Here is a 59,091-nt window from a genome sequence, read left to right as displayed (position 1 = left end):
TTTTGGATTTGGGCTTCATTAACAATAAATCAGAACATGGGTTTGTTAACCTTTCGGGAGATGGTAGCCATGCTGCATGATAACTGTTTTGCTCTGTGAATATTAAAATACTAATAATAAACATGGTTATTATTATCCATATTTTAAGGTTTCCAAAAGAAAAGCATATGAGGAGGCTGTGGGAAGTTTCGCTCAGGAGAAAAAACTTTGTAGCCAGTGACCACTCGGTGCTCTGCAGTGCTCATTTTAAACCTGAGAACTTTGACAGGACCGGCCAAACTGTCCGACTTAGAACTGGAGCCATACCATCAATTTTCAGCCTTCCAGCTGATCTCCCAAAAGTAGGTGTATTGCTAAGATATGCATACAATAAGTGTTTTAGATGCATATCATCCAAATGGTAAATAACACAATATGCCGAATTATTTGGTTTTAAACTTCATTTAAATATTTTTTTCCATTTTAGCAGGCTTTTGAGAGCGATCAAGAATGTCAGGAACTAGAGTCAATGGACCTGTCTCAGGCTGTCCTTAAAGCAGACCCTGAGCCAATTGCTGTGAGTACTATTAAGGTTGTAATTATCTACATTTTAAACACTTGATCTTATATTGTAACGCGCTGTTGTTGGCACTAATCTCTATTTCTGTCTTTTGTCATATCCAGAATGATGACTGTGGGGTTAATGATGAGATTAAGAATGACTCCCAGCACCACACAACTGTGAGTGCTTTGATTGAAATACTGTCTTACTCCGTAAAGTGAATTCAGATCTCCTTTTTAAATACGTCCTTTATACATTGAAGATAACTGAAGAATACGTGCAAACACTGAGAACTTTGTAAAAACCAAACTGTAGTGATACTATTATGGTGACCGGCCTTATTACAGTATCTGCATTTTAAAAACGATGTTGATCTTATATTGTAACGTGCTGCTCTTGGTACTAATCTCTGATATTTCTGTCTTTTGTTATATCCAGAATGGTTACTGTGGGATTAATGATGAGATTAAGAATGATTCCCAGCACCACACAACTGTGAGTGCTTTGATTTAAATACGCTGTACAGTGAATTCAGAGATTCTTTTATAAATAAATTATATATGTTCGAAGATAACTGAAGGATACCTGTATGACTAAACTGTAGTGATACTAATATGGGGACCGGCCCGAATTCCCGGTGTTTCCTTATTCCTGGTAAAATTTTCATCCGTCTTTCTCGTAGGATCACTCCTACGCATTGCCTTCTGCTTGCCTTCTAAAGAAAAGACTTGATGTAGCCCTAGCAAGAGTGGAGAGTCTGGAACGTGAGAGCAGGAATGCAAAAATCAGGGAAAGTAGGGCCAAGCAAACGGTGCGCTGTCTGATCGACGAACTGAAGGAGATGAATCTCATCAAGATAGAGCTACAAGACAAGCTTGATTTTTACTCAGGTAAAATGAAAGGACAACTTAAGTGTATGCATATATTTACGAGCATGCTCCAAAATTATTGCATCGGATTACTATTGATTGCTAATAGCAATGTTGCACATCCCTGACCTCTGATTAAAATTTGCTGTTGACTAGTGTAATTGACATTTTTTGTCTTAGCATAGAGCAAAACGTACTGTAAATACAGTAGGTACCGTACACACTGGTTTTGTAGAATCAATTTTAGATTCATAAATCAAAGTTGGACAGGAACAGCAAGAGGTTCTGGTAAAGACTAAAGAGGAGAATTCATGCATGGTTCCATCAGTCACAGGAAGTCGTCAAATTCTTGAAAGAGAAAAGCAGAGAAAGGGAGGGGGCGGGGGGCATTTTTCATCTGTTCCTAAATTTCTTTATATTTTGACTTTTTTTTTTGCAGCTTTTTGAGCTCTTTTGGCCAACTTCATTTTGTCGAACAGCTTCTGTTTAAGTGATTTTGCAATTGAACACATCTGGAGGTAGTAATCCGGTTTGGGAGTGGTCAATGAAAATTTCCCCAAAATGCGATTGGCCAAAGTTATGTTCGATATGGTCATGATTTAACAAGGGGAGCAAGTACTTTCTCACACAGGGCCAGGGAGCTTTGGATATTTTCCCGCACTTAATAAATAAAATCACTTCAATCATTTCAAGACTGTAATTTGTGTACTTTGGTGATTTTTGCCTGATTATTACATTTGTTTAATGATCTTAAAGTGGGGGAACTATGCAAAAAAAAAAGTAAGACTGAAAAGAATGCAAATGTTTTTCTTCACGGCACTGGAGCTGTATTGGAGCAAGTTGAATGTTTTTTGCTGGACTTAAGTATTATTTACAATTGACCTCCTAATTTGTTTCTATTTATTGACTTCCAGGGCTCAAACTTGACCTCCTTGAAAAGAAGAGCCATGAGTACTCAAAAGACCAGCGAGAGTTTGCCCTTACGCTCCACCTCCATGGGCCAAAGGTCTATCACTACCTCAGAGAGACTCTGCAACTTCCCCTCCCACATTCAAAGACTTTGCAAAAGTAGGCATGCCGCTAATGTCATAATTTGCAAACTTTGCCTAATTTTGACTGTAGAGAAAATATAAAAATTGTTTTAATAGATATATTGCTCCATCTTCTGCATATTGAAGAAAATGAAGTCGACAAAGATGCATAATCACACCTGTATTTTTTTTTCTTTTTGGTATGTGCTTTTTTCCTCTCATTTTGAAGGTGGATGGGACAACATCCCCATGCCGGGACAATTCCAGACGATTTGCCTGCAATGTGATGTGTTGGAGTGGCATTGAACCAAGTGGATCAGGCACCATGGAAGCACAGGACAAAGCTGTGTTCGTGTCTGCCCATGACATGTCCCCTGCTGCAGCAGCTGAAGAACCAGATGAGTTTCCATCCCCTTCTGCCTAGATACTAGCCATCATGAGCCACCTGCCCACCTGTTTGTTGGTCTTGTTGAAAATGCGTTGGTCTCCAATTCTGGCGTTGTTGTTTGAAAGATGTTAATAAGATATCATGTAAAGTTTGTCTTTACCATCTGCTTAAAAGTATTTTTGAGTGGAAAAAAAAAAATCCAATTCACACTGGATACTTGTATCATAGCTACATGTCTGTCGTTTGTAATAAAACTGTTGTATTAAAACATTGCTTGAAAATTTAGTGAGTTACAATGTTTTTTATAAGTGTACTTTTATGCCCAAAGTCTCCAAAGTAATATGAATCGGTTCTAGGTTTCCTTGGCGTCTTTTAGCCTTCACAGGAGCATCAATATCAGGCGTCAAATCCTGAGTGCGACCTCCAGTAGACAAACTTTGCTACAACAGTGACTTTTATTGGGAAAAAAATGCAGTAAATGTGTTCTATTTGGACTCCCTGACAGGACAGTCCTGCTGGTTTGTGGGCTCTACGTTTGACACTACACCTCTGCCTTAGAGTAATAAATTAACATGTTTAAAAAAGCAGTTGTGTGTACATGTAATTATCCAATTTTCCAACATGCTTTCCAACTGCTACATCACAAACTCAGACTGCACACGATGGGGAATCCCCAACTTGCACCAGAGGTCTGCTTAATTTGGCAGATTCCACCTTAGTGGGCAGGTAACAATTTCAACATGGGAGTTGACTTTTTGACAGCACTACAGAAGTCAGCATTGGAACACAAATACTTGGGATCCTTGGACATGACCTTCCGAAGAATAAGACGGGCGTACTGGCCGACACAATGCTTGCGCGTCTGACAGAACTTGTCACACTTGGTCACAATTGTTTGCCGTCAATGTTATACATTAATGGCCACATTATGCCGCCGCCCCTGTGTGACCTATATCTTTGCTACTGTAACAACGAAAATTTCCCCACTGTGGGATCAATAAAGGCATTCTTATCTTATCTTATCTTAATTCTCAACATTTCAGTGTTTACGAATGAGGAGTTCAACTTTTGATCTGCTTGTGCACCAGTCAGAACCTGATGCAGACCTGGCACACAACAGCACTTGCTTTGATTGGAGGTTCTGGTTTGGGGATTTGCTGTGGGCACATGAGCCCAGGTAGGAGGAACGGTGAGGTGACTGACTGGGAGAGGTCAACTGGGATCTCACTGAACAAGGAGGTGGTCCTAAGAAAAATTAGAAGCAGCATGACTCAATTGTTTTCAGGCTTATCTGGTGTGCTGCAAATGGGTGAAAGTGCATGTTGAGGCTTCACAGGCTTGATTTCAAGCCTTGATAAGTACCACAAAGCCGCTCCGACAGACGTGAATATTTTACGACACCCATTTACAGCAGTGTCATGGCGGCGCATGCAGTTAGTTTTGAGAGTTCAAGCAGCATAGCTGATCGGAAGGACAGTCAACGACAGGCACGACAAGAAGCGCTTGAAAGGGTACAGTCCAACAACGGTTAACTGTTTTTATATTTAAAATCTAATTCGACTCGCGTTGAAACAGGCTTTACCGCCCTCGTACAAGCTAGCAGTAGGCTAGGGCTAATGGCTAATGTTGTCACCGATTGTAGACAAAACTGTACAAACACGGATGAAGCTGATAGGACTAGTCGGCTGTGTTTGCTCGATGTTTTAGACCTAGCTTGTGGCAGCTGCGCCGTGTTTACAGTCCCTGTTATCTACTTGCTGTACAGCTGGAAGCTGTGTTTACAGTGCGACCTGCATAGAGCTGATGATGCTTCTGCTGCCTTAATGTGGTGTCAACGCATTTATCAAGCCGGCTCATTTGTGTTTTGCTCCGATGAAAGCAGAGGGTCTTTGCTTATTTTGATTTATTTAAATTTGTAATTGCATCTATATAACCTGTTTCACCCCACACTGTTAAGGCCAAGCAACAGTATGAGAGAGAGGAGAGGAGGAAGGAGCTGAAGAGGCAGAGAGGGGAAGACACTTGGATGCTCCCTGAGGTCACCGACAGATTGAAGGAAATCGAGGACGTAAGTCAGAACTCCCCCCCCCCACTAATGTTTAGCAATCAATTGATTCGCTGTGGCGACCCCTCAGGGGAAAAGCCGAAAGGATAACAACAACAACTGCTCACCTGCTGAAAAGCACCTGCGGGGGGGGTCCATCATACAATGATGATTCAAGGTTACCAAAGGCGTGCAATGAACCAGTTTGAATACTTTTTAACCGATTGTTCTATTCATTATTTCACCGATTAATCAAATAATCGGATGAAATGTTATTTTGCATTAAAGTGTATTAAACAATTTTGTCCTAATACTGTTTTTTAACCAAATATTGTTATTTAAAAAAAATAGCACACACAAAAAAAAAACATATGCATTTCCTATACAGGAAACCTCAGTTAAAAGCAAAAAGAAGAAAGAGAAGAAATCCAAAAAGAAGAAGGAGAAGAAAAAGAAGGCCAAGAAGGAAAAGAAAGCGACAGATGCTGTAGATGGCTCAAGTGACAGCTCAAATGTGAGTTCATTAAATCATCCAATATATCAATAGCCTATTGGAAGTCAGAACAAATGTCATTATTTGCAGTACAATATTCCCATGCTATGCTGCGGCACCTCTTCATCAAAGGTATTTTTTTGTGGAGCTCATTCATTTGTCTAATTGCAGAAATCCTTACTAAAAATGATGTTGACTTCATCTTTTAATGTACAGGGTTTTGTAGTTTAATCACATGAGAAAGCGGCAATAGTTTTCACTATTTTAGTGAATGTGAATGGACGAATAATTTCCTGTTTTCATATATTTTTGTCTAATCTGTCTTTGCTCGTGCTTTTTTCTCAGGACTCAGCTGATGAGTGGGTTGAAGCTGAGCCTCAGGCACAGCCTGCTAAAGCCTGGAAGGTTTCAGAGAAGTCCAAGTCTCCAGAGAGCAATGGCGACTCAACTGCAAATGTCCAAGTACTGATTCCATTTCACTCTCAACTGCACTGAAGGACATGTTTAGTGTCACTCAATAGTTTCAAATAAATTTGAAAATTCTGTTTCATATTTAAAGACATTTTAATTAAAGGTTGGTGTTTGTTTTTCGATCCATTGATTGATACCAAGATATATGTCTCTCTTTCCTGTAGCGAGATGCATGGATGACTTTTGACTTTTTGGCCATGAAAACTACATCCACAGCAGAGAAGAGAGCTGAGAAAGACCGACAGAAAGAGGAGGAGCGGGCCAAAGCTCAGGCCATTGAACAAGTGTGTATAATGTTTCAGTTATCATATTCTTTTACCCTCCCAAACGCACCTAATGTAATTTGCGAAAGCGTAAGAGATTGTGTTAATGTTGCCTACTTTCTGGTTGCCAGAGTAACAAATTGGTGGGTAAAGCTTTGTTTAAATACCCCTTCAACCACTGAATGTACCCTCAATCAACCAATACAAGATTCAATACAAGATATTTCATTATTATTAGAAATAGTAATTTACAAAGTTAACATCTATTTTCTCATGTCATGGGTGGTGTAGCGATTGTTTGTCTATTTGAGCCAAGTTATTCATTACCTGGTGACCAGTCCATGGTATAATTCCACCCTTCAGACAAAGTCACCCCGGAGAGGCGTACTATACAGCTACAGCTGTTACAAAATTATCAAATAATTGCCTGATTAACTTTTTGGCTGATTGGGAATGGCAGAAAATACCATTTGAGAGTTCAGGTAAACATTAGTTGCCTTTCCTTTTAGGCTGGCTTGCACAAATTAGAACTTAACCCGTACTGGAAGGATGGTGGAAGTGGTCTGCCTCCAGAGGAGATGGCTGGTACTGCTGCAAAGAAAGGTAACATTGCTCACAAAGTTTCTGTTTTGAGATTTTATTTTACAAAATACAGAGAGAGGCCATGAGATTAAAAAAATAAAATAAAATATGTATTTGAAATGTAATATAAGATATTTCAATTCATTGTAGTATTATTATTTTTAAACATTTAATAAAAGCATGTTAAATATGTTTATACTTTATATTACTCATATTTGTACATTCTTTAAAATACACCAATGACCAGTTTTAATTACAGTAGATGAATGCACTAAAGAATATATTTACATTTTTTTGAAACCAATATTACAAAAATTAAGTGCCTTAAAGGTGACAGGACTCTTGATGATCTAATTGCTCTGTGAGCCAGATTATAGAACGGATTGGGCCGTATATGGCTCATGGGCCATATACTCTACTGTCCCATAGGGAATGAGTGCCTCATTTTTGTCTGAACTTTATCATAGCTCTGTTTATCTTGTTTGATCAATTCTTTCAGCAGTATGCAAATGTTTTTTCCACAGTATGGGGAATAGTGTCTTTTTTTTTTTTCAAAAGCATCAGTCTGCCCTAATTTCTGTCCTAGTTGCTGGGTCACATTTTCCTTAACAGATTCAAGAACAACATATTACAAAAATAAAAATGTATTCAAGAAAAGAAAACTACTTTATGCTTGTCATCCAAAAATCAATATTCCAGCAGGTTCAGTGGTGAATGACGGCGGTCTGAGCTGGCTGAGGAAGAACTACCAGAGGATGAAGGAGCAGGCAGAGAGAGAGCAGCGCAGCCTGGATGATGTGGTGGCAGACAGATACGGAGTAAGGACTGATGGATGACACAATTTTACAATACTTGCGGCTGGAGCATGGAAAAGCCAGCAAGCTGATTGGAGCTGACAAGGCTATGCTCACACAAAGAAGCATCCTGCTTGCAATACACAAATGCTCCAAGTTTTCACATGTTGTTTATTTTGCAGTCTATGAAGGAATTCCAGCAGCGACTTGCGGAGGCAGAAAAGGCTGTTTATGGACATAAAAGCAGAGGAGAAGGGGACAATATGTTGACAGGCAGGAGGTTTGAAGGAAAGGAGAGCAGAGAGAGGTGGCGGAGAAAAGGAGACGAGATGGAGAGAGATCACTGGAGGAGATATGAAAGAGACTCGTCACCTTTGTCCCATGAGAGATATTCTGAGAGGGGAAGCTATCGAGAAAGAGAGAGAGATGGAGATAGTGAAAGAAACCCAAACAAGGACAAAGACAGATATAGGGACCGGTGGAGAGAGAAGGAAAGGGATGAAGAGAGAGAAAGAAACAGAGATAGAGAGAGATCGGGTGTTACATCGTCATCTGAGAAAAAATGGAGTCAACGTTCTTCCTCTCTTGGGTCACTGAAAGGCCGTTTTTTGAAGCCCGCAGAAGAAGACATTAGCAAAGGTGAGTTTATATTTCTGATGAAGTAACAAGCATTAATCTAGGTCACATTACATTGACATAGAAACATAACTCAAAATATCATAGCTAGGGGTGTATTGCGTTTGTGGAATAAGAGTTAATCCACCCGTTTTTAGCCATCTCAGGGGTCGGCCATTTTGTCACTTCTGTCGACTGAAAGAGACATCACAGTTGCTCAGGACTCAGGTAACGACCAACCACAGCTCACCTGCTTTCTTAAACTGAGCCATGATTGGTTGTTATGTGAGCCCTGAGCATCTGTGATATCATTTTCAGTCGACAGAAGTGACAAAATGGCCGCCCCCTGAGATGGCTAAAAAGGGGTGGATTTTACTGCTTAACTCACATTCCACAAACGCAATATTAATCAGAATTCTGTGTTTCAACTAGTGGGCCTGCATAAAACATATTCGTGAAAAAAATATGTTTGGGATGACTTCCACTTTAAATAACAAAATTAAATGTAAATAAAAAAAAAAAGAATACTGACAACTAACTAACTAGAAACGGGCATTGCTTTGTTTTGTGGTCCAACCACATTATGTTTGTCCACGACAGTTTTACAAATTATTATTTTTAATTCCTTTAGGTTTTTCATTTAAATGGACTCGACTTTCATTTGTTCATTTCTATTTATTTAATTTATCTATCATTACTGTTGTCAGTTTCAAATTGTTTCAGTGAGTGCTGCATGCTTTTCTTTCTTTAACGGAAGGGCACCAGCAATTTTTTCATCACGTGTACTGTATATCTATATCTGTCCATTTGTATGTATTTTCAAATGGCCCACATTCATAGCTTTTCCGATGATCTCATAACCAGCATCCGCATACTCCCAAAATGCAGGCAAATCGTAACACAGTGTAAGGGTTGGGCAGCTGCAACACACAGATAAACAATAATAAACTGAGTTGGCCTGGACAGACGTGGGCTTTGGGTGCTTCAATGCGTCAGCATTACTCCACGGGGAAACATCTACATTCCTTTTTCCATATTTAATGGTCTGTGCAGCTCTAATGTACCATATTTACACCATTGGTCAGTGTCTTCATTGTGCTGTAGTTTAAATATTTTTATGTTTTATTTTGTAGCCGTGTTTGGTTAGATTTCTATACATCTGTGTATTGCAATGATGTCAACCTCTCTGTTTACGGTGCAGTTGAATTGACATATTTCTGATTCATGCCTGATATGTATTTTTGTTTCTTTCGACATTGCTTAAGTATGCTTTTTTTTTATCGCATTTTCTGTGCAGCTCCCGAGCGCCCACCTCCTAAGGCTTCGAAATCTATGGGGTTTTTGAAACCCACATTAGATGATGAAGATTCTGGTCCACGAACAACTAGTACTCTGGCCTGGAAGAAGAGTGGTGGTCCTACCCATGAGCCGGATACGTTGGAAAAAGTGCAGCTGGAGGAAGTGCGAGATGGTACAAAGCTAAGCCCTGCTCCTGGTGATGACAACGCTGCTGCTACATCAAAGTCCAGGTCAGTTGACGTTTCAACAAAAAGAGACATTTATTTGTTTTTGTGTAGCTCAAAGAGGTCACAAAAATGCTTTTTTAGTCAAATCTGTAGCCTTTTAATAATATTATAATGTCTGTAGCATGGCTTATGCCTTTTTGTCTTTCAGCCATTTTGAACTCAACTTCAGTGCACAAAAAACTCTTAAATATTCTTTACACAAAAAAAGGAATTTACCAAGAACAAAGAAAGGGTGAAAATAGGATTGTGGGTCCTGTCTTTACAATGCCATCTGCCTGATGACAGGTGATGCAAAGCCTTTTTAGTCATCCTTTATTTTGTCTCATTTGCCCAAGCCGGGGTAAAGTTGCAAACAGAATCCGTGCAGCATGAAAGGGGTATACAGCATTCTTGCGCCATTGCATTCAAATGAGAAGTGTAACAACCCAGAACGTGCTTTCTCAGATGTTAATGAATCAGGACAGACAAACACGGTGAGAGACTGGAAAAAGACAAAAATTCCATACAGTAAAAATGGTTAAACCAAAATGCTTCACATAACTGCCCCATCGACATTTAGAAAGTTTACGTAATAACTCCTATATATGGCGACATTTTTTAAAACAACCACTTTGACAGGGGAGATTTTAGTAACATTTTGCATCCATGCGTTTTCTTTTTTCGTAAATCAGTGATATAAATATTGTCAATCATGCAACTATTCGGTATCGACATGTTTTGAGGCCACATCGTTGCCTTTTTCTTAAAGGTGAAGTCAACCCAAACATATTATTTTCCAAAAATATGTTCTATGCAAGCCCATTATTTGAAACATGGCATTCTTGATCGATATTGCGTTTGTGGAATATGAGTTAAGCAGCAAAATCCACCCCTTTATAGCAATCTCAGGTGGCGGCCATTTTGTCACTTCTGTCGGCTGAAAATCACAACTGCTCAGGGCTCAGGTAACGACCAATCACGGCTGACCTGTTTGCTGAAGCTGAGCCGTGATTGGTCCTGCCGTGTTTCAACTAGTGGGCCTGCTGGGAACATATTCTTGAAAAAAATATTTTTGGGTTGATTTCCCTTTTAAATGTGTTGTTTTTAATGCTTGCTTCAAGTGAGAGTGACAGTAATGCAGAGGAGGAAGAGCTTCCACTTCTCTCTGAGGAAGAGATGAACAAACTGGGCGCCAAGCTGGTGAAGGCTGAGATAATGGGTAACACAGTAAGTTGGCAACCTGCTTTTAAATTGTTTGCATTTTCACATCGAAATCTTGTTAAAATGCCATGAAACAAAGCTGAAACTGGGCACACTTATAAACAATAGCGTTTATTGATTTGTACACTTCACTCCTCTCCAGTGTGTCTCCGCACATCAGTGCGTAGATCTGTGTCAGCTCTTGAAGAGAGCAATACAGAGCTGTCACATACAGCATACACACATCTGCTCTGCACATGAATCAAACGGCCATATTCAGATCGCCCCATGTGTGTTTAAGTGCTGTACATAAAATTATTGACTTTCTAGATCTGAAAGTACCGATGTGTGCCATGTCTGGCACAGGTGTGTTCTTCTATATTAAGCCCCTGTACTCTAATTTCATCAAATCTTGGCATGTTAACACTTAAATTGCACTCCTCACTTGATCTTGATTTTATTCTATTCTAACTACGATATTTCTTTGTGCCTCTGCGACTAACCGCTGACCAGTCCACGGTGTACCTTCTATTCTCTCCCCAAATCAGATGGGATAGGCGTAATGCCCGCAGTGACTCTGAACTTGATAAGCAGTAGAAGATGAATGAATTGATAGATAAATATTTTTTTGTTTCAGGCTATGGTTGAGAAGCTGAAGGCGCAGTTGGATGCCGCTCACAAAGCCAAAGAGAGCCACGCTGCACGAAAGGAGCTTCACAAAACCGCAAATTCAAACCAGGTATGACTATACCATATATAATAGTCTGTGTCCCCTGGACATTTGTGCACCACCCTCAAGGGAGCGCTCCACCTTCCCATAATGCTGAAAACGATTCACTGTTTCGAAAGTGGTAGGGATGTAACGATCCGAATTTAAATTGTAAGAAAAAAATTGAAAAAAGTCAGGGTGTGCCGAAAGGTACTTCGAATATAGATTGTAGATATTCTTCGAAAATAGTCCAAGCCTGCCTTGCCTGATGTAAAGCCGCCTCGTTAAACCGCGTAGTCAAAGAATTGAGGGAGCAACATGCAGGTTAGTACTAATGAGGCTTCCAAATGACTTAACTTAAATCAGAAGTTTAACGAGTGTAATTATTTGGTGACAAGCAAGCTTGTTCCCCACTGGTTGCATTTAACGAGGTCATAAATCAATAGTGTTGTTTGTAGATGTGAAAAGTCACGCATGCATCTGCCAACAACATGGCTGCGTGAAATTGTCATTTTAGCCTGCACACGCCAATAAATGACCATGTAATTGTATTGTTCATCTTTAGATAAATATACTCAAACGGAGGATTCACTCATTCTAGTTGAAAGCTTATGTGGGCCATTCCACCAACTGCATCCCCACTGGAAATAAAACGTATGAATAATGCACGATACAATTACATGAAAATACATTTTTGCAAAGCTTCCTGCACATTATGTATTGTGCTTGATGTTAGTATTCTATTAGCATAAATTCTAATGTTCATGTATTTGCTCATTTTATGCTAAAAAGCATAAATTATGCTAAAAGCCATTAAGATTTTCAGAACAAAAAAAACACTGACCAAGTCTGAGATGAACCAATACATATTTTCAGTTCAATATATTTATCATCAAATTTAGAGCTTAAAAGTAAAAAGACAGACCTTTAAGTTTATTTTGATTTTATTTAGTAAAAGCAGTTGGCACTGATTTGACGGAATGGCTCATATAATATAAATTAACGATGTCCCGATCACATTTTTTTTGCGTCCGAGTCCAAGTCACTTCCCGTCCTGATCCAATACCTATGCAATGCAATGAAAAAGAAAAAGAACAGTCCTATTTGAATACAGGCATGTCAAGATGATACCTTTTTATATGTCTGTTAATCAGCAGTGGTTCAAATCAAGTACAGTATAACTAAAATATGTTATTCCTGACTTAAGAAAATAAAAAAAAAATCTGGTTGTATCGTATTGAAGCTTTCAGCTGAAAATCACGCGATCGGCCTTGATTTCCGATCACGTCGATCGGATCGGGACAACCCTAATATGAATATATATATTAACATAACATATAGACATTTATGTATATACACGTCTGTTTGATATGTATGTATTTTCTTTATTAATTTGAGACACTTTGGACGCACGCTCTAATTTTGTTAATGCATTGCCGACATCGGATTGGTATTCAGTATCAGCAGATACTTATGGCCAAAAACTTGGACTCGGTTGCCCAAAAAGTCTGATCGGTACATTCCTAGAAAATGGATAGATGGACTCATTGCTGGGGGTGAACAAAATATTGACAACCACTATAACTTGTCAACATTAAATCAAGTTCAATTTAATTTCCCTTCACTTTTGCCGAGATATGTTTCTATTTTTTGTAGCCATGCATATTTAAGAGAATTTGTACACGTGTGCGTAATTCACATCATGAGCAGCGAGTTATGAGTTCACGCTAACCTCCTCGTGGCATTGCTATAGATGTACAAGTTGTGATTAATGGTATGCAAGTTGGGGCAGATTAATCGGAACGATGATGAAGTCCACTGAAGAACGTCTTTGAAGAGAGTAATAGTTCTTAAGCTTTAGTGCACTTATCAGCTAAGAGGCTCTCCAAGCCTCCAAGTGTTGGAGTGCTCTTGACCCGCGCTTGTTGGAGGTCCTCCCAGTCTGTCTTGTTATGGAAGCACTTTGGCTCATCTTCATGTTTTGCAGCTTTCACTCAAGTTCATATTTACGTTCTAGCCCGAATGTGTACAGCCTCGGACGGCCTAACTCATGACTGGAGGACGTGATATATTCCCTCCCCCCTTTGCCCGTTTCATCTTTGCATCTCTATTTGCTGAGACCCGCGCCTAAACATAAATCGCCCGTGTTTACATAATCTGATTCCATTTTGAATATAATCAATATAGATCTGCACTAAATTGATGAATGACAATAATACGTTTCATGCTCACAATAGCGTCACATGACATAATCTTGGTACATCTTGAACATGTAACTCTTTGAGAAGTGATATCAGTTAAACAAATATATCTTTTCTGGCGTTCTAAGATGGCGCGCTGCTCTAGTGAGGACCGAGAGGTCCTATTATTCAGAACTGATCACTCTGGTCAAGCCTGGCCCGTCAAGCCCCTATCAGGACCTCAGGAAGTCCGTGGAGGACGCCGAAGGAAGAAGGCGGTAAGGGACACACATCAGAACAAAAAAATAACAAATCTAGCTATTGCCAAACACAAGAATTATGTCTCTACGTCCTCCCTCACTTATTTGATTGTGAAATATGAGAGTCATATACTGTATATTAATGGCCTTTCTAGCAGGTAAATTTTTTTTTGGTATGTGTTTCTTTGTGGGGGTTTTTCATCTGTCTGTTTTTCATGATAGATTCATATTCTTCTAAGGATGTTTTATTAAATTGAATTAAATTGCTGCTGCAACCACAGTAATATTTAGTTAAATTGACATCTTTGACACAGTCAAACAAGACAATATTGTCTTTGTAAAGGCAGTTCTTTTTTGCACATGTATCGTGCAAGTGGTCATATCGTGGCTTGCCAATGTGTACAATACAGCTATATATTTCTTTGCTATCAGGGTGCAATGTCAGTTTTTTTTTCCCCACTTCTATGCCAAATTGTGATTTTGCACCAATGTACATGTACTGTGCACATGCTGCCAATGACGTTAACTTGTCTTCGGCATACGCAAACCCTCTCTGTCCAGATTGAGACTCACGTGGATGGGCAGCGGGTGAGGTATTTCCAGGATGACGACAGCATGGGTCTGAAAGAGATGGTCAGGAGGGAGAAGATGAGCTCAGCACAAGATCAGAACGCCCTCTACTCACGAATGGCTGCCAAGGTAAGAAGGCACTTTTATCACAAACAGTTCACTGCTTAACACGGCACAGCAAAAACGGTGACCTTGAGGGAGCTTTGTAAGCACCGGCCATACAAAAATAATTGAAAAAGCAGCGTGGCATCTTGAAGATAAGCTTAGTTATTTCCCTAGCCTGGCAATTTCAAGGCTGTCTTGCAAAACTGCAGGACTGAGTTAACATACTATTAAGAAAGAACTCAACAGCCAGCATTTCTTGTTCAAGATTAGATTTGAAGAATTATTGAATTATTTGAAAATTGTCTGCTATTTCTCTTTGGATGTATTTCCTAAATACTTCAGTATTGATACAGACCCCAAAAACAACAGTTAAAATGTGAAATTTTAATTTCCTCTTTTTTGCATGTAATTTTATTTTTAAAGCAACAGTCATATTGTATGTCAGTTTTTGTTGAGGGCGGCGCCATGTGGACAAAAGCGGTAGCGTTTTGACAAAAATCAACCACATTTCCCACGCGTGCCAGCGCGTCGTGTCGTGAAATCCCGAGCCGTCCCTATAGCGAAAGGAGGAAGTGAGTATGCCGTAAATCAATTCAGGACATTTGCATTTTTTTGTGTGCCAGGGTTGATCCCATCCTCCTCAAAGTGGCTTTGTGCCAGTAAAAACGATACAGACCCCCTCAGGGCATGAAGTCCCATTCAACGACTGTACTTAAGTCAATGTTTCATCAAAAGAGTTGTGAAAAAAAATGTATTGAGGTCAATTTCTTGCCCAGTGCTGCTTTAAATTTTGGATAGTGCTAACAATCAAAAATACAGCATTTTCCGAAAGTTTTGATTGTGTTCTGGTCAGAAGTACATGAACAAAAATCAGATGGTAAGTATATATGGAAACATTGGCTTTTATTTACTTGCATAAATTCAGCAGAACAGTCCACTTTTATCTTGATTAGAAGAGTAAACAATGACGTGGTATGATAGCCCTGTATTTTGCGGCTGATCATAATACATTGCACCTAATATTCACATGATATTAATACTTTAATCAGGATTTGTTTCTGATTAAAACAAAATAATAATGTTAAAAAAAAAAAAAAAATAATAATAATAATTACGTTTTTGCCCAGCCTTTACACCCATCCTTCTCCGACAAGTTGACACTAAAAATATTCCCACAGTTACTATGGCAGGGCTTCTATAAATATCGCTTCTAATCACATTTATAGATTTCTCATTGGGAGTGAAAATCGGTTTTGTTGCAACACTTCTTTTCCACATTTCTGTCACCTCATTTGTTCCGCACAATTTCTCTTGCTTTGTTTAATTAGCAGTATATTCTTTGTTTATCCGTGTTTCCCTCCGAATCTCTTCTTGCAGTTCCCCAGTTGTATTGAAAAATGAGCCAATCTTACTCAATTAAAAGTATCTAAGTACTGTACATCAAAAGAGAACCCCCCATTAAAAGAATATTCGCAGACATTTAAAATGAATAATATAGAGTACAAAATCGAAATATGCAGCTCTTTGTGCCTTTCCAATCATTTATCATATATTGTAATCTAGCCTTAAAAGAACCGCTTCAAAATAGTTTTGGTGGTGCACTGGCATATAAATGGAGAGTAGTACCTCTGTGATTGCCATGGCAACACTAGATCACCTACTTTAGTGCTTTACAATAGTGTTGATCTTTTACAAAATCCTCTCGTGTGCCGCTTGCCCTCTGTTACTGTTCAGAGTTGTGTGGAATGTGTGAACTCAAATTTGTTCTAACAAGTTTTATTTTTTTACGATTATTATTATTACTTGACCTAAACCTAAGTCAATGCAGATGTGTATCGCCCCTTTCCCCCAGTTTTCAAATCCATACTCAATTGGCATCAATGTTAATTTTAATGTCAGACACAACACTTTCACATCCATCTGAACATTTAGAGGCTGATATTTGCAATGCAGCCTGAACGCAATTTTATGTACAATTACAGTGTACCGCGTATTTAAGGGCGGGGAGGGGTACACCCACTCGCACGCTTTCCCACAATGTCACAAGACTAATCCAATTTTCAGTCTCACTCACTCCTCCACTTAGTCACATACACACACTTCAGTTGTGCTTACCTCTCTTTCTTGCTCTCTCTCGCTCTCCCTCGCTCTCTCGCGCACGCACTTCTGCAATCTGTTGCCTGGTTACCATGGTGACAAAACTGAGACGTAGCGGCTCACTCGACACTCCATGTTCTGCAACTTGCTGTCCATAGACCACCGCAGACACGCGCAAGATAACATTGTGTCAGCACGTACAAACAGTGACATTACAATCAAAGGGTCGATAATCATCTGCCGGCATTTTATATCCCCCCCCCCAAAAAAAATCCAATCTCAGTAAAAACTAGCCTGCTGACTTTTCTGTAACATGCATCCTGCTGCGCTGTTCTCCGCCACCATTTCATGTGTTCCAATGGACCCTCCAGATGATGGGGAAGACGGACGGTGACAACTACACTCTGGATGACATGTTTGTGTCAAGTGCGGCGCAAAAAGAGGGCAGAGGGACAGAGGAAGAGAGGCTGAGGAACCGAGCCACCGAGGAGAGTAGGAGGCTGGCGACCTCCATGGAGAAATGCCGTCACTGCTTCAGCAGCCCGGAGCTCCAAAAGCACCTCATAGTGGCCATAGGGAGCAAGGTAGTTAGTTAATCAGTCGTGAATGTATTGTTTGCTCTTTTGAAATTCATAATGGCAATAATTTGAAAAAAAAAAAGCATCGCTATCTAATGAAAAGAAAGCACTGACAGTAGTGGTGTCAATGTTTTTTCCCCCCCGAGGGGCGTACGCAGAAAAATTCAAGAAAGTAGTATGTTTGGTGTCTATAAGAATATATGATATTGTATGTATGTATATTTTAAAAAAAAAACAACAAAAAAAACAGGCTTCACGGTGAAATAGTGGTTAGTACTTTTGCCTTATAGATGAGAGCTTTTGGACTCATCTACATCTACGTGGCAACTTGTTTGTACCGCTCCAAGTTGTATTTTTTATTTTAAGTTTTCAAAGCTTGGAACTATTCCATCTTTGTGTTTATTTACATACATACACATTCATTTCATATATATTTTTTTAAGAAAATGGTGATCCTATAGCTCAAAACTCGGCATGATAGAGGAAAACTGACTAGCTCAAAAATCATGTTCCCCAGGGTAATCATTTACTCACCGTGGATTAGACAATAGCCACACCTAATAAAATGAAACTGAAAAAATAACTTATTGCCATAAACTGTACTAATATATACAGTTTACAGGCTTCGGACCGAAACCGCTTATGTTCAGTTTTGGTCAATTCATATTTTTCACACCTATTGGTTAGTCCGCAGGTGGATACGTCATTTTTTCCAAATTATTGACCAATCTATAGTGTAGAAAATGGCTTACTCCCTTCAACAATGTTTCCTGAAAAGTGATGGTTTATACCTCCACCTAAATGACACCACTTGACTTAAATTTTACTGTAAACATTATCTGTACAGTTTCACTTTTTTTGGGGGTTGCCTGAATTTGATCATTCCATTCCGTTTTTATCTTCTGAGAGTAAACCGAAGCCAGTTTTGACAATTGCAATATTATGGCACCGAAACATCTGGATCTACATCCTCTGCTTGACAGAGAATGGAACAGGAATAGATTGGTGAACTGTACACAAAAAAATGTGTCTTTAAAAACCCACTGCAATCTGCTTTTGTATACATTTTGTTTCAATATCCAGGTATACCTCAGTCTACCTGCAGGAGTGTCCCTGACAGATGGCCACTGTCTAGTCTGTCCCCTCCAGCATCACTGCTCCGCCACCACCTTGGATGAGGATGTCTGGTCAGAGATACAGGTGCACCATCACTTGTCTATTATACTGCGTGGTAATTAAAGCGATTGATCGCGCATAGCTGAGTTCACTTCCTTCCTGGTTTTGTTGTACGCAGCTGTTCAGACGCAGCTTGGTGCGCATGTTTGAATCCCAGGAGATGGACTGTGTGTTCATGGAAACGCACATAAACCCGCGCAAGAGACAGCACATGGTCTTGGAGTGTATCCCACTTCCCCGGGAACTGGGTGATATGGCACCTATATACTTTAAGGTATGTATCTTTGTATTTGCGTCATTTTGGCCCCACAAAATGTGGATGTCCTCTAAAGGGCAGCGAATCTGATGTTTGCCTCCCAGAAAGCGATCATGGAGTGTGATGAGGAATGGGCCATGAACAAGAAGGTCATTGACCTTTCTTTGAAAGACATCCGCAGAGCTGTAAGTTTTTTTAAATTTTTTAATTTTTTTGGGGGGGGGGCGTTCTTGTTTACCTTCATGCTTCCTAGCATCATTTTAACCAACATGCCAATTAGTCCAATTTGTGTCCTTCGTGCTCCATATTTTTTGTCTCTCTCACCCTACCTCTTCATTCATTGTCCTCTGTCGTGAATTGCTTTACGCCTGGTTAATTGTTTGTGTGCTGCAGGTTCCCCGAGGGCTGCCCTACTTTGCTGTAGACTTTGGACTCCAGGGAGGGTTTGCCCATGTCATTGAAAATGAACAGAAGTTCCCACATTACTTCGGCAAGGTCAGTTTATGCATTAACGTTCTGCTCTGTGTCTGTATTTCCCCTTCTTTTTTTTTCTTTACAGTTGCAACCAGCCAGTCGCAAAACAGATTGGATTCCAAAAGTAGTTTGTGGAAGATTAGAATTGTCACATTGTTTAAAAATATTTCTGGAATTGAGTGAAAGAAAAAAGGATGTCAGCCTTTCTGTACTTGGATAATAAACCGTTTCAATAGGGTTAACCTGCTTTCTCATCACAGGAAGTGGTTGGAGGTATGATGGATTTGGAGCCAAGGCTTTGGAGGAAGTTGATACGTGAGAACTTTGATGACCAGAGGAAAAAAGTCCTGCAATTTGCCCAATGGTGGAAACAATACGATTGTACCAAGAGTGAGGCCTAGCAGGACACATGTAAACATACACAAACACACACAGACTGACTGTGGAGTAAAAATTGCGTCCATAAGTCTAAATGATGTGATTTTTGTTATTTTTATTATTATTATATACATGTTGTTTTTTTTGTTTTTTTACAGTAGGAATCATTTTTACAGAAATATACATAAACAGATAAAATGCCTACTTAATATCAACAGAATACGAATAAATTTGCCATTTTTGTATGTTCTTTTATTTATTTTTTTTTACAAAAAATGTGGAAAGGTGGGTCATGGGCAAGGGTAAAACTAAAACCCTATGTCCACCAATAAGATGTTTTTTAAAATAGTCATTTTCCTCTATCTCAGCAAATAAAACAAACAAATAAATAAAACAAATAAATATAAACATAACAAATAATACATACATAAATAACAAATCTCTATATATATATATCTATTAAAAACAAGGCGCATGTTGTATAGATTCCGGCTTAGGATGCATTTCTTTGGATCTTTTTCCCTTGGGTAATGCGCCATCCCTTGACAATATTTCAGGGAAACAATTGAGTAAAAAAATCGAGCCAGTGGAGCCATGGGGGTGAAAGATAATGAATATGGATCATTTGTTGCTAATAAATTGTGAAAAAAAAATGGTCAAGTCTATAGGATATTGTATGCCCGAATGATCCAAATAATTTATGTGCAGGTTGGAATATGCCAGCCTCTATTACAATGATCCAAAATGTGTAATTATTGATCAAATGCAGTACAGCATTTTGCTTGCAACACCCCCGGTCCCTTATTTTGCCTTGGGATTTCATTGTTCCTCTGGCCTCACAATCATGTGCACCTGTCACTTAATTGTTCGAGGGTGCAGTGTCACGACAGCCTTCCAGCGGAGACGCACGCCACAGCCTCCCAACCTTCACACACAGTCATCTCCTCTTAGAAGCAATCAGCCACCTTGCCCCCGAATGCGTCCTCATCATTTCTTTCACACGATTGGCTCTTTGATGAGGTCATCGCTGCAGTCACCACAGTTCACATTACATTGTAGGATCCTCTGTTTGAATGTACAGCTATGCATTTATATATACATATCGTTAAAAGTTAGCCTTTTCCTGAGTAAGTTTACATATTGTATGAAAATCTCTGTGTGGATTTCTTTGCCTCTCATTTGAGGCTCTGATTTAAATGGAAGCCATTACTGCTTTGAAGAATCTTTGGCTGATAGCCGCACACCGAGCGATGCGACCGAACAATCGAGTTGCGTTGTGCAACGTGCTTTCATCTGGCCCACCGCGCCCGTCGTGATGAGCCTGATCACGACTGAAGTGGACCATTGGATTATAATCGCAGTTGGCAACTCTTTGCAAATATGACACCTTTAAATTTTTCATATAAAAACTTTGCACTATAAAAACAAGAAAATGAACCTTTTTGAAGTGTTAGGCGCTGAAGTCATGTCAGTAAGGACACAAAAAAAAAAAATGAGAAGAGAACAAATTTCCCGGAAGGAAGTGTTGCATATGTGGTTATTAGTCTACTGGACAAGACTTGTTTCATTGTAGTCAAACAATATAGTCCCCGGGGTACAGTAATCAGTTTTGAAACAATTAGTGCAGCCTTTGCCTTTCACAATCAAGCACCAACTTTGTATGCCACTCAAGTGCACAATACTGTGTAATTAAACGCGGCTAGTCAGAGCACAGACCTCCGCAAGGGCCAGTAATGTTACCTAGTGGTAAATTCCGCCCACCTGGTGTAAAGGCTGCTATAATACTGGAAACAAGACGAATGGCCCAGGGGAAAAGTGTACAGAAAAAAAAACAACATTCACCCATTCCAGCAGACTTACTATGGGAAAAGGACAAAATATTTGTTGTCTTGTGTGTATCCGTTAGACAAACTTGGATCAGCACAAACCATTAAGTGTTTTTACATCTACACACCTACACAAATTCCCACTGACACTTCTACATGTAAAAATTCTTCCCCCGAAAAACTGGAGTGGTTGTAGCTTCAATGCAATAGTTCCAGTTACAACTGCTTTGTGTGAAATGAAGTGTCTCCACACGTTCATATATTGCAGGCCTTTAGTTACGCCCATATTTTTTGCAGCTTTACCATAACATGAACATATATACAGCAGATATTGATGGTGAAGAACGCCACGGTTGCCATGATATGGTGTACTGTGCTGTACTGTACATGCGTGCTGATCAACACGATAGCAAACTGGCTATTAACCAGATGAGCAGCCCGTCACAAAAGAGGAAAAGCCTACAATCACAACACATTTCCAACTTTCATATCGGTTAGTTCAAGAAAACTAGTCTTGATTTAGCTATACAGTGCGAACAGCGTTTAATAAGTCTTCATCCGGTTTCCCTTCCTGTCTTGAGGGACTTGCAGGACAGCAGGTTATTTATGCTGTACAAGTGCCTAAGAAGATTTATGGCTAACAGTAGCAGAGTGCCATAGAGTGATGTGTGGTTATGGCCAATTAGGCTGTGTGTAGATTTATGACCAAGAGAGCCATCTCTTGCTCTATCCTGTCTCCTCCCCGTGCGCACACATCTCTAGGGATATTTTGGAAACACCCAGACTGCACTTACATTATTTTTTATGAGACACAAAGGACCTATCTGTCACTGTAAGATCCACTTGGTGGAACAATAGATGATAATGTTCATATACTGTATTGAGGTCTAACACAAGAGAAACATGCCTTCAAAAGGAGTTCATCGTCACATATTGCATTAACAATTTAATGTTGCGGTCGTAATTGAACTGCACTATATATACGCATATATATATATATACACATATATATATATACACATACATACACACATACATATACATACACACACACACGGACCAGCGGACTTCTGACAGACTTAATTGACGGAGTGACTGACGTATTGACGGACTAACGATTACAATTCAGTTCGTCGCGAAAAATGACGTTCTGACGAATGACGGACGGGTACCCTGGCCGCTGACGGATGACGACTGATGGACTGGCAAAATTGAGTAAAATACCCACTTCTGAATAATATCATATAACCCAGTGATTCAAAACCAGTGTCCCATGCCACATTAGTGTGCTGTGAGAGATCATCAGGCGCGCCGCAGTAAATTATCCAATGTCAATTATTTTGACAAATGAAATATATTTCTAATTAAAAAAAACGTTTTGCTAGTGTATTTATGCCAACCAAATATAGTAACAGGTAAAACAATAAAATGTTCTTCCACATGAAGACAAAAAGATACATAAATAACCCTGTATAGCTACTCTTTGTGAATCGTTTTGCTAAGTGATGTGCCGTGATATTTTTTCCGATGTGAAATATGTGACTTGGCTCAAGAAAGGTTGAGAAACACTCCCATATTACAGTATAATGAAACCTTAAGTATGCACGGTGCTCATCCTGGATGTTTTAAATGCATTATACTCATAAACAATGCTAGGTCATATAACTCGTGCATACAACAAAAATCATAGCAAAACTAAACCTCCGTGCAATGTAGCCATCAACAGAGATGCTTGGAGTCTTTTTCCTGGTCATTCCACATTTTTCAGCCACTTGTTGCTTGGAAGACGTCATAAGTCTCATACAGTAAGTGCCTCATTGACCAATCAAATGATTGTCCTAAGTAAGCCATGCCCACTCTGCTTTTTGAATGACAAACCAAGAGCTGACTGCATCATGCTCCTGCCATCCATCAGAACCAAAGCCAGACAGATAAACCCCACGGCAAACTTTATGGAACCAAAGCACATTTGACATCAGCAAATGAAATGGCACACCATAAAATAATGAACTGAAAAAAAGATGATGTCATCTCACTTTACCAAAAAAAAAAAAAAAAAGAAGTACTTAGTGTGATAACTATTCGGGCGCCCTTTTGTAAGTTACCGGTATTAGTTAAAGCTAAGGATAGTTTAAAACACATTATCAAATATTGCGACGAGTCACAATCATTCAATGCATGATATAGTTATAAAATCTGATGTCACGCCATCCAAGTCAGATGTTCCTCTTGAATGAGACCACAATTCTATGATAGCACAGTTACCGAGCTATTGCCCTGTCTGCACTCAGCTATAGATGGCCGACTGCCAGCTCAAGCCAGCTAGCAGGCTTATCTTGTCTGGAACATTATTTATTCCATTGTGGAGTTGGCTTTATTAAAAGCCTATGTTATTACTGATGGATGGCTCCTTGATTGCAAAGAGCAAGCGACCAGATAAGGAACGAGAAAAGTATGTGTATGTGTGAGCGAGAGAGTAGGGCCAGTATACTGTACTTTGAGGTGTGTTGCGTTCATGGCGCTTCAAAAAGTCAAATGAATTAGTACCTTCAGGAAATTAAAGTGAGTTGTGCGCGCGCGTGCGCATGAGCGCACGATGCATCACGTCTTGTTCCTGCTCCTCTGCGCTCGCTCGTCCCTTTGGGGCTCGTAATGAGCAGACATGCTCTGCCAGTTGAGGTCAAGGTCGTGCTTGTGATTAGTGCCAAACACGAGCATCGTCCTGTTCTCTGATGGGAGGCAACAAGCGTGAACAATGACGTCCAGCTTATTTGCGATCTGCCTGTAGAGCCATATTCGTGCTTGTGTTGAACATCACGAGTATGAATCGGAATTGACTCGCTACCATCAGACGATCGGCTTTTTTGGGAACGCGTTGCAGCCAGAAAATTTGAAGTTCATGATTATTTGCTAAAAACAATCCAAATTATGTTAAATATCTTGTCTTTGTTGCAGGGGCGTTACCAGGGGGGGCAGGGGTGGGCAGTGCTCACCCACGGACACGCTCTGCCCACCCAAAGAAAACTGGATGTAGTTCTGATGGCAGTCTGGGCACCGCGTCTGGTATCCCGTTCATATAGTACTGTGTATGTCCGCGGGCGCTGCCGTGAACTCTCCCGCGTCCTACAGCACACAACTGTCAGCTCAGTCCCCACGGAGCAGCCCCTCCCAGCAGGGAGATGTTAACCCCTCGGCGTCCAGGTTGCAAATGAATCGCGCATGTGCCAAAGCACAACTCGCAGACACTGACAGTAGTTCAACGTGTTCAATTATGGTTGTGTTCTAAGCAGAGCTGGGCAGTCCGTCCCTGGGCCGGACCGGTCGGACCCTCCGGACCGGCCGGATGCCCATTTTTGGGGCGGCTGGCGGAATGCCCACCTATGCATTTTATGCAACGTCCCGACGTAAATGAAATTGGGGTTGCAATACAATTTCCTACCAGAAATTAGCTACCAGAATTATTAATTAATTAGTTAGAGGCTGCGGGCCAGTGAAAATTTGGAATTTGAAAATTCCCCCCACCACTCACCCCCCGGCCGGAATTTAGACAAGTCAATTTTGGACTGTCCCTGTTTCAAGCCCAACAGCAGATATTAACTGATTAGTGTTAAACCATAACGTCAAGCTTATCCTCCCGATTTGGCCCATGGTGGACAAACGTCTACCGATCACGTGATCGAAAAGTGACTATTTTTCTGACTTGCCGCGCATCTGCAGGTGTCTGTGAAGAAGACGTGTGCGTGTGTCTTCGCTGATTGGCGGCGGCTTGTCGTCGGTGCAGCGTCGATCAGCCTCCCATTCGTTGCCACACAACACCCTGCTACCCCCCCCTCACCCCAGTCCTCTTCTTCGCCAAATCGTTGGCCGCATTCCGCGCGACGGCCGCGGGGACGAGTCGACGCAGGAGCGGAACCATGAGAGGACGCTTGCTCGGCAGACAGGAGCGCCACTGTCGCAAAGGACTATAGAAGGAAGACAAGGAGGAGAAGGGGCGACGGCGGAGAGCGCATCTGCTGTGATTTATTTTAGGGGCACGGGAGATTCTCCTTCAAAGTGCGCGGGCGGAAAGACGAGCTGCGACATTTGTTTGTTTCCCGAATAGGAACGTACGTGTCGGAATTACCTGACTTGGGTCAACATGTGATGGATTTTGTCGACGTATCACTTCTTTTTGGAGGGGTATGGACGCTATATGACGTCTGTTATTTAAAAATAGGACGTTCCATCTAATTAAAGGTTTCTTCTTATGAGTAAATATTGAAATTTGTTGTTCGAGCGGCGGTGTCTTTTTGGAATCCCTCGAGAGTTTTCGGGGAATATAGGGGGTCTTTTTTTTTTTTTTTTTTTTTTTTTTTTTTTTTTGAGCAACCCCCGAACCTCTTACGTAAATGTTTCCGTGCAGTTAGTGCTTCGGTTATCGGTTGAATCTCCCCCCACCACCCCTTTACCCTCTCCCGCAGAATATACACAGTCACTCACTCATCCAGTGCACACGTTGACTCACCTGAGCATACACACCATGCATACATAATAGCACAGACACACATCACCGCCACCAACTGATGAATCCGCGTTATATAGGTGGACGTGGCACGGACCCGGCTGTAGCATCCCCCTCCTCTTCCTCCTCACCACCAGCGCCGCCGCTATCTTCAGCGTTCTCCTCCTCGCCACCATGTCCTCGTCGTCGCGCAAGATCTCCTCGGAGTCTTTCAGCAGCTCGGTGGGCTCGGATTGCGGGCTAGAAAGCCCCGCGGGGGATGGAGGTGACGGCGGACTGGAGGCGGCAGAGGAGCTCCGAGGATGTCCCTTCTCCTCCTTCCACAGACCGCTCCTCTGGAACGGCCGAAGCCCCGCCGAGAGACTCGTGTGCCCGGCGGGTGAGGAGCAGCCAGTGGTCGGCGGGCCACACAAGAGGGTGACCAGGAGGAGAAGGGTGAACTTGGACTCGCTAGGCGAGAGCTTGAGGCGGCTGACATCACCCACGGTAAGGCCTTGATTAGACTTAACGACGAACTATCCCACTAGACCTGTTTTCTAAGTGTCCGCACTGAGTTTGGCATTTGTCTCGTGCGTACAGTATCTCTGTTCAAGATAACACTTACGGATATGAATTGTTTCCCAGCGGGGGGAATCCTTGTCACTCCGTTACAAATTCAGTGCATTTGTAACAGCAGTTATAGTTGAGATCCCAACAATGCATTTTGATGTTGTCGGTAAAACCAATGTCATGCAAAGAGTAATTACATGTCGGGACTACATTGTGGTAATCTGCAACCACATCCCCCCCCCCCCCCCCCCCAGAACCACATGAGTAGCCCGCAAGCCTGTTCTAAAATTGCTCACCAGTGACAGATATCGTGGTAAAATATTAGTGTTGCATAATTGATATATTCATCTGTTTCCTATGTCTTTTTAAATAATTGTTTACTGTTATGCATATAAATTAATATAATTAGTTATTAACAGTAACACAAATAATGGTAATTTGAGCAAAATTATTTCAGAAGTGCCTATCAAACATGGCATTACCTTGCATAAAGCAGAAATAGCTCTCAATTTCAAAATGGTTGGTGATCCCTGCCCTTGAGTGTGTGCCACATTTGTACATAAATGAACATGAACTAATTCACCTGTCAACTACAATAATTAGTCTTCAATTACCTTCTTTTGTTGACACCTGTGAAACAGTCCAATGGGGCCAAAAGGCAGAGATTGTAAATAATACAATTATCCATACATAATATCTGATTATGTTGAAGTTACACAGGTGTTATCTCCCACATTTATCAGCAACGCTGATGATCCGATTCATTACACAAAAATATTTTGAGTTCTGCCAATTTACATTTTTATCCTCAGTACTGTGCACGCATTGCAGATGCTTTTTCTCCCTGCTCCTTTTGAATGCCTACAACTCTTTCTACATTGATGAACAGAGAGGGTCCGATGGGGTCGGACGAACTGCAGTTTGCATTCACATGTTGTGGTTGACCTGCTGGTTGTATTCCACAGAGCGTTATGTTTTGCAAACGCACACCAAGACAGCTTCTTCTTGTACGTTTCTCAAGTTGTGTTTTTTGGGGGTTTAAAAAGTAATTTAAGTTGGAACAACTTAAAAATATACATTATTATGCATTTAGAAGAAGCATGGTCCAGGTATGTGTCAAACACCTCCTGTCTTTGCGGTTCTTTTACCACAGTTTTCACTCATCACATGTGGGCGTTTAGGCTCCTTGTGAGGAAATATGGTAGGCACTGCATTTTATTTTAACTGTCGTTTATAGCCAGACGCACGACGGGAGCACAGCCGGGGGTCTTCTTTGGGCAGACGGATGCTTCTAGCTTCCTCCCACTGTTTTCTTAACTTCCTTTCCTTAGGAAAGCGTTGGAGGCTTACCTCCAGTGGTGTTAGGTGTTGGTGGGCATTAGTCTTACCTGGGTTGGAGGCAAAAAAGTGCTACAGTGCTCAAGTAGCTCGAAATCGTGTTTTGTTTTCTCCCTAATTAAGATAACTGTTGTTGTGATTTGGGCTTAACAAATACAAGTTCATTTGATTTTGATTTATTTGAATCCCATTCATCTGAACTACATTGGGTTTTCTTTGGGTGGGCAGAGCGTGTAACTGGGTGGGCACTGACATGGGCACACACATATATATATATATATATATATATATATATATATATACACTAACCTCTATTCATCCCTCGCCTCAGGTGAAGCAGATGATATAATAATGTGGTTCTACATTTTTTACCATGTAATGTACACTGTGATGTCAGGAGTGGAACACATGATTAATTTTATGTTGTACAGTAGTAGGAGTCTATTTCTGTCTTTCAATGTACTCTACAGCCTGTATTGTGTCACAATATATATTTGGCTCTGATGTACCTTTTGTTGGATCAAAAGCTTACAAGTATGCAGTTCTGTTGCCTAAAACGGCGACCGATCGCCACCAAAATGCAAATGCGCATTACTACTCTTGTCCACTTCAACCTGTGAAAGTATAAACGTGTTCTCCACAATAATTTGGATTTATTGACATAAAACGTGAGCTCATCATGATCACCTCCACAAAATCCCAAACACCGCGGCGATCGCTTCTCCACTTACGCAGGCTGAAGCGGACAAGAGCATGAATGCGCCCCACGAACCCCGACTGGTTATACGCTAAACTCGTGTCAACTCTCAGGAGGCAAACGGCGACTGGCAGCGAGCAGCAGGCAGCCATCAGACAAGCATGGATCTTTAACACTAAACCAATTCATCAGTGAATGTAAAGATATGTGACGCTATATTTATTTTTAGATATTATGTAGTTGAAAAAAAAAAGCTAGGTAATAGAGCAAAACCTCAATGATTTCTCAAGATTTTGGCGTGGCCGGCGGCCCTATCGAATGATGGCTGATTGGATGAAACTTCTGCTCTCCTGCCTTGCCACTCAAAGTAAATAGAGCAGTACAAGGCAGGCAAAAGAGACGGACCGTGTCAAATGTTATTTCCGTCTGTGCTGCTAGCCACGAAAAATGAATGTCCGTAATTTGGACACCCTCTAAAGCAGGGGTATGGGGAACTCCGGTTCCTCGAGAGCCCTATCCTGCCCGTTTTGGATCTCTCCCTTCTACAACACACCTGATTCAAATGATCAGCTGATCACCATGCTCGGTAGAAGTCTGAAACGATCCTGATCATTTGAGTCAGGTGTCTTGTAGTAGGGAGAGATCCAAAACGGGCAGGATATGGCTCTCGAGGAACCGGAGTTCCCTACCCCTGCTTTGACCCTGGCAACTTAGCTCCTAGGATCATTGGAACACACAACCCCCTCCACCACGGTAAGATTTTGTATGTTTTCATGAGTTATAATAAGCTTTGCAATTGCAATGAATCATTTACAATGAAAGTGTAAATTCTTTTTTTGTACTTATTCGCCCGATTGACGGACCGGTCCATTTTTTACCATATGTACGCTGTGATGTCAGGGGTGGAACACATGATTAATTTTATGTTGTACAGTAGTAGGAGTCTATTTCTGTCTTTCAATGTATTCTACAGCCTGAACTATTGTGTCACAATATTTGACTCTGATGACCGGTCCGTCAGTCCGTCGCTGGCGATTCCGTCACGTTTTGCTAACGATTGACGAATGACGGGACACCTTTTAAAAATGGCGGACTGACGAATGACGGAAGTGGGATTGTGTAATCGTGACTAACCGCGTCCGTTAGTCCGTCACTGGTGGACACCCGTTTTTCTGACGTTATTTGAGGGGACCAACTGACGGACCAACGGACTTCTGACAGACTAACCAATGGACTTAACTGACCGACTGACTGACGGACCGACAATTTACAATTCATTTGGTCAATGAAAAATGACGGACTAACATATGATGGACGAGTACCCTGGCCGCTGACGGATAACGAATGACGAACCAGCAAAATCTAGTAAAATGCCCACCTATTCGCATGGTGTGTTGAAACTTATAGTTCACTGGAAAAACACTGTATTTTATTTAATTTTTAAACTGTTCAGGGATGACGAAGGCATATTATTATTTTTGTAAAATCGTTCTGAAAAAAGAAAAGGCCAACTGAAGCCAAATTCCTACTCATTTCCTTATGTTACATTTTTGTACGAAATGCCACTAAATTCATATAAGTACGAATGTTACATGCTGTTCCGGGGTGTCGCTCACCCCGTGTTTATTATCTTTGTTCTCCCTTACGCCGTTGCTGCTTGCATACTTAGTAGCTGCGTGCAGCAGCAGCGTGTGTTGTTGACTGCAATGGACCGTGACAGAGGGAACAGAGCATGCTCTCTATGGCTGTCTTCACTCCCTGACCACGCTGACCCAGAAGCAATGACACACACACACACACTTCCATGGGAGCAAACATTCATTTTCTCCGTCTCCCCTCTTCGTTTCATCAGCTTAGTGATCCATGACGCTGATCAAGGCCTCAGCACCTTGGCCACAAATGCAGAAAAGTGTGAAACAAGTGTGTGAGTGCGTCTCGTGATGCATTCTGAACAATACATACAGTGTGTTCTCATACATACAGTGTCTTATCTTAAACAGGAGACACTGTAGTAGTTCACAGCTTGATTTCTGGCTGGGCTTTAAAAATAAATGTAGCAACATTGGCTTGATACTTACCACCCATTTAGCGACTTTTATAAAAAAAAAATAAAAAAAACGAGACAAAGTATTGAGGGCCAATATCAGCACTGTCACCTCTAAGCAAACAAGGTGCAAAGTGCATGTTGGCTAATGTGATCCTTTGCTAAGTTTCTGACCGTAAGCATTCCAGAGATGTTGTTCAATGCTACGCTTACAATTCTATGGCCTTTATCGTAATTTTCCTTGACAGCCACAAAAAGCCAAATAAAATTCCAATGGATGACTCAGTAAGATGAAATCTTATAACTTTAGAGGTGTATCCCCCCCCCCAAAAAAAATCATTGTTGTTGCTTTCCACATGCGCGATGAATTGAGGTTGTATTCTGTTCAGTGTAATGGCAACTGCATGTACAGCAGTGTAGCGACGGTAGGAGGGGAAGAGTAATGGTGAGATTTTACACTCCCCCCCCAATGTAAAGAGACAGAGCAAACAGAGAGAAATGCTCAACCAGATAAAGAATATGGGAACTAGACTTTTGTTTATCCTATTTTAAGGAAAGCTCTAGCCCCTGTCAAATTTCTTCATTATACACACTTGTCATTTTTGGCTTGGTTCTGTGAACATTTGGTGCCAGTAGTTGAATTCAGTTATTTTTGATAACAATGTTTTTATATCTACTGCCCCATTGCTCACTTGTCCCTCTCTGTCTTAGCTTCATCTGATTCTATACTCACGCGCGCGTGGCTGAAATCACTCCTGTACATGTCCATAGTGGGCGGAGGCCTCCGAATGACCTCTCCAGCTGGCACACTGTGTTCTAGTATTGTCACTATACACTCGTATTTGAGCTGCATCACACATAATCAGATTGGACCCGCCTTCTCAGGCGGATTCTGTCAGATGTGCAAAATACACCAGCTGTGCGGACACACACAAATACACACACGTTAGCTGGAAGTGATTAGCAGCTAGTTAGGAGAATTGCAGCACATTGAATGAGATTGGCGAGAGAATGTTCTGAACCCGAAACCGTCAACTTTCGGCCTTTCTGTGTTCACTTTGCGTGATTTTTGTGTGGATTTTCTCCAGGTGCTTCAGCTACCTCCCACTGTTCAAAAATGTAGTGTAAAATGTGTTGTGAATATAATCCTCTTTATAAAATGATACAGGGAGAAGACATACTTGTACAAGCTCACTCATACACTCAGTGTTTGTTGTGGCGTGCGCACATGCAGTTATAAATTCCTGTTCAATGCTGTTCAAATTCCAGGTTTTTAATGTATAAAAAAACAAGACCAAGCTAAATCATTTCATGTGTCACCACTGATGTGACCTCTAATCTGTACAATTTTTTTTTTTAATGGGATTTTTTTCAAGAGAGTAAATACAAATAAAATCTGAGCTAGTGATTGGAGGGTATGCAGTAGTCCACCTCTAATGCTGCAGTTCTGGCTGAAAAAAAAAAAAAACAGCCCCCAGTCATGATCCTGCCACCACCATTCATCACTATCGGTATCTTGTTCTTTTGGTAATGAGCAGTATTGCTTTTTGTGCCAAACATAGCTCTTGGATTTATGGCCCAAAAGTTCAACCTTGGTTTCAAAATTGAGCAAAAACAGACTGGGACATGTTTTATGGTTCAAAGAAACCAAGATTGCACTTTCTGGATGACAGTAGGTGGAGATAATAATAAACAGTTCCAAATGCCAGTCAATCTTAAGGCAAAACTTTCTGGCTTCTGCTTGGAAAAAAAAATGTCAGGAAAATCCTACTAGAATATCTGAAATTTATTTGGGGTGATCAGAGGCACGTCAAATGCTGCCAGGTGTTTTCTGGCCCACATTTAACGTGAGTTTGAATATGACTGGACAATCCTGAAAACATTTCCCCATTGGGTGTGCCCACTTGTTCAGCCACGGGTCACTTAGTTTTTACTTCACCTCTCAAAAAGTAAGTAAAAAAAAAAAAAAAAGTAAGTTTCCCTGAGTTGCGTTGTTCAGGTTACAGGCTGCATTAGTGGTAGACAATGTTTTGAAATTATTTATCTTGTCTCATTGTGTTCAGAATAAAACTGGCATTTGAGCAGGTTCTGTGAAGACTTTTTTTTATATACATTGTATACTGCATGTAAAAAAAAAAGCAACTCTTGGGAACATACTGTAGATTCTGAATTTTAAATTCAGTTCCATCCTTAAGTAATTCATTAGAAATCAACATGGGCTTTATTAGCATTTTTACTGATGTCTTTGATCTTAAGAAATTCACTGCCATTGACATATTTATTTGTCTTTTCACAATCCAGCCGTTCAATCCCAGGAATTCATTTATATATATTTTTAATTTTTTTCAAATGTTGGGGTAAAAGAGGGTCTGAAAATGTCTGGCAGTGAATGAGTTAATGTTGTTGATTTCTGAACTTGGTTTTCGTTTTGGGGTGCAGCAAAATGAGACAGGGATGCAGAAGGAAATACTAATGACCTCCTCATGAAATGTTTGAACTTCTTTCAGACACAGACTGTTCAAGAAGCTCTGCAGAGGACTCTGAAATTTTACAGGCAACAAGAGATCAGGTAGATTGTTGCTGGTTGTCTTGTCCGTGGCATCTGTCGCGATGCTCAACCGCTTTCTGTGACATTCTACCTACTGCCTCACATTTTTACTCCTCTACCTTGTCACACAAAAACAAAGAGCACAACAAATTCTCACGTCAACTAAATTGACATTTTGGTGGATCATATGGTGAGCATGTCTGTTTCGCAATCAAAGGTTATGGTTTCCTATCACGGCTCTGATGTTTCTGTGTGGCATTTGCATGTTACCACCATTCTTTTATCCGATATGGTTTCATCCCGCATCCCCAAAACACACATTAAGAGTAATGAAGACTCTGAATTCAACACCTAGAAAATAATCAATATCTCAGGCCCTGTAGCTGATAGAAACATAATTCTAAAATAAATTGAAATCTTAGACATGTGGCTTTCAAGCTGGCCCGCGGTTATTAATCGTTACTGTTGACTGTTGACTGTTGTCAATTGAAGAAGGTAAAAATAACTTAATTTCTTTTAGCAGTTCAAGAGAAGGACTATTTTTAATTTTTAAAAATCGAGTGGTAATGACGTCAATGTCGTCATTGTCTACAAACATATATTGTAACCATATATGGTATCACGTTCGACTGGTTCCACCATTTCAAAGTCAACAAGCGCGTCATCTTTTTCACTTGGACGGCACTGTGAAAAGACGAGTAAATTTGTCGATGGCAGTGAATGAGATAAACACATACAGTAAAACAAAATAAAGTAGGAAATGCTCACTGCTTCTTGTTAAGAAAGTCTCAAGACAATCAGTCCAGCGCTCTATTTTCCTCCTCAACAATAATCAATTACCCATAGTATTCAACTATCAGTTAATCGACTTGGTTGTTACCTCTAATAGATTACACTGCATTCCAATTTTGACACTTGCATTTGTATGAATGCGTTTTAACCTTTATCTGTTTGTTGTTAGGCATTTGGTTATAGAATACGCAAAACTTTCACATAAACGGTTGATACATTTCATGAGTGTGAGCCTGTGAGCTAATAAGTAATACTTAATAACGTCTATCATCATATTGTTGCTTATCTCTAGTCATTGTTGGTCTTTGGGTTACTCACAGGTGTCCAGATTCTGGTAAAGAGGACCAAGAAAGGGAGGGTAAAGACAAGAAGTGCCCATTTCTAGAAAATTCTGGTTCAGAAGAGGACGTCCTTCAAATCCTACAGTACATGGCCACCATCCTGGGTAAGACGGATGTAAATCTATGCGTGTGTTTGGCAAAAGAAACACTAGAGTCTATTTACATGTGAGATGCAGTACGCCATTTAGTGTTCTCTGAGTTTGTGTGGAATTATGTATTTACTGTATCCCTCCATGTTTTTTTTATTGATTGCATCCCATTGGAGCAAACCTGCCCGAATGAACTTGATTGTTTCAAAACCATGTTATGTTCCTAGTCTAGGGGAAGTCACATGTAACTTGATTAAATGATCTCCCAGGTTATAGTTGGACTATGAACAGAAATATGAATAAAAGAGAAATTCTAAACTTACCTCAAACTAAACATAGGAGAAAACAAAATGAAAAAAAAGGCTTTGTACTTTTCACTGGTCATTTGAACATGTTGATGTATTTTGTCTATTTTGCCACCACGTTATTTCATGTGGCCCGCGAAAGCAAATTATGTGCATCGACCTCATGTTTCTTGCTAAAATACCAAAATTGCAAATTGTCTTAAAAAATGTTGAGACATTTCAAGATTTTTTTGTTACCAAACCCCCATTTCAAATAAATGTACTGTAATAATATTTGAATAAACAGCGCATTGAGATGAACCCAATTCCGAAACAAGCGCATCGAGGCTTGCGTTGGCATGAAAATCAGGATGCGCTGCATACAAATGTAGAGCCTTTAAATGTTTAATCTCATAAAGCAATCAGTATCCACGTGAGAGGATTATTTGATTCCATCCATATTCATCATTTTCACAAAGCTTTGATATTTGATTACATTGGGAATTGATTTTCTTTGGTTGATTTGCTTTAATTTATGCAAAATGAAGCTGCCACAGGAAACAATAAACACTGACAGAATGTGCTCAAATTAAATAATGCCGAAAGACAGCAAACTAAAACGCGAGCTGGATGAATGGTCAGTGTCGTGCGTTGAGTTTGGTGTGGAAAAATGTAAGAGCCCCGACTTAAACTGCAACAAACCTCTTGGGGTAAACCAACTCACCCCGGCTGACTGTGTTTTGTGTCTTCTCTCTCAGGAGTACCATTCTTTGAGCTGCGTGAGCATTTTGGCGAGGAGTTCTTCGGCCTGTGCTTTGAAGAAAACGAACGTGTGCTCAGGGCCGTAGGTGGCAACCTCCAGGACTTTTTTAATGCCTTTGATGCCATCTTGGAACATATTCGCACCTCCACGGGTCGTCGCGCCTCAGCGGAAAGCCCGTCCTTCCAGTGCAAGGACCCCCACGAGGAAGAGAAGGGCCGAGGAAAACAGGACAAAGCTGGAGGCCAAGGAGCACAAGATGGCCGAGGGAAGTTGCTGCTCCTGCATTGTTTTAACCCGGCCCCCGTGGTGGGATTGATCATGCCTGGACTTATCAGAGCCGTTTCCAGACGGATCTTTCATTCCGAAGTGGAAGTAGAAGAAGTGTCCCCTCTGACTCCTTTATTGCCCAAAGAAGATGCACATCACAGCTACGGCGGTTCCGCCACACCAACTCCAACTGCATCCCCATCTGGCTCCCCCTCCTCCTCCCCGTCTCCGCCCTCAACTTTCCCGACCACTGCTCCCACAGTTTGCGTCTCCTTCCAAATTCAAGAAACATGTCCTTCCTACTCCCTCCAAAATGCTGTCGCCGTGTGTCCCAAGAAAGCTCCCTTTTCACTTTCAACCAACCCGAGCGATTTACGCATCGGCCTGGCCACGTTTTGCCGTGCCTTTCCATTTCACCTCGTTCTCGGCCCTCGGATGGAACTTCTGCAGCTTGGCGAGGGACTGAGGAGGCAGGCTCGCATCGAGCCTCATCGGAGTCTCTCGTTCAGGGACTGCTTTGAGATTGTCTCGCCCAAGATGGAGCCTTCGTTCCAGGGGATCCTACTGAGGCTTGCGTCCCCTTTCACTATCCGTACAAGACCAGACACCACACAATTGGGGACCAAGGAAAAGGTAAGATCACCAAATATCTCTTGCTTAACTCAAATCCAGCTCGCAATGTTACGGGATTACATTTTATCTCGACAAACAGTCTTGTAGTCAAAAAGCTCTTTGTCACATTAAGCCCCCCAAAAATCAACAGTACAAGTGCAGTAGTAGTAGACTGCCATCTATGAGGACTTTGAGGTCCAGATGTCCGATGATCATTTTTTTTTCCTTTCCTTTCCTTTCCTTTCATTTTTATAACAAGTTGGATTTAAAGTTTATAAATATTACCTCTGAACAAAACATTGATAATGGCATCGCTAAAAAGCTTTCAAAGTTTATCATGATAATATTGTGATATCATTTGCCACGTGAGACAAGTGCCACCGTTTTGTGATCCCAAAGGAAAATGCAACCATTGAGCTCTGTAATGGAAGTCATATGTATTGCACCCGCAGGACTGTTGTGGGTGGACTGAGGTTGGCATCGGCTTGAACTCGCCACAAATGAATCAATCCGTATTGTAGGCTATATCCGGTGCTTTATTGATTGGATCAGTCAGCCACAACAACAAACGCCCTCGTGGTGAGGAGAACTGACATGAAGATTGATCAGTGTTGTGCTTCCGTGTGGGCATGTGGGTATAATTTCGCAGTACAAATGCAGGAACAGATTTCAACAAATGTTTCTAACCTTGATTCGGCGTATCATCGGAGTCTGGATCTGACGCCTTTGAACTTCATGATTTGGATATTCGATTTTTATTGAAAACGACATGATGCAATGTTGTTTTTTTTAAAGCGGAAGTCAACCCAAACATATTTTTTTCATGTTTTATGCAGGCCCAAGAGTTGAAACAAGGCAAGATGATTAATATGAAATATGCGTTATAGGAGAAATCAACCCAAACACATTTTTTTCAAGAATATGTTCCCAGAAGGCCCAATAGTTGAAACACAGCATTCTGATTAATATTGCGTTTGTGGAATATGAATTAAGCAGCAAAATCCACCCGTTTTTAGCTATCTCAGGGGGCGGGCATTTTGTCACTTCTGTCAACTAAAAATGACATCACAACTGCTCAGGGCTCACATAACAACCAATCACGGCTCAGCTTCAGAAAACAGGTCAGCCGCCATTGGTCTTTACCTAAGCCCTGAGCAGTTGTGATGTCATTTTCAGTCGATAGAAGTGACAAAATGGCCGCCCCCACAGATGGCAAAAAATGGGTGCATTTTGCTATATTCCCCAAATGCAATATTTATCACAATGCTGTGTTTCAACTAGTGGGCCTGCATAGAACATATTCTTAAAAAAATGCTTGGGTTGACTTCCGCTTTAACAAAGTATGTTCCGCAAGTAAGACCAAGCGATCTGTAACAAATCCAATTCCTAAACTATACTATACTGGTAATTTTTTAAATCAGGGGTGCCCATGTCCTGGTGTCGGAGAGCCCCTTGCCAGTCTGTTTTTGATGTCTCCCTCCTCCAACACACTTGATTCAAATGCTCATCAGCAAGCTTTGCAGAAGCCCGGTAATGATTCTGATCAGGTGTGTTGGAGAAGGGAGACATTTTAGACAGTCTTAATCTGTCTACTGTGATCAGCTGTATGCTTTTTGAAGTGCGCGTTGTTACTCTTTTGCTTTGCTAAATGTGTCTTGTATGAGCAAGGCAAGAAAAGTAGAATGCAGAGAGAAAGAAAGGGATGGGTTGACATTTTCATGAGAAAGGGCAGCAAGAAAAGGCGACAGGCCAAGGTAAAGAGTCCAACACTCCCCCAATGCTGTTGCGTGTGTGTAGAGCATTTTCACTTTGACTTCTTCCCTTTTGTCACCCAGGGACATTTGCTGTGCAAGAGACATCCAAAGCCCCAGTGTAAAGGTCAAATCCCACCTCTCTCTGTCTCTACTTGTTGTGTACAAGTAAACGCTAAGTGGACTCGGGTGGGGGACGAGAGATCCAATACTTGCCACTGTGCCGAAATGGTAGAACAACATGGACATTTTTCTTCACTATAATATGTTCTATGCAGCCCCATTAGTCTAAACACAGCATTCTGATTTATATATTGTGTGAGTTAAGTAGTAAAATCCACTCGTTTTTGTCCATCTCCGGGGGCGGCCATTTTGTCACTTGCTGTCAATTGAAAATGACATCACAGTTACTCAGGGCTCAGGTAACAACCAATCATGGCTCAGCTTCAGAAAACAGGTGAGCCGTGATTGGTCGTTATCAGATGTGACAAAATGGCCGCCCACTGAGATGGATGAAAACGGTTAATTTGGCATCTTAACTCATATTCCACAAATGCAATATTAATCAGAACGCTGTGTTTAGACTAGTTGGCCTGCATAGAAGATATTATTGTAAAGATATTATTTTGGGGTTGCCTTCCACTTTGAAGATTGATTCTATTGCCCAGTATTCGAGAAGCCACAACAAAAACAATACATTTGCATTGATCTAATTGTACAATATGGACAAAATTCTTATTGGATCACAAGCACTGTAATGAAACAAGTTCAAAAAGAGATTTAAACGCATATGAATTAAGAAGGTGAAATCTGGACCACGGGCTGTCAAATTCATTTTTGTCATGGGCAACACTGTAGCTACAGTTTCCTTCGGGTTTTTTTCCCAGGTGGGACAGAGTACAGTAGCTAATTCCTTATTAGGGGAGTGGGCGCCTGGCATATTCGCAACCTCATTGGCCCTCGCTCCTCTGTTTTCATGTTGGCTCATCTCACCAGAGACCTCATCAAAGAGTGAGGAGCGTTTGCTTCTTGGTGTCGTTATTTCATTTACCGTAGATGTCAATCATTGTCACATGTTACAGTACATCATTGAAGTGTGGCTGATTCACACCGGATGTGATATTAAAACATCCGAGGTGCATTTGGACTGTGCGCAACAGGGTTGTCCTCCGTCAGATAAGGATCCTATTTTTTTTTTTTTTAAACATTGTGTTATTTAAACATGAAATACAGTATGTAGTATTTATGTCTGAATTTGGAAAAGCTGCTCAAGTTGCTCGCGTATTGTTCGAAGTGGTTGTTGGTTAGCGCAGCTGACGGAGGCACGTGAAGAAGCTTCTAAAGCGCTATGATTCACAATTTCTCTTCAAACTATGTCCAGCGGGGGATGGCGCGAGTGAAAGTTGAGTCGGATTCGCACACGGACGCCCGTTTAGAAATAGAGTCAGACCGGTCTATAGACGGGTACTATTTTTTTTTCAACTGGAAAAAAAGGCGAATGACGGACGACAGAAGGGTACACACGCTGCAGACGGATGACGAGGTCAACAATACCTTCTCTGTTGGCCTAAACACTACAAGGAGCACTGACCTACATTTACAACCTAAATTCTAATATTAGTTACATTAAATTGTATTAATTTATTCACAACAGTGTATTCCCTTCATTTCATAGCATTTTCTAGGCGGCGCCGGTTCGAGTAGTATATGAGTTCTTATTTTTTTCTCTAATCATATTTCAGCCTCTGTGTTTGCCATATCAATCAAATCTGCCCAGGACCTTCAGAATCACTGGTCTTATGGTGCTTCTGAAACCAATCAGATTTCAAATGGACCTCAGAGGCCCTTAATGACGTCCACATTTTTTTATCCTCTTATTGGTAGACGAGACCATAACTTGTTACAATCAGGGTTGACAAGCAAAATGTGTCTGTTGCGATCTGCACACATTACTAATAGTTAATAATCAGCATCTCTGTAGAGTGTAATGTATTTTAATTTATTTTATTTGTCATGTTTTTGTCATTTAATTAGATAGATAGAGAATTGTATCTAGGTTGTTATCGGTACTCTTCTCTGTGGTGTGACAGATTTAAAGAAACATTTATTTGGGCTTTACAGGGACTTCAAACAAGATAAAATGGAGCCTATATACAACCGGCGATTTTTCCAGGTTTGGAAAAAAGCTCAGCATATACAGCAGTAAACATAATGTTTTTGGTTTTTATCTATTATGATATTATAGATCAAGGCCCATTTGTCACATTGTCCGCATTGACTTTCCTCTATTTATCTTACCTTATTTCATTCAGCCAATCCTCATCTCCCTGCTTGTATGTATATTTTTTTCTTGCTTGCATCTTCCAGTCTCCTCTGTGTGTGGTGTAAGTAAGCACAAGCAGGACAGACTGCTGAGTTAAACAGATGCTCATGCAGACCAACACAAATCCTCCAGAGATGTGTGCAGATGAGTGTGTCACTATGTTTGTGTATGACAGAGAAACAAATAAGGCCACTAAGTAAAATGTACACAGACATAATACAGTATATCCAACAAGTCGAGACACGAGCATGCTTAGCTCAGCTCCTTCAGAGTATGATTTTATACCACTTTTGTGTTTCTGCGCTGGCTTGTTTTTTACTCTTTGTTGTCTGCTTCTTGCTGTGGAGGAGTGCGATTTGCCACTATTGAAAAACAGTACCTTGTGCGATTGTTCAAGCTTTTCGGTTGTAATTTCAGGCAAGTGTATTTATTTAGAATTTAGAGAGCCACATTTTAGCCGCTAATTGGGTCATCAAACCAATGAAAACATCAAACACATGTTCTAGGAGCCCCATTGTGGTGGGAATATAAATAAATGTCTGCCATGCTGTGCTTTTTCACCAAGCCAAGCCAAACAGCAAGCCAGCATGTCCATACTTTTTTCTCACCATGTTTAGTAAAACAAAATAAATAAATAAATAAAATTGAAGGACACACTGAAAACAACACAGTCGTTGTTCCAAGCATACTTGTCCACCACTGTCCATCCTACTTTTGTTCATCAAAGGAATTACAATTAAAATGTTTCCAATAACATTACACTGTGAGACGATGAAAATACACATGTACAAGCAGAATAACAGTATCATTTTTCAAGGTGTTTCCAAAAATGTTCCAGCGCTTCACTTTTTCAAAGCGGCTTCCTTTGATGAGCCCCCTTCTTGAGCTTGGGAAAGAGGAAACAAAATCCCGCAGGGCCTGAGTAAGAGTTTGCCCCAGCATGGCGATGTTCCTCTCAGCCAGGAACTGTCGGATGTTCAGAGCTTTGAAAGCAGCCGTGTTGTCATGGTGAAGGAACCCACGAGTTGTCCTGCCACAATGGTCACTTCTCATGCACTGAACAACGCAAACTCTGCAGGATCTCTTTGTAGACGTGCTGGTTTACTTTGAAGGGGGGGCGGGGGTGGGGGGGGAGCGGTAGTTTAGGTTAGAAATATATATTTGGTGACAACAGTTCTGGATTTTTTCTGACACACCTTGCGTGTCTCGCTTTTCTGATTTTGCCAATATGGTGTGTTTGATTGGTGTCTTTTTGACTTTAAAATAGAGATAGACCGAGGTTTTTTTCAGGGCCGATACGATACCGATTATTAGTCATCAAGGAGATGATAAACGATATTTAGAGCCGATATTACATTTCAGTCAAAAGAAAAATATTGCCATCAAAATTTAAAAAAAAAAAAACTCTTAGCTTTATTCAAATATATTTAAGCATATGTAAAAAATTTTTTTCAGATTTGCATATTGTTGATTTTTTTAAACTATTATTATTATTATACATTTTTGAAAATTTACATCTTGTAAAATTAGAACAAAGTTCAGGGAACTCCTACGGTCATCAGCATGTCTTATAAAGTTAAATGAAAACTTAAAAAATTGCTTCCTATATTTTCTACAGTAAATAAAGTTCTTCAAAATGACAGAAATGTTAAAATTTCACTTGTCTTTGTTTTGATTTCAAACAAAAACAAAAATGGGGAGAATGTTGCCAGGGTCAGTAGAATCTCTTAGAGTTAACTGAAAACGAACATAAATAGTTCCTTGCAGTTAACACAGTTTTAAATTGATTTTTTGTCGGCCATCAGATAAAAAAAAAAAAAAAAAAGGCAGATATCGATATTCGTCAATATGCCGAATATCGGCCCGGCCAATAATCGGTCTGGCCGATAATTTGTATATTCCTAGTAAAAAATGTACATTTTTAGTGTAATTCTAATTGGTTGAACACTATGATGCCATGTCTGCTTGCATTTTGTGGCAGCCTATGTAGCTGTCAGCAAATGTTTGTTCTTTATAGAGAAACACCATCAGCCACTGTTGTGCATTAATGCATCCATTCATCTGTATGCATGAATATGCTGAGTCTCTCATCAAGCAGTCAAGCCAGTCAAAAGTCAAGTCAAATTTATTTCTACAGCCCTTAATCACAAGAAAGTCTCAAAGGGCTTCACATGCCCATAGCTGACAGCATATAAACGACATCCCCTGATCTTAACCCCCAGGAGGGCAAGCAAAAACTCAAAAAAACCCATTTGGGGAAAAAATGAGAAGTCGTTCAAACCGTGTTTCAGGGTGTGTGCGCTTGCAACTTGAACCCTGTGGGGTCAAGGCTCCACGCGTGCATATGGATGCATATGTTTTTTTATGCTGGCCTTTCTTGGAAAAGAGCCGTCCCCCCGGTGATTGTGTGTAGCGAAAATATGGCCTTGTGTGTGTAATGCAGACTGTATGTATTATGCAGACAGAGGAGGGCCTCGTGCTATAAATAAAACAGGGCTGCAGTGTGCTCACCGGCGGAATAATCTATTTGACACTATGGAGAGAGACGGAGAGGATGGAGGAGACACTTTGAGAGAGGGAGTATGCGTGTAAGTAGCAGGTGAAGATAGAAAGAGTAAACAGGGGTGGAGGTTGGTCAAAGGAAATTATGTGGAGCGAAAGGCTATGGATCATCGTACTGCAGTTTACACCTTGCCTTTGCGAGTACTCATACAGTATTCATCCATCCATCCATTATCTATACCGCTTATCCTCACAAGGGTCGCGGGGGGTGCTGGAGCCTATCCCAGCTGTCTTTGGACAGTAGGCGGGGGACACCCCGAATTGGTTGCCAGGGCACACAGAGACAAACATCCGCACTCACAATCACACCTACGGGCAATTTAGAGTGTCCAATCAACTTACCATGCATGTTTTTGGAATGTGGGAGGAAACCGGAGTACCCGGAGAAAACCCACGCAGGCACGGGGAGAACACAGGAAGGCCGGGGCCGTATTCGAACCCACGACCTCTGAACTGTGAGGCGGACGTGCTAACCAGTCGACCGCCTACTCATATTCAAAAGAGGTTTAATGTCTGCCGTCATCTCATGTGGTGATTTGCCATCATGCCCATTTTAATCTCAGTGCTGGGAAGTATTTGAGATGTGCAAACCCGGCATATGGCAATATTTTCAGCAACCCATTTGTAAATGAATGACACATTTGTTTCATATGAGATTCATATGTTGACAAGCACTTGCCATATAGTTGTGGTTTGAGGACATTTAGACGGACATATGTCTATACAAGTAGGACACCAGTTCACCCACTTTTTAAAAGCTTTTTCCCCCGCCATACAAGCCGACATGCATTATACATTAAGCCTTACTTAACCACAGAGATCCTATGTTGCTATAATTATCTTTGTTGTACAACAGTGGCCATCTGAACGTGGACAAAAATGAAAGACTTCAAATTGTGCAATTTGCGCTTGTGCAATTTGCACAAGCAGTCGGAAAAACATGTCTGGAAGAATTTGGAGTGCTTTCCCCCCTTTAGATTTTCATTCGTGTGTGTCTTCTTTCATGGCCAGGTCATGGAGTTGAAAGGTCAGATGATCCATGTGCCAGAGTCATGCTCGCTGATGTTTCTGGGCTCGCCCCGTGTCGACAAATTGGAGGAGCTCATGGGCCGGGGCCTCCACCTGTCAGACATCCCCATTCACGATGCCACGCGGGACGTCATCTTGGTGGGGGAGCAGGCCAAAGCTCAGGATGGCCTCAAAAAGAGGATGGACAAACTAAAGGTACATTGCTGGACAGGCGCGCTGTTATTTAGGAGAATTTTATAATACATTGGGACTTAGGAAATCCTTAATTCCTTAATTTTTTGCCTATAAGAACAAAACATTGATTTATTATACATCTGATATTGTTTATTGAAATACAGATTAATTTATTGCTTGTTTTTGCTAAAAATACAACACGGGAAGAGGACCGTAAAAAAATAATCGCATATTAAATCGCAATCTCAATATTAGAAGGGGGGGAGGGGGTCGCCATTAAATTATTTTTCTAAATCGTTCAACACTGGTCCCCACCATTTTGATGATGCATGATTTACACGGATTACTGCTTGTCCCTAAGAGACTAAATGCAGCTTAGTTTGCAGAGTGCTAGCCCTTCTTCCATATCAGTATAGAATCCTCGGGCTTCCAGTCATGCACCTCTCCCTTGAGCAACGATGGTAAATCTGTTGCATCACCTCCACTGATGAGTCAAATCTCAACATTGCCAGACTGACTGGATTGAACAGAGCTCTTGGGACTTGCTCTTATAATTTGCTTTCAAAGCCTCCGTGAGCAAGTCGCTGGGTCCTGACCCAATCCGTGCATCTGCTCTGTGCATCATCTCTCGCTGCTACGACTTCCCCCGGGCCACCCTCGTAAATAGATATATTTCACTCAAGTTGCCCGGATGAACGCTGGTAGAACACTACATCAGACAGACTCTGATGGAGGAGCCCGCCCACAAGACGCAAACAAAAATAGATTGAATTAAAACGCAGATACTTTCACGGGTTTTGCTTTTGTTTTAATACCGGCGTTTTCATCAGAGCACAACGCTCCAAACCAAACCTCTTCATCTCCTTCCTCCTCGCCCCCTCCTCTTTTAGGCCACATTAGAGCGCACTCACCAGGCATTGGAGGAGGAAAAGAGAAGAACCGTCGACCTCCTCTACTCCATATTTCCGGGCGATGTGGCGCAGAAACTTTGGCAGGGTCAACCGGTGCCCGCTCGCAAGTTCGACGACGTCACCATGCTGTTCTCCGACATCGTGGGCTTCACCGCTGTGTGTGCACAGTGCACACCTATGCAGGTCATCTCCATGCTGAATGAGCTGTACACTCGCTTTGACTACCAGTGTGGGATTCTAGATGTTTATAAGGTTAGTAGACAAAAAAAAAAAAAAAAAAAGGATGCATGCATATGAGCCGGACGGTGTTTGTTGGGGTGAGCCATGAAAACACCCGCTTCTTCCTCCACACAGACATCCCACATAATTGGGGCAACGCAGACAAACAGATGATCATGTCATTGACATGGCAACCTACAATCAGATAATTATGGACGACAGCGTCGGCACCAGTGCCTAGTGCTTATGATTGCTTCTTACGCAACAGGACTGTCTGAGTTCAACTTCACACTCCTATCCTGTCATTGTGGAATATCCCAAGCTGGGAAATGCATTCCCACATCCAGTGTTGGTGTTGTTTATACAAAACAGCGACACAGAAAAAAGATGGAAAAATGCCTGCGTACTCCGAAGGCAACCGGGAAAGTTAAAATACCCCACTTTAGGTGTGACCCTTCATTATGTCACATCTAAAAATATGAAATGCTTGTATATGGGGTCTCTTTTTGTGCCCAGCGCAGGTGTAGCTTAAAAGGCTAAAGTCTAACTGTGCGCATGAGATACGTGCTTTACACTCGTGCAGGAGATCGGCACGCGCGTTTATAGCTCTCTGGTCTTCATATTTGCTTCACAGCAAATGCAGTTCTCACACGTGAAATCCAAAGCCAACAACAAGTACTATGAAATGTTTAAAGTCAACACAAACATATTTTTTTCAAGAATATGGTCTATGCAGGCCCACAAGTTGAAACAAGGCTTCTGATAAATATTGCGTTTGTGGAATAAGAGTTAATCCACCCGTTTTTAGCCATCTCCGGGGGCGGCCATTTTGTTACTTCTGTCGACTGAAAATGACATCACAACTGCTCACAACGACCAATCACGGCTCAGCTTCAGAAAACAGCTGAGCTGTGATTGGTTGTTACCTGAGCCCTGAGCAGTTGTGATGTCATTTTCAGTCGACAAAAGTGACAAAATGGCCGCCCGCTGAGATGGCAAAAAAGTGGTGTATTTTGCTGCTTACCCCATTAAAGCCTGAAGTCCCTCGTGATCCATCTCTCTAAAACCTACGGTCGCCTTTGGAGTCACCGTTGAGACCCTGACAATTTCGCCACCTACAAAATAATGAATATCTCAGCCCCTGTTAGGAGATAGAAACATAATTCCAGAAGAATTTGATATCTTAGACATGTGGCTCTCACACAGGCCCGAGTTTATTAATATTTACTGTTTCAATTGAAGATGCAAGTGAAGCACTATTTTAATAAAAAAGAAAATTGAGTGGTAATTACCATGTTGTATTCTCCTACAAAGACGTTGAAATGGTCATTGTCTACGAACATATATCTTAACCATACATCACGTTTGGATGGTTTCACAGCTTTAAAGTCAGCAAGCATGTCGTCTATATCACTGCCGTGACTTATATCAGAGCTCCCGCGATCGACACCGTCACATGTACATTCGGAAGCATTTCATTGGCTAAGAGACCGAGAATTGGAGAATGACGGAAGAAAATGTCATAAAGCAAATGACGTATACGCTCTCCCGGCTTTAAAGGGAGAAACACGCAACAGCGCTCCCGGCTTTAGTGGTAGAAACGTGGTTATGCGCTTCCGTCCTTAGTGGGTTAACTCATATTGCGCAAACGCAATATTAATTAGAATGCCGTGTTTCAACTAGTGAGTAAATGTATGTATGTGTGCAGGGAAAGAGGAATGTGCGTGGAAAATAGAGCACAAACACAGGTGGACACCGTGAGGAAAGGGAGGCAACCGTATATTGACATTGTCATGGTTACTGTCCAAATGACTTACCCGCTGGAACGCTTAAATGACAGCCGTTTGTCTCTCTGTATTCTCCTGCTCTTTTCCGTCTTGTTTGTTCAAGCCACACAAGTTGGACCTAAAGACATAACACATGATGGGGCGGCTGTACCTCAAACATGTAGCCTCGATTAGTTACATTCATGCTTAGAATTTTTATTTTTTAAATTTTTTTAATGATGTTTATGCCTGTTGCAAGTCAAATTTTTAGAAAATACGTTTCAGTTGTTGTGTTACAATCAATGCAACAATCGTAATTGTAAACATCCTTGGATTGTCAAATGAATGGTCTTCTTAAAGGGAAAACAACCCAAACATATTTTTTTCAAGAATATATTATATGCAGGCCCACTAGTTGAAACATGGCATTCTGATGAATATTGTGTTTGTGGAATATGAGTTAAGCAACAAAGTCCACCTTTTTTTAGCCATCTCAGGGGGCGGCCATTTTGTCACTTTTGTCGACTGAAAATGACATCACACACCCTCAGGGCTCAGGTAACGACCAATCACAGCTCAGCTACAGAAAATAGGTGAGCTGTGATTGGTCGTTAACTGAGCCCTGAGCAACTGTGATGTCATTTTCAGTCGACAGAAGTGACAAAATGGCCGCCCCTAGATATGGCTGAAAACGGGTGGACTAACTCCTATTCCGCAAACGCAATATTTATCCGAATGCCATGTTTCAACTAATGGACCTGCATAGGACATATTCTTGAAAAAAATATGTTTGGGTTGACTTCCACTTTAATATATTCAAAGGGACAAATTGAAAAGCAACGAACAAAGTGAATATCCCCGACCCAAAAAATCTATTACAGTACCAGTACTGCATATCGTTGCTGTCCTATAAAAAACACGTATGTCCAATTTTGGATTTTTAAAAATGTTTCACGTTAATGCGATGTCTAACACGGAAACACGTAAAAATAGGAAAAATGAATAAAATGGACATAAGTGTTTTTCACAGGACAGCAACGATATGTTTCTACTCAATTTCCTAAAGCCCCTTTTCTGATCAGGCTAATCCTCAGACTTTTTCAATGTATTGCCTGTCATCATCAACAACTCAGTCTAGTAACCAAGAGGATATTTTTGTCGGTGTTGTGTCCAAATAAATCCAAAAGTCAAATTTTGTCCAGTGCGTGTAAAAAAGTGTTTCTAAAAAAATAAAAGATGACTTCATTTTCCCTGCAGATAGAGACGATAGGTGACGCCTACTGTGTGGCAGGAGGTCTTCACAAGAAAGTCGACAGCCATGCAAAGCCCATCGCACTCATGGCTCTGAAGATGATGGAACTTTCTGAAGAGGTGCTCACACCTGATGGAAAGCCTATTAAGGTGAGTACGGTTACAAGTAAAGGTATAGACGACGCTTCCTCACGCAAACGTTTCAAAATATTCCGTTAGCAAATCACAGATTTCTGTGACAACCGTCCTTTTCCTTTTTACATCATCTCTGTGAACGTTCGGATATATTGATTGTTTGAACAACTTCCAAACTGCCTCAGTTGTTGCCCTTTCATTTCTTAACCCGAAGTGACGTTATCTGTCATCGCATTGCAAAGCACGTAACACATTTCCAGCCAGATGATATCTGTCCAGAGAGCTTGCCATGTAAAGAGGAAAATCAACTCAAACATATTTTTTTCAAGAATATGTTCCCAGCAGGCCCACCAGTTGAAAAAAGGCATTCTGATTAATGTTGTGTTTGTAGAATATGAGTTATGCAGCAAAATCCACCATCTCATGGGACGGCCATTTTGTTACTTCTGTCGAATGAAAATGACATCACAACTGTTCAGGGCTCAGGTAACGACCAATCATGGCTGAGCTTCAGAAAACAGGTCAGCCGTGATTGGTTGTTACCTGAGCATCTGTGATGTCATTTTAAGTCGACAGAAGTGACAAAATAGCCGCCCTCAGAGGTGGCTAAAAACGGATGGATTAACTCTTATTTCATAAACGCGATATTTTATCAGAATGCATTGTTTCAACTAGTGGGCTTGTATTGAACATATTCTTGGAAAAAATATGTTTGGGTTGACTTTCCCTTGAAAGCGTGTGATCATCTTTAATACAGTTTAGGAATGAGGATTAATGAAAAAACAATAGACATGATGCAACGTTTTACACTTACATGCATGCTTTCTCTGTGTAAAAAAAAAAAAAAAAAAAAAAATCTGGTTAACAGCAGGTTAATGTACAGCTTGTCCTGTTTGTGTGGACGTGGATTGAATGTGATTAAAGTGAGTTTCTTATCTAATCCTGTTTTCATTTTGTGATTAGATGGCCAGATGTTGATGATGTGTTTGCGTGTTGTGAATGTGTGTGTGTGTCACCCTCCTAAGGATGGCCTTGCCTACCCTGTCACAAGACACACATAGCCTACTTTCTACGTTCTTTTAAATGCCCTTTTTGACCGTACTCAAAACAGCTGTGAAAAAAAACCCAAACCAAAATAAAAAAATAAAAACAATTTTCACGACAGCGTGCCTTCTTCGTGACAGAAAAGTCCTTTCAAGCCATTCGGATACGTTTCATCCCGAGCGACAAGACACAATTACACCTTGCGTAACAATCCAAAGTTCTTACATGGTTCGGAAACATTGCAAACTATTGTGTTACGTCCTCTTAATATAACATTTATCTGATGCTTCTGCTCAAAATCTACTGAATAAGTACAAACACTTCAAAAACGATGACGCCGAAGCAGTGTGTGCGAGAGAAGCAGCCACATAATTGCTGATTAACCGGACAACACAGAGGTTCTCTGTGCTTTCCATTTGTCTCGAAATAGAAAGGCCTTGCCAAGCGCTTTTGGCCTGCGCTTCCACTTTCTCTCTCTCTCATCCCTGTTCCTCTGACTGTCTTCCTGCCTCCTTCCATTTCAACGAACTAACAAACTCACGCCTCAGGAGTATCTTGCATTTTGTCACAGAGCTTATTTTCTGCTTGCTTTTCTTTGTCCACCCCCCCCCCTCCACCCACCCTCGCTTGTGCTTGCCATTGTCTAATTCCACTCCCTTTTGGTCCAAAATGGGTGTTATGGCCATAACACTTGATAAATGCTGTTTAGCGAGAGCACTCAACTCCAGCCAGTGTTGCACCGTTACGTAAACTAGCACGAGAGCTTCGAGCGAGAGAAAAAGCTCGAGTAACAGCGCGATAGAGAGTGTGATCGAGAACTCTACCTACAGAGAGTGTCACACAGAGGCCTAATATTCTATCGGATTTATAGCGCTAGTGAGTATAACTGTCAATCCAAGAATATATTTGGGATTTTAAAACCTGTCATGGTTTATCCTGCACTCAGTGGCCACAATATGATGTAAGGGCAAACTCCAAACAGACAGGTCTAATGTCTAAAAGTGTTCTGTTAGTTTTAAGACTGTTAGTATGCATTCAAAAGGGATTTTATTGGCCTACGTATAAGCGGAATCGTTTACTTCATATTTATGTTGAGTATCAAGTTTTCATCTTTGGATTTGCAGACCTGCAACGCAATCACCATATGGAGTAAACCAGCTAAATTGTCATCATCATGGTCTTTTTTTTTTTTTTTTTTTTTACATCTATAAATCACCTACAATTCACCTTCCATCACCGTCCGATTGCACGCTGTCAATCTTTTGCCATCTAATGGCCCAATGAGGTTGATTTCGCCCTCTATCTATATTGTCTCCTGGTTTATCTGGCGCTGTCCTTTCTGTCTCACTACCCCCATCCCCTGCTGTTGCCATGACTACCTTGCACTGTGCTGGCATGCAGACAGTAGCGTGGGTTTCCACGGTGATGAGATGCTTGTAGATCAGTAGGAATCAACTGGCTTCCACGGACTGTCCTGCCCGTTCACCATATGTGAGTGAGTCCTCAAGAGGAAGATGATGACATTTGTCTCGAGTAGCCAGTAAATGAAATGCTGCGAAAATTGATTGATTACCCTTTTGACGCCGGTGGTGTGTTGAAGGTTGAATGAAATCCTGGACATTTGTCAACTGTCAACTAAATGCATGATGTCGACATATCACGCAAGTCAAGTGGACGTCACACGACCTCATTTCGGACAGCATCAAATCTGTTTAAACATTTTACATTGCATTAGTAGTTGATTTCGTTTTATACTTGTATGACAGTAAAACGTCATCCGAGGAATGCAAAATGTTAAGTGATTGGGTTTAGTATTACATTCAGAGGTGGGCATTTTACAAAATTTTGATGGTCCGGCATCCGATCCGTCAGTGGCCAGGGCTCCCGTCGTTTTTAGTGACGAACTGAATTGTAATCGTCAGTCCATCATTCTGTCAATTAAGTGCGTCAGTTTGTCCGTTAGAAGTCAATCGTCAGCAAAACGGCTGTCCGTCAGCGACGGACTGACGGAATGCCCACTTCTATGTTGGTTTATTTCGCCTTATACTTGTGATACGTGTTATATAAGTGGTACTTCTATAATATTTCTATTTTATACCTCCTTCCCTTCTGTCATTTCCCTCCACTTGGAGTAAAGAGTTTATTGTGAAAACAATAAGATTAACCGTTGGCCTGATGTTATAGACTGCAAGTACAACAGTGTGATAACCAAATTAACCCCGGTCAGCAAAGCCGCGCTCTCTTTTTCATAGTCTCCTTTGCTAGGCCAATAGTGAGGAGCTTTACGGTCACTTCATTTGTGAATTTCTGAACTCCATTGCATCATCCTTACAACTGTACTCTAGAGCATGAGCCAACAACTGCAGCAATATTAGTGAATTATGTCAACACTTGAGGCTCATATTAAAACGAAACGTGTTTCTTTGAATATTGTTTGGAGCAATTTATGTCACTGTCAGTTCAATTTTGGTTTCATAAAATGCCAATTCTGGGAAAGTAAACGAAAACACAATAGATTCACCCGATCCAACCGCTTGTTGTTTTTCTTGTCGTCTTCCTAGCTGAGAATCGGCATCCACACAGGCTCCGTCCTGGCTGGTGTGGTTGGAGTTAAAATGCCAAGGTATTGCCTATTTGGGAACAATGTGACGCTGGCTAGCAAGTTTGAATCAGGGAGTCATCCGAGGTGTATCAATGTCAGCCCTACAACTTACCAGTAAGTGGCATGCTCATACTGTGTGTGTGTTTTTTTTCCCCTGCAGGTTTTATACAGCACTTTGTTATACTCCCAAAAAAAGTTTTTGTTGAATTTACCCTTTTTTTTTTTTTCGGCAATTGGTTGCGCGAAATAAGATCATCTGGCTTCAGATTCAATTTTTTTAAGTAGACTGTAAAACTACTGAAAAAAATTTATCCTTAGCCAGATGATTTTATTTTGTGCAACCACTTAACGAAGTAAAATTGAATACCTTCAACAAACCATTTTTTCAGTGTACTTAGAACTCCTCATCAATTATTTCACAATACTTACCTAATACTTCACAATATTTAAAAGCACTGTGTTTCAGTGTAATATTGCAGCAAGTTTAGTCCTGTTTTCCCACAACTTTAGGTACCCCTGAAAACATTATAAATATGGAAATACACTAATAGGCGCCCTGCTGAGAAAAGCGAAAATGCCCAACTAATTAAATGCGCCCCCACCAACGAAAGGGAATTTTTAATTATATCCGTCATTGTCCTCCGCTGTTAATCAATCTTACGCTCAACCAATCAGACGACATAAAAATGCCAGTGTCACTAGGTCAGCGAGCAGGCCTTATTTTGGTGAATCTGAAATCTGATTGGTTAAAAGAAGAAGCAGAAAACGGTATGTTTGTGTGGTGGACACTAGCATTGGGCAAACCGTAGACCTTGGGGAAATTATATTTACATGGCAACAGATAGAAGCTGAATTCTGATTGGACAAAATAAATAAATAAGCAACCCACAAATGACAGCCACAGCCCGTTCACACGCTATGAAATGAAGACAAAATACTGTTATAAATAAATTATTACCTTTTCATACTTCAAATAGAGCAGAAAAGACCGTGAAGGCCCCCTGGGTAAGAGTTGTTTTTTTATTTTTAGCGAATATTGGAGGCTATGTGCTAAAACTCTGAATTGTCTTCCTTCCTCAGGCTACTTAAAGACGACCGATCATTTTCCTTCGTCCCTCGTTCGCAACTGGAGCTCCCTGAGAATTTTCCCAAAGAGATTCCAGGGACCTGTTATTTCCTGGAGGCGGGAACGTCTCACAGCCATGCATCACTGACCAGCTCTCGCTCCGCTCCGCCGGCCTCTATGAGGAAAGTGTCCTACAGCATCGGGACCATGTTTCTAAGAGAAACAAGTTTGTAGGCATCGCAAATCGGAGACCAGAATCGAACCTGCGGACCTGACAGGGCGCCCGATAACACACATTGAGGATATGCAAATGACAACCTGGGCTCACTGCTGTGGGATGGAAGAACATGCAAGGACTGAATTTCATCCCAGGTGATTCCTACATGGGATCGCTTAGTGGAGAAAACCAAACGCGTTTGGCTTGCAGGGTTCTTTTGCGCCACTCCTGGCATCAGGCTCTCCTCTGCATTCTTTGGTGTCACACGAAGAACTTTTACAGTCCTGAAGTCCTGATTTTTTTGGAGAAGAACGGGATGGGTCGGTTGAATAATTATTAGGATTGACACAATAACCATGTAGGAGGCGCTGTGAACTACTGTGGGACTGTGTGTGGGCACACGAGTGAAGAGCAGAACACACACCTCCTTCCATCCCTTCCAACTGACCCGAATTCATGTCCTGCGTTCCATTAACATTGATGTGCATTACAATGGCACCCCCACGCCCCTCCCCCCCGAGGACCAGTTGGACGGGGCAGAGGAGAGGCAGGCGAGAAGCAACATAAAGGGTGTTTCTGAAATAAAAAAATAAAAATAAAAAAAACGATGATAATAGAAAAAAATAATAACAATGCCAAAAAATGCTAGAACTAGAGCCTTTTTCTGCTTCTAACTCACAGCAAACTGCAATCTACAACAACCCAGCCATTTCATTGCAGGTAATGTGTTCAAAAGTGTCAGTTTGAAAGCGATTCTCAGCTTAGTGCCTTTTCTGCTCAAATCAGGACAAAAAAAAAAAAAAAGAAAAGAAAGAAAAACACGCAGGATGGATTAATTTCAGATATCTGAGGGGGGGAAAAAAGATGCACATTAGCACACTAGTCCTTGACTTTTTTTTTCCCCAGACATTTTGCTGTTTCCACCCTCTTTGCCCTGTGAAAGATTCTTTGAGATGAGACAATGAGAGCCTAAGAGTGAGCCACATAAACATAGAACGTCACCATTGCAGGTACCAGCTAGTGGCAGCAATTCATTTGAGTCGTGAGAGAAAAAAAACAAAAACAAGATAAAGTGCACTTCATAGGTTCCAAATATTTCAAATTGAATTTATTCATTACATCCAATTAATACACATGATGCATTTGAGCTCATATGCACATATAGTCACTGCATATGCAACCGTTCACATTTACAAAAATAGTTTTTACAACTCTATTAGAATTCTATTCTTCTCTCTTCATTTTCCTGCTACGTACTTGAAATCTCAGGCCTTCCAAATGAGTCAGTGTAGCTCACTAACAGATACTTAATTGAAATAATTTCAGATGGTCATCTTTTGTAAATTGCATTTTTGATGACTTTATTATAAGTTGGTTAACATACGTATGTGACATTCGTCAACTAACAAAATAATATATTTGAATTTTTTTTTTCTTCCAAATAGCTGACCGTTTACTATAGGGATGCTCATGAAATTGATCTTCAAGAATTTTGCCAGTTGTGTGTCTATGGTTGTTGAAGATTGTTTTTCAAGAAGAACGACATAACGGCAACTTTGGGAAGTTGGGTGACATCCACGCGGACATCCGCTACGACACAACTCCGGCTGGCATTGTTCTGCTCAATACCACCCTGCCGTCAACACAGGAGATAAGAACATTCTCCTATCCCATTAAAATTGCCTTGGAAAGGAGTCCATTTACTCACACTTAAATCCTCTCTAAATCTGTCAACAATCTTCTCTAAACAACCCAGCTACTTGTCTTTTGATGTCCATGCATCCACACTAGTAAGGATACTGTCCGCTTTGTTTTGTCTGACACATCTTGGGCTGTTTCTTTAAACTGCAGAAGGCATGGGGCGCAGATTCACACAGGCAATAAACATCTTTACCGTGGAAGTTGGGTCAAGTCAGGAAGGTATGGTAGCGAACTGTAACCACATTTTATACTAAAATGACAAAAAAAAATGCTAATTGAGCACAATTGAATTGATTGCAAAATACACGGTAAAGATGAGTCTCGTGAGTCATAAAATGACAACTTTATAACATTGATTCACACGGTGTCAGCTGATCTTTCAGTGGTTTCCGATGAAAATGTAATGGGCTACCGTACAAAAAGTGAAGCGCTGTTTTACAACAGAATTAGCTACCCCCGAAATGTATCATTCAAAAATTCAATACTTTATTGTTTTTCATTCATACATCCAACCAAAATGTATTCAACTACCCCAGCATCATGTAGATTGATTTTCTGTGTTTTCTTTCCCACCCTTTTTTTTTTATTTTATCCCACACCATTCCACCGTATTACTATAAAGATTCCCATTATCCCATTTGCCCTGGTTTTAAAAGTTTGGTTTATGCTGTTACCAAGGGGCCCCAACATATCCAGGGAAAAATCTCAGTTTTGTTGATGGATCTCTGGATATCGTTGTAGTATTCTTTTTGTTATGTTCTGTACCAAGGCTGAAGCTGGTGTGTGTACCAGAAAACGGATCCACGAAAGCTGTATGACTGACATTAAGGGCACATTTTCTTTTCTTAACATATGTAAATAAAACACCAAGTGTGTTTAACAAGGAGCAGAAAGACTCTGGTTGTTATTATGCTGACCTCAATTGATAATGTGTGGCACAGACCCCTAATCTCAATCATGAAGGTCACACAACTTGAGGATGCTCTGCAACGGCAACGTTTGGCGAGGAGAGGTGATGCGCATACAGAAGTCATCTGAAAAGGTGGGAGGAATAAACCACGTCATGAGCTTGATTTATGTTACGTTTTGGTGAAATACAGTGGACCCCCACGAATGGATGAATAGTAAAAATCTTACCGACACCCATTATAAATGCACCTTTGTAAAACATTGCAGTGCACCCTGGTATCTCCCTCGCAATTTTTTTTACTTAATCGACATTTGTTGAAAATGAACTATTAAACAAAAATGGTAATTTCTAAACATTCACTCCAGGACCTGTAGCAAGTGTTTTTATTTTTGGGTGGCAAAATCTTGTTGCATAAACAAGTTTCCAAAACAACGTTTAAAAAGAGTTACATGTATGAAAGCAGTTATATTATTGTGTAAATCACTTATTTTTTGTCTGTGGAATGAAAGTAAATAATTTTGTTATAGTTGAGATATATTATTGTAGAAGTTGTACCTTTGTTGTAGTTAAGTTTTTTTGTTGAAGTCTTGACCTTTATATGGCCATTTTTGTTTAGTATGCCCCTCAATGGCCAGATATGGCTACTGCATTTAGAGGTGTGCTCTCCTTGGTGAGGTCAAGGGTTAAAAGCAAAATGGCCGCCTTAAGTCAGGTGTGTGTGTGTGGGTGGACGAAGAGCAAGGTATGCAAGCAGTCCTGGTTTAGATGAGATTTTTCAAGTTCAGCATTATATGAAAGCATCATTTGGACATCAGGAAGCATTATTTGGCCATTTGGAAGCATTATTTGGACATTTGGAAGCATTATTTGGAAGCAACCACTACTTGACTCCAGACCTCCTCGCCTGAACAAACAAATCGTGAGTTAATGCCTTGAAGCCCTGCTGAGACCTGTACATGCCCTTGAAATGTATTGAAAAATGGCTGAAACAGTAGACTTTTTTTTTAATGTAATTTGTACTGGAAGATTATCATTCACACTTAACAATTATACCTATGGAGTATTTAGAGCAGTGGTCACCAGCCTTATTGAAGCTAAGAAATATCATAGCCTCTACTTTCAAAATAACCCATACAGACATCCACTGAAAAATAACTGTAGCCATGAATGTGTTACATGACATACAAATGTAGAAGTGAAAAGCCGAATGTTTTTCCAAATGTGCATGAGTATGAACCTCTTCATCAGTTCATGATATGGCAATAAGTTGGCAATGTCATTAGCATCATCGTTCATGACCCATTAAAGTGTTACATTGGTTGCAAGATAACAGTCAGACGGTTAAGTTGTACTTTTGTTTTACTACTTTTCAAACTGCGGTTGACCTTTAGAACACAGGCAGAGAAGATAAAACTACTCCCAAAAGGCCCCAAAAGTGCTGCTTGATTCCATCTTTTTGCGATACAGAGGAGTGCATGTACAATATAACCTGTGCTACGTTGTTATGGCAACTGAATGCTAAATTAGAGCGCTAACATCATGAATTTTCCACTTTGTCATAATATCCTCACCTCTTTAGTGATTTCATAAAATATCTAAATAAAGGAATCATTTTAATTACACTGCGTTTTTTTTTTTTTAAATCAATTTAGTTTTCCTTCCAGACAAGAAAATATCGTTTACTGTTATACACAATGTGAATTCAAAAATAAAAACTGTTGATATGCTTTGCAACAAATGAACACAAGTTGCAAAACACGACATGGTAGATTATTTATTATTTTTAACTTACGGGACTGTGTCTATGATAGCAGAGGAACAAACGCGGAAAAGCGAGCATCTAATTTAGACCAAATTCCTACGAAGTTAGTTTTTCCAGCTCGGTCTAAAGCGGTCCAAAACACCAAAATCAAAAATACCGTGGTGCTCACTTCTCCCCTTACACAGGCTGAAGCGGACAAGAGCATGAATGCGCACACGAACCCGACTGGTTATATCTCGGACATATAGTGATGCTAAACTAGTGTCAACTCTCAGGAGGCAGACGGCGACTGGCAATGGGCAAGCAATCAGGCAAACATGGATCTTTATCTTTAATTTTTCAGTAGAAATTACAGAAACTTGTTACAGTGTATATCAACAATTGTTTATTCAGAAGAAGGCCATTATTGATCCCACCGAGGGGACATTTTCAGCGTTACAGCAGCAAAGATATAAGTCACACAGAGACGGCGGCATAATGTTGCCGTTAATGTATAAGATTAAGAGCAAACATTCAGAATCAAACCTATGTAAATATATGCAGTAACCTTGTATATATACACATGTATATACACACCAACATACATCTACATATAAAGTATGAACACTCATTTTAGCCTGTACATAGTACAGAGGAAAAAATTACTGTGACAGTACTGCAGTGAAATATAAGGAACAGCATTGGATAAGAATAAAAATATTCATTATATTTTTCATATTTTGATTGTCTAAAAAAAAAACATCTTCTAGGATTAACCTGAAAAAAAATGCATCATCAAGTTAGAAAGTTGCTCATCAAATGTTGATTCGCAAAGTTGTTGATTCGCAAACTGCTTTCTCTGCAAAGAAAAAAAAAAAAATCGAGCCTTAAAGTGGAAGTCAATCCAAACATATTTTTTTCAAGAATATGTTCCCAGCAGGCCCACTAGTTGAAACACGGCATTCTGATTAATTTTGCGTTTGTGGAATATAGGTTAAGCAACAAAATCCACCCGTTTTAGCCATCTCTGGGGGCGGCCATTTTGTAACTTCTGTCGACAGAATGCAGCAAAATGCACTCGTTTTAGCCATCTCTGGGGGCGGCCATTTTGTTTTCTGCCGACTGAAAATGACATCACAACTGCTCACAACGAGCAGCTGACCGCTGACCTGTTTTCTGAATCTGAGATGTGATTGGTCATTGTGGGCAGTTGTGATGTCATTTTCAGTCGACAGAAGACAAAAGGGCCGCCCCCAGAAATATCTTAAAGCGTGTGGATTAACACTTATTCCACAAACGCAATATTTATCAGAATGCCCTGTTTCAACTAGTAGGCTTGCATAGAACATATTCTTTAAAAAAAAATGTTTGCGTTGACTTCCACTTTAAGTTAATAGACCGCCTTTTGACTGGGTAGATATCAACCAGTCATAAATGAGCCTAAAAGTAAGTAAAAAGT

At 40.8% G+C, this 59,091-nt stretch overlaps 2 protein-coding genes and 1 long non-coding RNA gene across 7 annotated transcripts; 2 read left to right on the top strand and 1 right to left on the bottom strand.

The window, feature by feature from the left end:
- The first annotated feature begins 4,031 nt into the window (after positions 1-4,031).
- cwf19l2 (CWF19 like cell cycle control factor 2) lies at positions 4,032-19,824 on the top strand. 2 transcript variants are annotated; one of them, XM_086036001.1, is made up of 19 exons: positions 4,032-4,340; positions 4,787-4,897; positions 5,262-5,387; positions 5,712-5,828; positions 6,002-6,121; positions 6,610-6,703; positions 7,385-7,500; positions 7,659-8,115; positions 9,389-9,620; positions 10,718-10,823; positions 11,434-11,535; positions 13,835-13,963; positions 14,507-14,644; positions 17,089-17,301; positions 18,379-18,495; positions 18,590-18,745; positions 18,832-18,912; positions 19,121-19,222; positions 19,462-19,824. In XM_086036001.1, the coding sequence occupies exons 1-19, from the start codon at positions 4,248-4,250 to the stop codon at positions 19,600-19,602; spliced, it is 2,751 nt and encodes a 916-aa protein (XP_085892127.1). In that variant the 5' UTR covers positions 4,032-4,247; the 3' UTR covers positions 19,603-19,824. The 2 variants fall into 2 exon arrangements, with proteins under 2 accessions (XP_085892127.1, XP_085892126.1); XM_086036000.1 differs by having other exon boundaries at positions 4,034-4,340; positions 7,382-7,500.
- A 5,389-nt stretch (positions 19,825-25,213) lies between these two features.
- On the top strand, positions 25,214-55,874 carry gucy1a2 (guanylate cyclase 1, soluble, alpha 2). Of its 2 annotated transcripts, none has more exons than XM_086035237.1 (10): positions 25,214-25,511; positions 25,987-26,392; positions 33,042-33,103; positions 34,195-34,319; positions 35,347-36,251; positions 43,878-44,090; positions 44,960-45,232; positions 48,223-48,366; positions 51,957-52,111; positions 53,078-55,874. In XM_086035237.1, exons 2-10 carry the CDS (start codon positions 26,081-26,083, stop codon positions 53,295-53,297), a joined length of 2,409 nt encoding a protein of 802 aa, XP_085891363.1. In that variant the 5' UTR covers positions 25,214-25,511; positions 25,987-26,080; the 3' UTR covers positions 53,298-55,874. The 2 variants fall into 2 exon arrangements, with proteins under 2 accessions (XP_085891363.1, XP_085891362.1); XM_086035236.1 differs by having other exon boundaries at positions 25,214-25,584.
- LOC147144656 (uncharacterized) lies at positions 42,412-46,668 on the bottom strand. 3 transcript variants are annotated; one of them, XR_015087420.1, is made up of 4 exons: positions 46,492-46,668; positions 46,224-46,340; positions 44,981-45,217; positions 42,412-44,063 (listed from the first exon to the last, which is right to left on the bottom strand). It is a non-coding gene; the product is annotated as an uncharacterized LOC147144656 (long non-coding RNA). The 3 variants fall into 3 exon arrangements; XR_015087422.1 differs by having other exon boundaries at positions 44,981-45,155; positions 46,492-46,665; XR_015087421.1 differs by having other exon boundaries at positions 42,412-45,134; positions 46,492-46,659.
- Positions 55,875-59,091: the final 3,217 nt, after the last annotated feature.

The sequence above is a fragment of the Filicampus tigris genome, chromosome 7 (assembly GCF_054856515.1).
Source record: "Filicampus tigris isolate MCC_2025a chromosome 7, RoL_Ftig_1.0, whole genome shotgun sequence".
Lineage (NCBI taxonomy): Eukaryota > Metazoa > Chordata > Actinopteri > Syngnathiformes > Syngnathidae > Filicampus > Filicampus tigris.
This window is presented reverse-complemented; position numbering and strand designations above follow the sequence as displayed.

Coding starts and splice junctions, on each gene's coding strand:
- cwf19l2 (XM_086036000.1), top strand. CDS start 4,248: ATGGCGGCGCATGCAGTTAGTTTTGAGAGTTCAAGCAGCATAGCTGAT. Junction 6,122..6,609: donor AAGCTCAGGCCATTGAACAA/GTGTGTATAATG, acceptor CTTTCCTTTTAG/GCTGGCTTGCACAAATTAGA. Junction 6,704..7,381: donor TGGTACTGCTGCAAAGAAAG/GTAACATTGCTC, acceptor TCAATATTCCAG/CAGGTTCAGTGGTGAATGAC.
- gucy1a2 (XM_086035237.1), top strand. CDS start 26,081: ATGTCCTCGTCGTCGCGCAAGATCTCCTCGGAGTCTTTCAGCAGCTCG. Junction 34,320..35,346: donor GTACATGGCCACCATCCTGG/GTAAGACGGATG, acceptor CTTCTCTCTCAG/GAGTACCATTCTTTGAGCTG. Junction 36,252..43,877: donor AATTGGGGACCAAGGAAAAG/GTAAGATCACCA, acceptor TTTCATGGCCAG/GTCATGGAGTTGAAAGGTCA.